The sequence below is a fragment of the Centruroides sculpturatus genome, unplaced genomic scaffold (assembly GCF_000671375.1).
Source record: "Centruroides sculpturatus isolate CEXI.00-Female unplaced genomic scaffold, Cexi_2.0 scaffold1026, whole genome shotgun sequence".
Classification (NCBI taxonomy): Eukaryota; Metazoa; Arthropoda; class Arachnida; order Scorpiones; family Buthidae; genus Centruroides; species Centruroides sculpturatus.
This window is the reverse complement of record NW_019385283.1, coordinates 45,902-112,940: the sequence shown is the minus strand read 5'-3', so window position 1 is coordinate 112,940 and position 67,039 is coordinate 45,902. Positions and strand designations below refer to the sequence as shown.

The window sequence follows — 67,039 nt, the reverse complement described above, 5'->3', positions numbered from 1 at the left end:
AAAACTCGGCCTAATGTGGACCGAAGGGTGGCCGAGTTTGTGAAAATGCCGGGTTATCGGGAATGGGGTTAAAAAAATAAGTATGAGTGTTTTCTCAGAAAATACTGTACTGTATTTGTATGTATTGTTTACTTGAGAATACAACAGAGAATAAACTGCCCAAATACCCTTAAACAAAGGAAAAGTACGTCTTTTATGAAGGCATAGAGCCTTTACTACATGAAAATGAAAATTAATGAATACACTGTACAGTAATTTACCTGATAAGACAGACCTCAGAAAAATACTTTATGAGGCATAAAGCTGTCTTTATCATGAAAATTAATTAACTAAGGATTTTTTTGCCCTGCCAGGGTGTGGCCGAGTTATCCGGAGTGCCGGGTTATCGAGTGCCGAGTTTTCGAGGTTCTACTGTAGTTATTTTCTTCTGTATGTACAGTACACTGTGTGCAAAATGAAATCAATTTCAATTCGATAACGCCCTTGCGTATGAGTTACACTTAGCTTCTTGCATTGCATCCGAGTTTATGGAATGTAAATTAGCTCAAAGTTATTAAATTTATTTTACTGTTAAATTTCATTCGAAATAGAAACGAAAATGTGCCTAAAATTAGCTATTATTATGGTGCATTTATTCAGTATAGAATTGCTTCCGAAAATAACTTTTAGTGTTCAGATTCTTTTATTCATTCAATTTCAATTATTTTTTTCTTAATTTTCATCCATTACCGGAAGTTTTTTTAATTTTAAAACATTAAGATAAATTAAGTTATAGTCAGGAAAACTGACGTAATTTTTTCGAATAAAAAATCGTTCGTAAACAGAGATATACTGTAGTTTAACAGGTAGGCGAGTAAGTAACGTAAACGTTGATGATTTAATTTTCATGCCAAAATGAATACCTAACTGCAAAAAGATTTATACAAAAACCATTATATACGAAATTTTTTTATGTAAATAAATGCAGTTGCTTTTTATTTCTCTTATTTCTTCGTAATATTTTGCGAGGATAACTAATTTGAATAAAATATAATGTCATTTATAAAGATCCATTTTAGGACTTTTCAGATATCGTTATTGAATGCTATTAAGACAAAATTTAATGGATTTCAGACAAGAGAAATAATACTGATAAATTTCGATTATTTGTGGATATATGAGTTTATACAGAGAACGGTCAAACGAATATCTATCGAAAAATACATTGTACAAAATATAAATCTAATTGCAAAATATAAAATGTAAATCTAATTCATGACATTGTATTGTAGTTTTTTCTCGTAGTTCTCTAATTCATGACAATTCAATGTTAACTAACATCCTGTAAGCAAGTTTAAACATTGTTTTTTTATATTTTATAATTATGATAACTATTTCAATATTTAATTATTAAGGCGTCAATTCGTTAATATTGTTATAGCGTCCCAGAAAATTTTATCGTATTATTAATTCATACAGGTTCAAGAATTACGACTTCCTACTTATAATATTTAATGTCTTTTTTTCTTTGAATTACTGTAGGAATCATACGACGCTATGCGAAGTCTTTTTAAGAAATTTGCTTAATGCAGTCTACTAATTCGGGTAAAACCAAATAACTTCGTTAATTTAAAGTAGGCCACTTTAATAAATTCTAAAATCTACCTGAGATTAGAAATTACAACTAAATATTTTATTGTTAATCCTTACCGCCCGATCAAATCAGATGAATAATTTTTTAGAAGAGAAACGAAAATGCTAATTGGTATTTAAATAGTTATTTCATCCTTCTTAGAATACGTATACAATTACGTATAAAATCAATGCGACTTATCACATAAACGAACGTATTAAGTATTTAATTAGAACTTGCAATTTGTTATTTACACACCTGAAATAAATCGTTATACCAAGTATTTTATAGGAAAAAAAAACAGCTAGAGGCGTAGAATTATTTTTTATTTTTTTTGGCAAAAACACAAACGTAGTGATATGCTTGTAACGTTCTCTCTAAAGCAGTTTTAAATCCTCACGTATGAGTTTATTGTCATAGTCGACAAAAACATAAAGAAACATTTAAAACACCCTGCAAATAAAATTTTTCTAAAATGAATATTTTGTCTATTTACAGATGGCAGAATGTATACATTCAATATATTCCAGCCTATTGAATCTGAGAAGAGTAGAAGAAAACAAACGAAAATGTGCATGAGTACTTTATACATGTCTTTGCGATTTGTGCCTCACAAAAGAATTTTTTTTCGGGATTCATGATTATATTAAATAACTTTATCTATATATATATATATAAATGAGAATGTTTGTTTGTTTGTTCGCTATGCAGCTAGGCCGTTCGACCAATTGCTACGAAAAAAGGCGGTTACGTTTATAAACCCTAACTTAGATAATGTCATACATCCCACCCCAAAATATCTATTGTGTTTCTGTAAATCTATTAATTTTTATTTATATTCGATTCGCTGATTTACACGGCAGGAAATTTAACAAAATAATACAATTAAATATAATTCTTATAAAATATAATTTTAAAATATATATAGTCTATATTATATTCACTTAATTACTGCGCCAATGATATAGTGCGAAATAGACACGCTGTCATTTACTGAACCAGGTAGCAAATAGCACTTGCCTGCATGTAATCGAAGGTATTACCCTGTAAAAAGTATATATGTATTTAATTTTTCACATCTAACGATTCGGGTGTTTTCATTTCTGAACAGTCCTTTCTTAATTCTAATAAGCGGCCTTCGGTAGCAGAATGCATAAAACCACCGAAATCTGGTAGTTAGTGGTAGGTTGGGGCATGGACAAGGACTGGCCACGGGGAGTTTTCCGGGTTTTCTTCACCTAAATATGGTTCAGCTTACCATAAAAGTTTTCTTGGGATGCATTCCCGGCAGTTCGCTAACGTGTCGCGTTGCTGTAACCAAATAACTCAAACTAATTCTAACGAGCGATTATTTATTGTGACATCGTCACAATGCCAGGATGCGACTTTTCGTCACCATTTTCTCAATATTTTTGCGCTGTCTTGGCCCTGTACGTTATATCAATACTTTTCCCGGTAGCAATAGAGTAGTGTCGGCCATCTATCTAACTTTATTCAGGGGACAATTTTGTTTCGAAGTAACGTGGCATCCATTCTAAACTTGTAGTTTCTGTATAGTTTATCTGTGCCTAAGTTTTCTAAACCTTGTCTTAATATCCATGTATCTGACTTATTTTTCGAGAATGAGGAAGGACAGACACAAACAGTAAAAATTCGTAGGTCTACAATATTTTTAAATTGCAGTTCCATAATTTTTCTACAAATGCAATATTTAAGAGAACAATACATCGCATATAATTTGTTGCAAAAATATAAATACTTTATTATAACATCAAATAATTATGGTATTTCTTAACCTACGCAAAAACATCTTATCTCACTGAGAATCATTTATTAACCGTAACGAACGTTTTCAACCTGTTTTACGGGCCATCTTCAGGTTTTTTAAAATCTTGCAATATTGATAACTGTTGTTTTTTTGTATAGAACACTTAAAGAACACATTTAAAATAGCTAAATATTCCAAAGAATTTTGTATTTGAATCCAAAGAATAAATTACAGTAATATATATACAATTTAAAATAACAAAATAATAAAATAGATTAAAAAAAAAGTTGGTTAAAGATTGAAAACGTTCGTTATGGTTAATACTGTAAATAATTCTCAGTGAGAAAGGTGTTTTTGTGTAGGTATAACATAAAAGCAATTATTCTCACAGTTTTACAAGTTTTTTTTATTTATTTATTTAAACAAGTCATATGAAGTCTTTCGGACATTAAGGTTAGCAACTCGATTACATTCGGAGCCATTACAACCTGTCTAACACGGATCACTTTTCAAATATTAATAGTAGTCCAGTATTAATCAGTAGTGATTGACCATCCTCTCTTCCAGGATGAGGTCAATGAATACTTTTGGTCGAATTNTGGCGGAAGGGGTCCCCTTCCGCCACGGTCCCTTCTTTCTACCGGATTCACTGGCATGGTGCCATTCGAATAGCAAAATTACATAATACAAGGTTACTGGCGAGCACAAAATATGACTTAATTGGTTTTCGAGAATGCCGAGTTTAAATATTTGGTCCGTTTTTAGAGAAATTTGATTCGTTGTCAGATGACCATTTGATATTCTGCTGTAAATGGTACAGTTTCTTAGAGGTAGAGAAAAAAATTAACTAAGATACCACATTTTCAATTGATGTCTACTTGACCAATGAAATTGTGTCATTTCGTATCTATCGAGTACCGTGATAAAAATGACAATGGTAGACTAAAAGAGAAAACTATTTATATGGTTTTCGTTTTAATATTTATCATATCATAGTATAAAAATTATATAACTACAAAGGTTATCTTACCTAAGGGTTTACGACATTACGACATTTGGTGTTTTAAACCTTTATATAATTACGAATGTTATCTTACGAAAATCAAATACTATAATGTAATATAATAGAATTGTTAGAAGTACGAAAGAATCTAATAATCTTAATGTTTGTTGTTATTTTTGCCCGAACAACGCTAGAATCATCTGTTAGTAATCTAATAATCTTAATGATTAGAAACTAATTAATTTATCTAGAAGTAGGCTGTTCTGCCGCCATCAAAAATTCTAAATTAAAAATTGATTTATTAAAATTAACACGAGATAGCGTCATAACTGCTACCTTTTAGTTTAATCATTAACTTATCCATATAATAGCGCACTAATTTGCTCTTCGTTTGGTCTAACTAATAAATCGGGTTTAGAGATGATTTAAGTTCTTTAATACCAAGAGTTTTATTTATTGTTATTGTTAAAAAGTTTTTGTGTGTTTAGAACATTATTCCAGTTTTGTTATTAGATTTTGGAAACAACCAGAAAACTCCCAAAATCAAAACCATTCACACTTTTCCAGCAAATAGGTTTATTCATTAATTAAACGAGCATACAAACGTTTTGTGTTTAATTTATAAACTCAGGTTTATAAATTTGCTGAAAAAGTGTTGAATAATTTTGATTTTGGAGGTTGATTTATAATAAACATAGCATTTAGAATTTTAAATATATTGCAACATATTTTTTTTATTTTTACGTAAATTTCATCATTACTGTATATACTCTACTATTTCATTTCATATTATTATTTGTAATATGTTTTTATTTAATAAAATATAATGATTTCTTGGATTAAATATTTGTTGTTCAAATATTTAATTTGAACTAAACTGAAATTCAAATTTGAACTGAAGATAAGGCAAGCTCAAAACTATCAATTTTATGTTTATTTTACTTGTTTTATTTTTGAATTTTGTTGTATGTAAATTTCGTTTTATGATATGCATTTATATAGATAATCTAGTTCCATATCTTAAAATAATTAAAATAATGCCACTCTAGGTTGAATGTAATCTAAGTACATGTCATTAAACTATGTTATTTTGTTATAAATATAAAACATTTCGTGTTTCATATTCAGCTATATTATTAATAAACTGAATTTTTTATATCCATGCATAGATCCAACGATGATGCATTACAATGAGTGTAAATCATTTATTGAAAGTTACACATTTAAATATAGAAACTGATTTTATGTTTTTTTTTTTCAGTTTTTAAAGGATCAGTTTCAATTATTGTACTGATATTGAAAAGATGAATATGTAGGAAAAAGATAGCAAATTTATAATTTTCAAAGAATATCATGATTTAAATTTTATCATGATATTTAAATTTTATTTACTCTAAAAGTCAATGAGTCTAGGTTAAATTCATTAATCTTTGCTATTATAATAGCATTATCTTTGCTATTAATGTTTGCTAGTTATATACAAAAATAATGTTATCTAAATATTAGAAAGCAATTTCTTATATGTAACTACAGGATGTTTTTAAAACTTAGTCAATGATCTGGATAAAAATAAATTTAAAAAATAAACAATAATGAGAAAGTATTTATTGTGACATCATCACAATCTGCAATTTTTAATCATATTTTTAATTTATTTAACTTAACTGGTTTCCTATCTGGCCTCATATCTAACTCCATTCTTGAGATTAACGAAAGAAAGACAGACAATGGACAACAGTGGAAATTTTTAGGTCTAAATTTTTGCAGCCCAATAAAATTGCTTTCTTTTATTTGGCTTATATTTACTATTAAATTCATAAAATTAACTGCATTTTGAATAATACAACATAGAAATAAAAATGTCAAAATAAAACTAATTTTAAGTTCATTTTTATGTAAATGTTAAAATTATTCTTGGGAACATCTTTTCTAGTGAGATTTTAAGATCTATAACAATCATATATGTTAACAATCTAATCTGCATTGGATCAAATTAACAATCACCCAATTAACTTGTGTTGCAGTGAAAATTGTGACCTCTTTAGATCAGTTAGCTCAAGTCCATTAGCTAAAATAAACACTAATAAATCAATTTCTATTGTTAATCACAAAATCTTACAAATCCATATTTATAATGACAGACTTTTCTATTCTAAATATCAAAAATAGTTGAGTGATATCAGAAATTCTGTTGTTGCAAATGCATTTATGTTGTAAAGTGCAGATTACATTACATTGTTATTACTTGCACCTCAAATAAACCTTGCTTTAATATTATTTTGTATAGATGTGTATATATATGTATATTATTAAAAAAATGCAAAAATTTTTAAAGGTTTTGTAATGAACTTGTGAAAATTAAGTTCTGTATTCAGTATTACAGATTTTACATTCAATAATAAACTATACAAGTGACAAAACAATAGGTTATAAAAAATGTGCAAAATTTAATATTTCATCTCATATTTTAAATAATTTATCACTATAATAATAATATAAAGCTCTGATATTTCCAAAGTTGGATTTTCAGAATATTGCAATGTTTGACGATATTACAGAATGGTGAGAAAATACAAAATAATCAAACTTAAGATCTGAAAGGCCATTCAATAAATTGCAGAATTAAACAAAAAAATACTTTTCCAGTTCCTCAGAAACAAAACATATAATTTCTGATGTATATTTTATTTTCTTGCTTGGTCATAATTGGCTATAAACCATTCTACAGTTTCACTGATTGCTGTAAAAAATTAATTTTAGTCAAAATATAAAATATTTTATTATTTATTTACAGAAATATATAGCAAATATTAATATTACCTGTCCTTATATCTGTAAATTGAAAGTCTGGTAAGTATCTCCTTAGTTTGGCATTGCTGGCAGTTTTCTTATATTGTCCATCAGATTTAGTACTGTCAAACTATTACGTTAAGTACTTATTTAATACTGAAAATATAATTATTCTTACCTGAATAATTTAAATACATTAAAAGCTGTTTAATGGTCAAAATTTTCAATTTTAAAGAAATTATTTTTATTATCTAACTCTTCTGGAGAATAATCAGCAATGTTGTACTGTCAAGTTACTTCATGGATAATGAAAGTATTAGCTTAACAAAAAAATTATAGACTAAATAAGTCACATCACAAAAAATCTATTATCTATTCAGCCTTCAAGTTACAGCATTAATTATAATTTAGATTTTAGCTACTGTTAAACTAAAAAATTTCCCTTTTCTAAGGTTATCTTTTACAATTGGTTTCCAAAAATTCTTGTTTTTATGCTAGACAGTTTTTGAGTTATAATAGTATTTTATGTTAAATCTTGGAATGGAATGATTTATATGTTTTGCAGGGACAGCCATCTGAGTGCAGTGAGTGCAAAGCTTCTAAAACTCAAGTTTTATGAGAGTCCCAGAAAAAGAAAAAGCCAAAGTAAAAATTTTTAATAAAGTTAATTTTTATTTTATAAACTCAATCTTTCATTTATTGGTTTGTTCCAATTTTTTAAACTAATATGTTCTATTTTTTGCATTCTAATTTGGTTGTGTATTCAGACCTGAAGGTTTGTTTAAGATCAAAAACATTAGTTGATAATAAAAAAATTTTCAATTAGAAAGATTTTGTGGACATTTTTTATTGTTTGCACTAAACACTGACTAAGCTGGCCTTGTCTAATGCATGTCAAACTTACCTTGATCATGGAGTCTTAATATTTATAAATAATTTTCATGTTTATCTTATGTGTTCCTGATGCCATCTAAAATCTAATATTCATATCTATGAATTTGTGTTCTAACATCATTTCCTGTTAAAATCAGAAGTACAATATCAATTATTGTTCTATTGTGCTTGTATTGTAAGTCTAAGCATTTCATATAGGTCTGCTTGATACACATTATATTTTGCTGTTTTAGCATATGCATATAATGTATAGTCTATATACTGTATGAGGGGTGTTCAAAAAGTATCAGACCTTTACTTTTCCTGCATAAACCAATGATGCATGGCAGGCCTCCTTCGGAGATGTGGGGGGAGAGTCATGCGCAATCCTGAATTTTTTCCTGCCCACAGGAAGCGTCAGTCGCTGGCAGTCGGCCTATGAGTGAGGACGTGTAGTGAGCACTCATCGGATTCCAGTAAGCTGGAAAATGACTGAACAAAATGAGAAGCGATATTGCATCAAATTTTGCCAAAAGCTTGGCTAAAAGGAACCCAATTTGAGTCAAGACATCATGCAGAATGTGACAGACCAGCTGATGGCCATTCCAAAAGAGGCGTTCCAATAGTGTTTCCAGCAGAAACCATTCGCAAGATTCAACAGGCTTTTGGGGACGATGCCGTGAGGAACACACAGATAAAGGAATGGTACAACCGCTTCAAAGGTAACCGCACATCAGTGGACAGAGAACCGCATTCAGGCAGACCCTCAACAAGCCAAAATGAGACTGTCATTGAGCAAGTGCAGACTTTGGTCACGGTGGACGAACTTGCGAACGAGACAGGAGTAAGCATTGGATCAGTACATTCAATTTTGACCAAGGATTTGGGTATGAAGAGAGTGTCTGCGAAATTCGTACCGAAACTGCTAACAGTGGAGCAGAAGCAAAGATGTCTGGAAATTGCACAGGACATGCTGGACAATGCAAGCACTAATCTCTTTTCCAAAACACCGTAATTACAGGTGATGAGTCGTGGACTTATGGGTAGAACCCAGAAACCAAGATGCAGTCATCACAGTGGAAAAATTCGACATCTCCAAGGCCAAAAGAAGCGTGTCAAGCAAAAGTTGGCAGCAATGTCAAGGTCATGTTGACAGTTTTTTCGACTCCTGTGGAGTGGTGCATCATGAGTACACACCACAAGGCCAAACCATCACAAAGGAGTACTGCCAGGAGGTCCTTTGTCGTCTTTGTTATGCTGTGCGATGCAAACAACTGGTTCTGTGGTCAACCAAAACTTGTCAGCTCCATCATGATAACGCACCCCCCATTCTGCACATCTAATTCAGACTTTCGTCGCCAAACACAACATTCCTGTGGTTTGTCACGTGCTGTATGACTTTTGGCAATTTCCCAAACTGAAAATGCTGCTAAAAGGAGAGAAGACATCATGCAGAATGTGACAGACTGGCTGATGGCCATTCCAAAAGAGGCGTTCCAGCAGTGTTTCCAGCAATAGCAGGAGTGCTGGGAGAAGTGTATACATTACCAAGGAGACTACTTTGAAGGGGATTAAGGTTTTGTACCTCAAAATCAATAAATGTATTTTTGCTGACCAAAGGTTCGATACTTTTGAACACATCTCATATATGTTGACAAATGATAATCCCTATTGTTAGCACAAATAGTTATTTTAAGGACTATCTACAGTTACTATAAAGAAATAACTTAAGGCACCAGCAAAGCAAGCATATGCTTTGGGTAACGCATTTTCCAGGGAAGCATTTCTCCAAAAATAACTTTATAAAAACAAAAAACTTACAATTAAAATTCAACATGTGGACAGCCACTTGTCAGGTATCAAAGCTATGCAGTAAACAAAGTGACAGATTTTTAATTTGTTTACATAAGATGGCATTCTCAAATGATCCAACTAGAGTATGATGGAAGGGTCCTCTTAATGGGACCCACATGGCAGCAACCTATTGAAAAAGAGACAAGAACAAGGTCTATAAACACAAAGGTCAGGTCACCAATGATCCTTATGGAATCACCATTTTGGTTTCTTAGTTCCATGCCTATGATATAGATTTGATGCCTGTACATGCAACAAAAGGCACATTCCTTCATGTTTAAGCCATGAAATTCCTTATGTAATACCAAATAGTATCTTTTCATTTAGAGATTATTCTAACATTTACTTCAAGGCTTTAACTATATAGATTTATAAATAAAAAGTTATGTCAATGGTTGGTATAATACAGTACAAGGATACAAGGATAAATTTATTTAGTTTTGAAATGGAAAATTAAAGTAATTTGTAGATACTTGTTAAAATATAAATATATTTATTCTTATATAAATTTAATAATTATTTTTTGTTTAATTAACTGGCNTATACATTATTACACAAACTGCATACAGGATCTTAGATCAAACCTGTTTATAAATTAACATTAGATAAAAAAAAAAGAAAACTGTTTTCACGAACTTTACATATTACCTAATTGAACCTTCTAAAGTGTTTGCAAGAGATAATTTCCTTTGTTTAGAAATTTTCTGACGCAAATAAACTAAATTTATTTATTTTTATACACAATTGAATAAGTACATTTATAAAGTTTATTAAACAGTAGGCAATACCAACAAATAAAAATATCAACTTTCACTTTATTTTTTGTTTGTTTTATAATAAAATGATTATTAAGCAACAATAACTTTGTTTAGAAATTTTCTGACGCAAATAAACTAAATTTATTTATTTTTATACACAATTGAATAAGTACATTTAAAAAATTTATTAAACAGTAGGCAATACCAACAAATAAAAATGTCAACTTCAATTATTCTGTTGTTTATCTAAATATATAAAATTACATGTCTTGACTCACTGACTGACTGATTGATTCATCATCGCCCAGAGCAAACCACTGAACCTAGAGGTGAAATTTGGTACACAGTTAGTGTGCATTTTCATGACATACCCTAAGAAGGGATTTTTTGAAATTCCCCGTGAGGGTATAGGGAGAGGATTAAGGGTTAAAAAGTCTTAGTCCCGAAAGGCAGTACCATAAATGTGTTTTACAAAGAGGTACTGGGGTAACTGAAACTCTATTTTTCAGTAAATATTTATACTTTAGGAATTTTCAGATAACGACATTTATGTTTCGAAAAAAAAAATTGAACTCAGATTTATCATATCCCGGAATCCCATAATATTTGAATCTTGAATTTAGGTGCATTAGCAGTCCATAGTTTGAAACAAACAAAATTCAGTAATTTTACCAAATTAGTAACAACTAATGATTGAGAATCTTAGTGAAGTATTGAGGGAGGGCTATTTCTATCAAATTGCAAAATCCGCATGGGCAAAGCCGCAGGTAACAGCTAGTTTTATAATAAAATGATTATTAAGCAGCATAATTATTCATTTAAATTATCTAATTTCTACTATATTACATTATTCTCAATTATTATAAAATATTAATTTAAATGACTGAAAGCTTTAATTTCAAATCATCTTACTTAAAAATTTTAAAGTATAATTTCAGTCTACAAACAACACATTATAACATATTTATTTTGTTAAATAATTCACATTATGTTGTTATACAACCTCTCAGAAAACAAACTTCACCACAATACAGTATACAGATTGGTACTGATGCTTTAATATTGTAATTACAAACAGTATTAAACCATTGAAAAACTCAAACTTCTTTAGTCAAAACTTATAGTTACTACAGTACAAAAGATACTATATTCTATTTCTAAATTAAAAAAATGAATATTATTAACCACTGCAATACAAGGATATATTTTATTTGGAAATTCAAAATCTCAAACTCCTAGTTACAATGAACTGATCACAGTACAAAGATATATTCTATTTTCCAGATGAAAAACTGCATCTGGTAAAAAGACCATCTACTTACTAGATGCAGTTTTTAATCCTTTTTATCATTTTTTTTTTGTGAAGATTTTGGACATTATAGCACTGTACTTGCCTAGATTTTACTTACAAACTTACTTATAAAACACAGACAATGTATTTGTTGTGAAGCAAATGCATTGTGTTTTATCATTCAGTTTAAGATCAACATTATAGAAAAGTTTTACCAACAGATGTAAAATTTATCAAATATAATAACTAAAAGTATAATTTAAAACAAAGGGATGACATATTTACAAATATACACATTTATTTACAATAAGTTGCACATTTATTTTTGTATATCAGCTGCAAAAATTTCTCTCGTCTGCTCTTTTAACTCCAAATTGTGACTCCTCAAAATGTATCTAAAAGATTCAGTTACATTATATTATAAAAGTTACTGCAAATACTTTATAGAGAATTGCAAAAACTGAGATAGAGAAACTGCAAAAACTGAGATAGAGAAATATACTGCAAAAACCGAGATAGAGAAAAAACAGCCAAATTCACTCTATAACCATTGTGTACACAAAGACAAACAAACAAATATGGCAACCTCTGCAATGTATCACTGTACTGTGTCTAGGTCTTGTGTTTATAGACCTTAATAAGAGAGTCAAATGATGGAGACCTCTAGCCTCAAAACATACTGAAGGTGCATTTTGGTACATTTGCCAGAACAAAGGCAATGTGGTGAAATATTAAATGTGAATCCTTGATCTTCACATTTTATATTTGAAGTATTAGGGTTAAATTTTTCTTATTTTGTTTGTTTAAACTATTTTGAAAACAATATATATATATATATATATATATTCCAGACAAATAATATAGCCATCAATTTATCCTAAATTAGAGTTTAAATACTCTATTTCCTTAATTCTAAGCTACACCATGAATTTGAAATTAAATTTATAAAATACTTTTTATTGAGAAAAACTTTCTAAATAACACAAATTAAGTTTTGTTAAGTAACAAGTTAGAAAAACAAAAGAAACACCATAAACCTGGTATTTTCATGTTTTTCTGAAAATATAGTAACTATTTATTTTAATGTTGCAACATAAATTTTGTCTTAAAGGGTATTTTAAATTGTTAAAAATGAGTTTAAATTAAATATTTATCATCAGCATCAGTAGAGTTCATTTAAACTAATATGAATGTTGATTAGTAAAGCTAAAAAATGCACATTATTGGTGCTTAATGCATTATACGATCTGCTAGTTGTAATTTATAATTGTTATTTCAAACTACAAATTTATAATGTCATCAATTCTGAGACATACCTCTTCTTCAGAAAAAAAAGGGTAAAAGAATAGTATGTTTTAGAATTGAGGAACACAGTAAAAACTTTTAATACCATATGCTTTTGTGGATATAACCGTTTCTATTATTAACTAGCAGGTAGGCCCAGCGTTGCTTGAGCAAAAGTAACAATAGCAAAGATTAAGTTTATTACATTATAGTCAACCTTACCCGTTTTCACAGAATGCAAGAATTGGGTCCCCCGTTTCCAAACTAATTAGAGAATTTTTAGACGTGTCTAAAAATATGTTCGATTTCTTGCAAAAACAAAAAACTGCATCTGCATCTTGCACATCGCTTTCTTTTAACACTTCCATTGTTGACACATCCATTGTTGACACTTCCATTGCTGATGGAAGTGTTAAGCCTTAATCCTGTCCCTCTCTTCCGTTCGGAGGAATTTCAAAAAATCCCTTAGTGTGCATTCTTGTGACGTACTCTGTGTACCAAATTTCAACTTTCAACTCCTAACCATTTTCACCATTTGGGTTCTGTGCTTATTATTATTATTATTATTAACCCATCTCCATTATGTATATAGATTAAAATATAAACAGTTTATTAATATTAATAAAATTATATTATTGATCATTGATAAAAACATAAAAATTATATTTATAATAATTGAAGCCATATGATTATTGGATTATATCTTTAAATATAAAACATTATCAGTAGCAGTAATGTAGTCAGATTTAATCTGATAATCATTTGGTTTAATATAAATCATCAGGCTTTAAGATGTTTATATATATATATATATATATTTATGATAAACTGACTTCACTTAAAATTTTTATTTTTCTCGGAAAAGTTTTTTAGAGAAATGAACTCATCGTTACACAAGAGAATTTAAAACACTCAAGTCTAATTAAATTAAATAATTATGTTAGACCTTATCAAAGGATACAATAATTTCATCAGTAAAATTAAATGCTTCTGCTACCATCATTGCTGCAGACTTGATACTTATTTCATCTTCTTCATCCACTGAAAAATATAAATTATATAAATTACAAAACTGAATAAAAACATATAAAACAAATAACATTCCAAAATTAAAAACTGTAAAAGCTAAAATAAATTAAAATTATAGTCAACAATTCAAAACCCAGTATACACAGAAGGGCTATAAATAACTGACTGCCTGCATAAAATAGGACCAAATCAATCAAGACCAACAGCAAGTACTTCATCCACTTTCTGAAATATTGTTTCAATAGATTTGATTTCAATTTTAATTTTAATTTAAAATTAATTAAATTTTATTTTTATTTTTGCTATAAAGATCAGTTTTAGTTATTTTATTATTTTTAAATTTAATAATTATTTTTTGTTTAATTAACTGGCTACATAGTATTAATAAATATTGGTATTATAATATGTAATATTATATTAAATTTTTGTCATTTAATTTAACTGAAGTATGTTTAAACACAAATTCATGAATGTCAATTAATGCAGTTTTTATTAATTAATTTGATTTAAAATCAACTGTGGCATGCACCGAAAAAATGGAAACAGTATTTTTCTGGCATGCAAAATGTAATTTAAATAGCAACATCATTGATGATTCTTTACGTGAAGCAAGTCAATCTCAGTGCCACTAACATCTGAACCACTATCCTGTTGTTGATTAGTCAGATCATCAGTTTTCTTTAACACAAGAAGTGTAGGAAAAAGCTAGTTGGCAGAGCCTGCAATCAGTGGCAGGCTCTGCCAAGTAGCTTGTTCGGCAACAGGGGCAAATATGGCACTCAAAATTCTGTTCCTAAACCAAATTCAAAAAGCAAGGTGTTCGAAACCTGAGGTTTGACTATATATATATATATATATATACATATTTGTAATTTTGGCCAATGCTATATTATTATATAAAGAAGGAAAAGATATTATTTTTTAAATATTTCTTAAAAACATTAAATTTACAAGAAAGTTTGCAATATTGTTTTCTACTTAATCAATATTTTATAGGTGATATAATCACTGACATACAACTTGTTAATGCAAGAAATAAAAAACCACTTAACAAGAATAAGTTTTGTTAAAATTAATTAATGCAAAACTTATTCTTGTTAAGTGGTTTTTTATTTCTTATATCAGAGGTAATATTACAAATAGTACTGATATCATTTTTAATGTCACCTGTAATGATATAATCACATTTTATGAAAAATACAAATTATAAAAGTGTGCATCTCTGCAAATATTAGAAAATAATAATAACAACTATCATAAATAAATAAAAATTTATTTATGATATTTGTTATTATTTTGTATTATCTTATGATTATGTTTCATAATCAAATATACATTCCTATTAGAACTGTAGCTAATGTAGAGTCAATTCATTCATTGTTTGTACTCTTTCAAAATACTTTTATTAATAAAATGTTATGATAGACAAATAAATATTTAATCATAAACAGATCTAAAAAGAATGCTTTAAAATAAGATTTAACTTTTCCTATCAACATTCTGTTTCTATTATTCATTTAAATAAATAATAATAAGTTCAAAAGAAATAGTAGGTTGCCTAGAGATTTAATTATATAAGTAAATATCATTGTCATAATTATTATTATTCACAGTTCATAATTATAATATCAGAAATAAAATAATTTAAAAATGTATGTACCAAAATTCTTCTTACCAGATAATATTATAGGTTCTACTTCCTCATATTCTCGTAAAACCCATATTATAAGTCTTGCCAAATCATACGAATAAATAAACTGTCGTAGAGGATTGCCAGTTCCCCATACAATCAATGGTTCTTGTTTCACTAAAAATTTGTATTATTATTATTAACAACATATTAACAAAATAAAAAAACTTGCTTTCTTACTTTTTGCCAAAAATGTTTTATGTATCAATCCTGGGAGTACATGTCCATCCTCAAGATTGAAATTATCATGAGGACCAAAAACATTTGTAGGGATCACAGCTGTAAATTTACAACCATGTTGAATGTTATATGCATGATTCTGTATATCAATCATTCTTTTTGCATAAGAATAACCAAAATTAGATGGGTGGGGTGGTCCATTGTGAATCTGAATTTCATAAAAAAATCATTAACAAATTCATTATTTTATAAATATGTTTCAAATAATTTATCAGCCTTTATCATTCATTCATTCATATATTTGATAATATGATTGTTCAGTTTGATATTCTAAAAGTTTACAAATTCTAAGTAATCATACATACAAATGACTTAAAAAATTTGAACTGTAATTAATTTTTTAAACTCAGAAAGAATATTTTAAAAATTAGATAAATTGAAAGCTTTTCAAATGGGAAGAAAAATTCAAAAATCATCCAGCTATATAGATACATAGCCAATGATTGCCTTTAATATTTGGGCTATAAATCCACTAATTAACAGATTTTTAGACAGAATACTAAAGGCGACCGTTGGTTTTGTTTGTATATATATATATAAAACTTACAGATTTTAATCTAATTATATAATATATTTAATCTCATATAATTATAAGATTATAGGATCTACATATTTTATGTATGTGATTTTTATGTTTTATGATAATGTGAGATCCGATTCCAGTATAATCTAAAAACAAAAATTGTTCATTTTCTCCCTAAATTTTCGAGGTATTTGAAATAAATTTGTCGCCTCCGCGTTAAAATAACATTGTCGAAAAAAGAATCAAATGTCGATGGAAACTGATAACATTCTGCTTTGGTATAAACATTCAACCCTCGAACAATGACATTCCCCTGCTGCAAGACAAAAAGTTTATAGTTAAAGTCCGAATTCGTCATTTTGTTTTGGATCCCGGGAACAACTTTAACCTCCACACCTGCAGGACCAACCCTATCTCTCACAATAGGTGATCACATGATTGATTTTCCCAGCCCGAAGCTATAAAAGCGACTTCTTTCCCCCTCCTCGGGGGAGTCTCACATCTACCGTCCAAAAAGATTAAGTCGTCGGGAAACTTTAACTTTGTGCGTCGAACTCTGTGCCTACGTTGGAATCGACTAGAGGTATGAAACGATGAATTGTAAACTCTCTCTCCGCGAGTTAGGAGTTAGGCGAAATAAATTCATTTCCCCATGTTAGATTTTGTAACCTTCATTTTATTTCTTCGTTAATCTAATAAATCGTTGTTTCCTTGTCAAATGGTATCCTTTTACTCGTATATCGACTACGCTTCATCGATGACCCCTCTCACCTCCTCCACTCGACCTGACAACAAAAATCCCGACCCTTCGGGACCGCATCCGAAATTTAGCCATCTTGACAAGTGAGCAGGTTTAACGACCTGACGCCGAAAAGGGAGAGTCGACGGTTTCCGACCTCCCCGGCGGTTCACAATAATGCTTTAATAAAAGTATAATTTAATTTTAATTTAAGTACTAATTATTTAACTAACTAGTCTACTAATTATTTTTACATCAACTCAAAAACATGTGTGAAGTGTTTTATACATTTGTTCTGCTTTTTCTGAAATGTTTATTCAAACTTTTATACAATATTTTTTTCTAGAGTAATTTTAAAAATATTTTAAGTAGTTCTGTAGAAGGTTTATCCTAAATTTCATTATTTGTCATTTTTAATGTTTATCTATATTCAAATATTTTGGATGTTAACTCATCCAAAGTATTTGAATATAGATAAATATAGAAAAATAGAAGCACTGGAATCTCTCTGGAATGGAAAAAATCTTGATAAATAAAACAAACACTCTCCTTGCAACTTTAAATCAATATGAAAATGAAAGGCTGACGTCTGATCATTTTTAATAATGTAATATTTACCTATTGTTAATTGTTTTTATGAAGTGATTTCTTCAAACCAATGTAAAAGGTGTACTTCTATGGTGTGTGAAAAGGATGAATTGATAGACTCAAAAATTAAATTAATTTTTTGTAAATAATCTGAACTTCTAATTTATAATTTGGAACTCAATTTCACATTTATTTTCACATTTTCACTTTGCGGTCCTTATCTGTTCTTCTTCCGTTATTTACACATGTAGGTCATTTCATTGTTATCCACATTTGATATCATCACTTATCACATACTGCCATGACGCGCTTGTCTGAACTGTCAAGAATTAATGCGAGTGGCAAAGCATAGTGACAGTGAGCCAATAGAAAGCAGGGTCCTTGCCATAATGCGGTTTGCACACCAATTTTCGTATGTGTGTTAATCAAGCCGAATAGTTTGGCCGAATATTCGGCCATGCTCCTGGCCAAATAGGCCTGAGGCTGAATATTCGGTATTGTAATTATAAATTGTGAATACAAGTGACTAATATTATGTTCTTTTTTATTTTGTGCATGTTATAAGTTATAAATAAATATAAACAAACAACACTAACCTGATAACATTAAATCTAAATACCAAAATGATTAATTTACTGTGTTTTTGTTATTTCTTACTCATTTTTAGGTATTTGGTATTTGGCCGAATAGTGATTAAATATTCGGTATTCAGCCAAATAGCGAAAAATAGGTTGAATCAACCATCAGGCCATTGCAACACTAATAAAATGTGTTCGTGGCCTGCTATTTGATCCATTTAAGAATATTTAAGTAACTGATTTTTGTATTTAGAATTTTGGATTAAATTTCAGATGCGTATACTGTCATGGCAGCAGTCCCAACTGTATGTACTCCCATCGGATTGATACATACTAGTTATTGATACTAATGTGTTCAAGAACTACCATGAATCAATAGAGAGGTTGAGGCGCACGTTTTAAACGTGTAAACGTGTACGTGTGACGTTCGGCGCCGCTTTCCCGTAAGCCTAAAAGTTTGACAATGGTGTTTGGATAGTCGGTGGAATCACGCTCGACATTCCAAACACCATCGTCAAACTTTTAGGCTTACAGGAAAGTGGTGCCGAACGTCACACGTACACGTTTACACGTTTAAAACGTGCGCCTCAACCTCTCTAATAACTAGTGACATTTGGCTTAAGGCAGACTACCAGTGGCTCCCCTCTGGGAGGAGTCAGTTGGGAGTACGAACAGTCGAAACCGCTGCATCTGAAATTTAACCAAATTTTGTTTTGTTCAATTTGTTTTGAAGTGATCTGAAGATGGGATGATTGAATTCCAAAATGTTAATCAAATAAATGATTTTGGGGATCTAAAAAAACTCTTTAATATATTTAAAAACAAAAATGCTGAAAGACTATTTAAAAAAACAAAACAGGTCAAATTATTTGAAACATATTATAAATAAATGCAAATACACAAAAATATAAAATGCATACCATAGTTTCATCTATTGGATATGTAGTTTTATCTGGAAATATACAAGTTGATAAGCAGGAAACAACCTTTTCAACTCCAGTTTCAAAACAAGTATGAAGAATGTTATCATTAATCAATATATTATTCCTCTAATATTAAAAGAAATAAGTCAGTTAACAAAAAGAATTTTTTAACATGTTAATTAAAATAATATTTACCAAAAAGTCTAAATTATATTTCAAATTGCGAAACAATCCTCCAACCATGGCTGCTAAATGAATGACATGAGTTGGTTTGTATCTTCTGAAGAGACCTTTAGTTTGATCTCTATTCCTGAAACAAATATTAGATCTATTCAATATTGAAAAAAACATAAATATATTGATAAAAAACAAATCTTACAATTAAAGACTGATATTTAAATTCTAATTTAAAGAATTATGTATTGTATTATATAATAAAATCATGTGTCTTATTGACTCTAGAAATCTTTTTCATTTACAAAATGTTTCAAAGTATTCTTGCTTCATATCTAAATGTTATTAACTGTTGAATAAACTTTGAATATCAAATGCTGATAGTTAAGAATTTCATGTTAAATTTCTTTTAACTGATTATGATATAGCAGAAAAAAGGTAAAAGCTATTAAAAATATAAAAAATATGTTTTTTTTTTTTTCTGAATTTTCTAATGGTAGCTATTTATATGTTTATTAAGTGATGTCTCTTGGCTGAACTAGTAATGAAAGATATGGTTAAAAAATACAAAACATTCCCAGTGTTAAAACTGTAATGAGATATGTAGATGATTACTTATTGATTTTTAATAATGAGATAACAAATGAGAGGATGATTTTAAATATGATAAATAATATCAACCAAGATATAAAATCTGATATAGAATTAGAAAAATCTAATAAAATTAATTTTTTGGATATAACTATAACAAAAGAAAAAGAGAAATTCTCATTTAAAACATATAAAAAACCATCTAATGTAAATAAAAAAATCAGTTATTACTCACATACCCCAATAGCTATTAAAAAGAATACACATATGATGGAATTAAAAAAAATATACACAAGAACAACCAACAAAAATGAATGCATAATGGAATTAAACAAATTAGATTATAAATTCATCCTCAATAATTACCCAAAAAGAACATTAAAAATTTGGCACACACAATATTACAAAAATAGATTTAATATAAAAAATAAGAGAGAGAAAGATTACAAAGCCTTCCCTTATATAACTAATATTTTCGATAACTGTTCTAACAAGGATAATGTGGTTTTGACCCTATCTTTGACCAATAAAACCTCACAAGAAATTCATAAACTAGGAAATCAAAAACTAACGTTGATAAATTGAAAAAAACTGGAATTGTTTATAGAATTAATTGTAACTGTCAAAATCCAAAAGAATACATAGGAGAAACAGGAAGGACTTTAGAATTACATATTAAAGAACGTGAAGCTGCCATAAGACTAAAGCATAATTCCCCTTGGTTTAACCACATCAAAAATAGCAACTGCTAAATAGATAGAAATAATATTAAAGTCCTACACTATGAAAAAGACATTTATAAACGTAAATTCAAAGAACACATAGAGATGATAAAATACAATAATGATAATTTAATAAATGTGTCAAATGGTACGCAAATTGACCAGCAATGGTACAACATAATAGAGGGTACAACAATAAGTTAATTAAATATATCATAAGGATTATACATTGTCGCGAAAAACCTTTTTGTATTTTAATGATGTTCAAAGGATATACAACATATACTGTTAAATTTTGAAAATAATGAGCTTTTAATTAGTAAGAAACCTGTATGTATATTTATATTTTTTTGTTTTTTAAGAGTTTTTAAATATTATTATAAAATGTTACTTGATATCATAATTTATAATTATTAGTGTAGCAAGCTGTACATTCTTTTGATATAACATAATAAACGCCCTTAAAGTAATTCTTTAAATTGGTAAAAATATTGTAAATGGGACTAAAAGTACCATAAAGTGTAAAAGTACCATATATGTGTGAAATTAAGCCATTGTAACCTATGGAGACTCTTAAGGTATTATGAGGGGTGTTTTTATTATTTTGTATACATTTTCTGCTCGCGTTGTTTTTTGTCAATTTTATAATTAAAAATTTATTTTGTAGCACTGAAGAGAAGCTAGAAAGTTAACCTGGCTCGAAATGCATCTGTAAAAAAGCAATAAAAGGAGTTTTATAACCTGAATTGGCTGTGAGGTAGTCTACCGGAAGTTATTTTTTCAGATTGAAGAGACATTACTAAATAAATATAAAAAATATGATATATTTTTTATATTTTTTTTCATAATAACAATTATTATTTGGGATATATAAACTACTTAATTTATTAATCAACATATGCACTTGCATATTCATCTACATTATTATAAAATTTTCAGAACGACTAAATACTAGTAACAGAATACTATTTTTAATTAAAAATTTATAAACATGAATATGAAATATGATATACTGTATTTCTATAATAAAGAAACTAGGAATGGACCAAATAAGGTGTTTTGACCAGATTCCAAACATTCTTGCCTTTCTGACTATCAAATACAGAATATTCAGCCAAATAACAGCTGATTTATTTAGAACTGCCTGAAACAGAAGGTTTAGACTAAGCCTTAGAATAAAGTAGAGGGCAACTTCTGTTCAATAAAAAGTTATAATTTTTTTTATTTGAAAATACAGTAAAATTAAATTGCTCCATAGTTTTGTGGTTTTTTTTGGCAATCCTATAAAGTGGTGTCTTTAATGAACATTCAGTATGTTTGGTGAAACTGGAAGTGTTTATGACAACCAACAAACTCACTTCTTATGAATGCAGAAGCATTAATGTTTCATTATTATAATTTATCATTTTTGAATTGTGAGTATTAATAAAATAATATTTGCTCAAGACTATTTATTAAAGTTATTTCTTCCTTTCTGAAATAAATATAACAATATTTTTAAATATCTTGGATTTTAAAAGTTTTTTCAGTCTATTTTCTGTTTTATCTTTTCTTTTTTCTCCCTTTTCTCTCCCCAGACTAAAACATTATTTGGTCAAAAAGTTTGGTTATGAGGAAATATTTGTTACAAATATCTAATAGATGTGTAGAGTATTTAGTATTTAGTATAGAATATACCACACTGGAATATACCCAAATACAAAATAATGCTGAATATTCAGTGCATCACTAAAAGAAACATACATTAAACAGTGATGTTATAAATTCTATGAAATCTTTTATGTTACGGAAATATTAACAATAACTCTCAACAGCATATTACTGATAATTCATTTTAATTTTTATTAATTTATAGCATTAGAATAAATGAAGCCCATTATAAAAATACCAGGTGCATCTGAAATAAAAAAAATAATCTCATAAAAAATGTCCTTATATATAACAGCAGTATAGTAACATATTGATATCCTATTTGCTAGATATGAACAGTACATAAATAGAAAAAATAGAAAAATTAATTTAAAACAACAAGAAATATTAAAAATGGAGCTATATTCTTATGCACCTAATACTAAATGAAATCTTTATTTTTATTAAAATTTATTGTAATTCATACTTAATAAAATTTATAATCTTGAATTTTTCACTAACATATGCCATAAATATTTTGAGAAAACTGATATTTATATTTTCTAAATAGAGTGAAATATAATGGTAATATGAGTTGAAAAAGTTAATATGTTATGTTTTCCTTCTGTACTGAGAATTAATTTTCCATTTAGTATTATTTAAAATCTAAGCATATAATGTACCGGTACCAGAATAAAAAAAAATCAATTCAATCAAACTTTCAAGCATTTTCTTTTCTTTTTTGTACTCTTTGCATTCCATGAGCAAACAGTATTTGAAGTGATTTAGTATTTTGAAATTAAAATATAAATCAGGCATTCATTATTCATAACAGATTAATAATTATTAAATTTTCATATTTACAACTTATTTCTCAAATCAGACTGCAGAAATAAAATGACCTAATTGATAAAGCTACCAAAATATTGAACTAAAACAGTTTTGATTATCAACAAAAATACTTTACTCAAACAAATAATTATCTCAAGACAATTCATACAACACTAGGATGGTATCTATATGACAAAATGCAATTAATATAAATCAAAATCATTATCAAAATCAAGCACTAAAGTATCAAATTTATTTCCATTTAAATAAAACATTTTAAGACATATAATTTGTTTTAAAACAAAGTTTGTAACAAATTAATCTTCTAATAATAAAGTATTAATTACTATAAATAAAACAAACCTTATTGTGCTTTGTACTTAGTTGTGAAAACTTATGTCACTAATATTTTTACTCTAGGTCAGTGTTTCTCAATCTCTAACGAATCGTCGCCCCTTCAATAAAACCATTACATAGTATCGTCCCTTCACTCCAAAATTCCGATGCCGAGGGTCAAGGCTAATGCCAAATTCGTACTGCATTGAATAGACAAGTGACTATTATAATGTTATTTGTTTAATTATTGTACAATATAATGAATAAAATATCTAATTATCCTTACTATAATGTTTTACTATATCACCCAAAAAATTGTTTTTCACCCCCAAAATATAAATTGTTACTAATCACCCCTCAACATGAAAAAATGCCCACATGGGGGAGATATCACCCCTGTTGAGAAACACTGCTCTAGGTCCTTCCTCAAGTAGAACTAGGGTTGCCACCTGTTCGGGTTTGACCCAGAGACTCTGGGATTGAGTGAGTTATCTCCGGGCTCCGGGGTTAATTAATATTTCTCCGGGTTGTGCAAGTTGAAATGAATATGTACAAAATTATATGCAAACCGTCGCATATATTTCTTCCCCCGTGTACCGAATTACTAGTGTGGTAGTTGTTGGCTTAAAGACATAACGTCTATAACTGGCACAGGCGCAGTGTTGCTGTATGCTATGTGGATGTACTCTTTCTTGTGACTGTTCTGTCAAGAGATGTCTATTGAGAGTGAAATGATATAGCATACATAGCTGATAGTTTGATAATCAGTGTTCATGTTGTTTGATTAATGGTAAGTTATAGTATATAGTTAGAGTTAGACTTGAGCAGGTTAAATAGCATTACATAACAAACGGTCTGTTGGACCCTCAAAAAAAAAAAAAATAAAAATAAAAATAATGCATTTTAANGTATATATATATATATATTTTTTTTGATGTTTTTTAATTCAAAAATTTTTACCCGCGCGAAAAAATTTTATCGCGATTTTAATCAACCTTTAATGACGCATGATTAACACTTTATTGGTTTTTATGGGACTTATATAAATAAAAAAAACTGTATATGTATGCATATGGGTTTTTTTTTGTTTCTTAAATCATTGTCTCCGGGCGATACTAAGTTATGAAGTGGCAACCCTAGGTAGAACTCTGATTTTTAGGGAGTTCTATCTGAGGAAGGTCCTAGATGTGGACCAAAAATGTTAGTAAGAGTTTTCACAAAACTAAGTGCAAAGCACAAAAAGGTTTGTGAGATTTATTTATAGTGTTTTACTTTATATTATTTAAATATTTATTTTTCATATAACTATATAGTTTTCCACATCTCATATTAGAATTTTAAAAATTTATATACACTGAAAACTTTAAATTCTGCAATTTATCCTAAATATGCTCTGTTGTCCCAAAGACAGTTTTGATAGAATGAAAGACTTTACACCAAAATAATTTTTCTTACTTTGTAGTTCTTAAATGTAGCAACATTGGAACATAAATTATTTTAATATTTCATTATGCTTATAAGGTAAATTTTAATTTATTTATCATTTAGGAAAGTGAAAAAAATATATGCTCAATATACAATGACAGTTCAGTTCATAACATTTAATATGATTTAAATGCTACAATTGTCAACATCTAAATCATATTAAGAAGTTTTGTTTTCTGTTAAATATTTCATATTTTACATTATTTTATACTGTTTGGTCTGGAAATAAAGAATAAATTTTTATTTGATTATAAACTTTGATAATCTTGATAAAATTGCCAGATTTGAAAATGTCATTTGGTTAGGTGAATGTCAAATGCTATTTAAGTAAAGGATAATCAACTTACATTAAATCTGCGTCTTTAGAAGAGATAAATATCCACGTTTCATCTGGTTTTTTCTCTTCTTGAATTACTCTATGTATGGCCCTGCCCACCAATCCAGTGCCACCAGTTACCAAGATCACTTTATTTGAAGACATGTCTATAACCAGCTGCAGTAAATTAAAAATATCATTCTTATATCTAATAATTTTCAATAAAATATCGATTACTACAACGGTAATAAAATATAATTTTTTATATAGTCTATATATTTTTTCTCGTTTAAAATCAATAATAAACTTTTCAATAAATGTTATCTGTAAGATTCATGCTGTAATTCTTAATTATAAAACGCATAAAAACTGATATTATAATATAATTACTAAAAAGTGATTACCTTACGTTTATATAAACGAATAATCCTATAAACTTCGTAACACGTGAGGGAAATGCCGCCAATTAACGTGAAATGAAATGAGACTATGACTTGGCAACACTGCAACAATTCCTAACTCGTCAAAAATCTAAATTATTCTAGTATTATCTCTTCTCGTATTTTATATTTTATCTACGAATAGATATTAATACATAAAAATTTTGTGTAAAAATTACACTGAATAATAATTTATTTACAAAAGTGATTTGAAATGTAAAGCTAAATAATTATAAAGTTACATTAACACTACAGATATAAAAAATGTATATTTTCCAATATTATTCAAATTTTTATTTTGTTATTTCCATAATTTTCCAAGCATTTCGACCAAAGCCCATGATGCGAAATGCTGTGTGTGAAAAAAGTTCGCCCATAATAAATTCCTGATGTTGCTCTCCAGGATTCGATCTTGAATCTCTCAGAGCGCCATAACTCTGTTGGCCATTCGGTCTTCGAAAGGGTCTATCAGAAGCAATAAAACTAACTTATTCATTCTGGCACTGCCTAGTCTAAAATAACCAAATTTTTAGCATGATTTGAACTTTTACACCTCAAAATGTGATGCTCAGCAAATTAGCAACCCTTCTGCAACAATTACAATATTCGTCAGACATCTAAATTATTAATTATCTATATTAATTTTAAACACTTAAAAGTAATATATATTTCATGCTGTTTTAGATTATCATAAAACTATAAAATTTTCAATAAACTGCTATTCGATCGAATTATTAAAGATTTAATCAATTTTCGATCGATCACGTAATCAGTAGTATCAGAGTGGATAGATATACTGGTCCTTGCGCTACCAATAGCTCTAGCGCTATGAGACTGGCGTAATAAATGTTTCTGACACTTCGAGCGCTGCAATCGTTTCACGCCGTAAGTTTGGCTTGAGCATAGAGTCAGCTGTAAACATTCCAAATTTTTTAAAAATGAAATTTTCTTGTTTTTAAGTCAGATTTGTCTTTTTTAAAGGACCGCTTATAAATACTACTTTAATTCAGTTTTGAAGATTATTTATTCGTAAATGTCGTTAATATTTATACTGTATTTCTATTAACTGTCACTTTCACGATTTTAGACTTTAAATTAAACAGACTGTTTGTGTTTTGTTTGCAAGTTGTGTTCATTTTTAAATATTTTTAGGAGGTTTCGTTAAGGGTAAGAAAAAGTAGTAAAAAATTTTATAGTTAAACCTGCATATACATTAATAACATTTTTTGTTTCAACAACGTCTCACACGGCACAGTGGTCGTAAACTCTTAAATATATTTTACGTCGTAATAAAAATATAACTTTCATACGTATTTATAAATAATTTATACTCAAATTACATTATTTCTATAAACAAGGGCGGCGTAAGGCACGGGCAACGTGGGCCACCACCTATGCCTCGCGGTCCGAAGGGCCTCGCGCCTCGAAGGTTTATGCATTACTAAAAAGCCGAGAACGCGACGAAAAAGTTTTACTCGTCATAAAACGATAAATAGTTTGTCAAATTTTTATTCCTAAAAATGCAATTTCAACTGCTTTTTATTTTATAAAATCTGTCTTCTTGAGCCGCCAGAGGGCCTTTTAAACAATAGGTAGCCTGTTAGCGCTGATCAGTAGTAGTCCAAATAAAACATTTGTTTCTTGAAAATTTGATCACGATTTACAGTATTTATTTTTAATATTACCGATATGCCATCGAAAAGAAAACGTGTTGTATTATCATTAAAAGACAAATTAAAGTATTTGTTTCGATTACCGGATTTTTTCCTTATCCGGACTACCTTCATCCCCAATTAGTCCGGATAATCGAGGTTCTACTGTATTTTTAATGTCTAGGCTTAACATTCTGCTGTTAGTATTAACATTGAGGTTTTGGAGGTTGCTAATAAATTAATTAGTATTTTTAATGCTATAATCAGAATTGTGATATTGATTTAATTTATTCTTAAAGAATTTTTCAAGATTGTATAAGACGTAAAATTTAATATCTACTAATGTTATGTATGATTCTTGCAATTTATGTGTTTTAACTTTAATATTGAGTTTATGGATTCTTCAGTTGTAATCCAAAATATTGTTAAAATCATGTATTAATATTGTTAATTTTTTAAAATTCTTAGCAATTTTTTCTAAGTTTCCACGTATGTGTGATGTAGGATCTTCATTTAGTTCAATATATTGATGTGAAGTGACTAAATTAGTTTTAATGTTTTCATATTTTTGATTATCCATTATAACAATTTGTGTTGATTTATCAGCGGGGACAATAATTAATTGGTTATCAGTTAGGAACCTTTTAACTTATGTTATTTGATTATTGAATTTAGCATAATTGAGTTTATTTTTATTGTTAATTTTATTATTTGTTATAATATTTTTAAGGTTAGTTCTCAGTTGCTCTTGTTGATCGGTTTGTAGTTTACTTAATATGTATTCTAAGTTAACTATAGATCAAAACAGTTTCAAAATTTTTGATAAAAATCATGGGAATTATTAAGCTTTAAATTTTGTGAACAAAATCGTTTCCACTCCACATACCATCATCCATACAAACAGAAAATCCTCGAAATTTTTTTTGCATCTCTAGACTTTTCAAGGTCTTGAGTCCAAAAATGTAAAAATGTTCCCATAGTTTTCCTGTGTTATATATAACAGAACAGGAAAAGTAAAACGCATGTTTTACCACCATCTTCACGCGATAAACGTTCAATACGCAAGCCAAACTACAGTATACACATCTCCAAGTTTAGTTCACACTAAGCGCGATTCGCTAGCGAAAGCGAAAAACAAAGCGAATAACCGGTCAAACATGACTCGTTTGACGGGTTATTCCCTCTGTTTTTCGCTTTCGCCAGCGAATCGCACTCAGTGTGAACTAAACTTAATTAAAGGGCCCTCTTTTCGAAGCAAAAAGTTCAAAATGCGATAGCTTTTCCTTTATCTCGTAAGCAACGCAAATATATACCAGCGTACGTGATCTATAGATTGTGGTGACAACATAGCGACCAACATAGTTTAATGCTTTGTTAACCTATTCAAATTACTTTTTGCTTTTAATAAATTATCTTCATAGTCTACAATAAGTTACCGGCCTGGAAAAACTGGAAGAAATTTTGGACAAGCCGTTAACAAAACTAATCAGGGAATAACTTTTTTAAAAATTGCGTTGAGTTCAGCCAATAAAATTTTTCGTGCATATAAAAATTACACGCAATTATGATCAAAATAATACATTTACCAGAAATGCTATATTTAAAATAGTTTTATGACGCACACTAAATTTTTGTAATGAAATATTGTACTTAGTAGTTACTTCATTTTATTAATAATCATACAATCCGTCATCTTTGACAGGCAAATTTACTAGTACAGTATTATATATTAAGTATCTAACAGTAACTTCTATCTTCGTTTCTTTCGAATAAAGCTAAAAGTAATTGTTTTTAGAGCCTTAAATCTAGCTACAAACAAGACGAACTTGCAACATGCTTTATCTCTTGCTTGTCGTGTGTTGTAAACTCCGCCTACTCGGATGTAAAGGTCGGGTATATTGTAAAGTTTGCCACACGGATATGTCAGATCCTGTCCCTCACTACGCGATTTCTCCATTGTGGGCTTGGCCTAATCCATGCCATGGTAAGAGAGCCTGGAAAAAAGGCAGTCTTAGTCTAGCCCACAGGGCACAAATTAAAAAGAAATTTTTAAAAATTCAATATGTAAATTCCCGTTAATACATATTTAAATTTTAATTTATCCATTATTTAAAGTAATTTGTAAGTCAAAGTATTACGTGGGTGACTACTTAATGATTCGCAGAATCGAATTTCTTGAATTTTTTATGCATTTCCGTGGTCGTAATTGGTCTTAATTTATGCGAATCTTTCAGCGCCAGGCTGAAGAACGTTTCCTCCGTATAAATACCGATCGCGTCAATTCCAATAACTAGATGCGAAAAGTTTATTAGAATAGTAATGTAACACATTTTTGAAACTTCATTGAAGATAAATTAATATTACTATCAGTTAAATTTTCCTATCATTGAACAGACATTTCCAAAGTTCTGTTGATATAAAGTTACTATTTGAAATAAAATAGATTTCATTTCACATCAGTCAGAATCCAGAGTGAAATTCTGTTATTAAGTGCAATCATCATTCATTTTGACTATTTATGTAATTTTAACACCGAAAATCCTTTTAATTTTATACGATACAGAAATTATTCTACAGCTTATTAATACGTTAATTATTGAAAGAATCATTTTATATTTTAACTTGTTCAAATTATCTCATGTTAAACTTTTATTAGTAAAATATCGTTTTGTATTTTACTTCAAAAAAATTTTTCTGTTGAGCTTTTAATTCTGAAAACAATTCGTATTAATCTCCCATTTAAAATTCTAAACTAAATCCTTTTCAACTATACATTTATAAAAATCAAAACATTGACTACAGCATTTCACTTAATGTTCTAAATAAATCATATAAAATTGAAAATCAATAATATTTTATTGAAATAAATGTTTATTTTAACTAAAAGCAATTACTATTTTATTGTAAATGATATTTACAATGCAGTACATCTTCAAATTGAAACATTGATGCACAATAAAATAAATTTAGCCTTGCTAATTTTAACAGGAAGAAAAAGTTATATATACACAATAATGGAAAATATTCTAGGAAGGATGTATAGAGATATATTGGCAAACTTAAAATACATTTATTCTACTAAGAAATAAATAAATACATATTTATAAAAAAATAAGTTGATAAATATCAATGAACTTGAAGTTCCGAAGATGATCACCAATAAGAAAATGTAATTCTTACTGATACAAAAATGACTACAAAAATACTTCTGCAGAATTCAAGGGGCCACTTCTACATGCTATCTCTGCATTAAATCATATATTTTTATTGTAAAAATTTAAACTAAGAATTATATAAAAGACTAGAAACTAGTGACTGCTTTTACAAGCTCTTAAACCAAACTGAGGTACTGTGCAAAATTTAGTATAATTTGCACCCTAAAAAGTTTTTTACACCATTCTTTTCAAATTTAATATTCTTAAGACTAGAATATTCACTATTTAATTTTAAATTCTTAATAGATGAACAGCTATTATGCTTGGGCTTAATTTTTCTATTGGTTTTGGCCACTGTATCTGTAGAAAAATTGCACAGGATTTCAATAAAGATTAATTTATAACCAAAATGGTGGTTTATATCTGTCAACAGAACACTGGCATAACAGATTTCCATTATATACCGTATTTACTTGTGTATAAGACGATCTCACATATAGAACGAGGTGTGACTTTAAAGATCAAAATTTAAAAAAATTAGATTTATTTTGTTTAATCACAAAAAATATCAAATGCACGTAAATGCACACATCATTCTGCAAAAATTACTGGCATTTTAAACTTTAAGGAAAAATCTTGTAAAATAGACAACTTAATTTGTTCATGTAAAGCTGGACAATCGGGAACCTTTCTTGCCATTTCTTAACAGTCGAATCCACTCTCCATCGATTACACTTATGAGTTTTTCCGAATAATCATCTGTTTTAACATGAAAATGGATTAAAACTTATATCGGGCTCCCATGTGATTTTGAAATTTGAATTTGGAATTCAATTCCAAAGCTTTGCTTTTCCTAATGCTACTCACCTTTACTCCTGACAATACACAACAATTCAAACGACCCATATAAAATACTTTTGTTTTTATACTTACAAGAGGCGAATACTACATAGTTCACAAAAATTATTGAAAAAACACAAAGAATCTTTCACTCACATATAGGATAACCTGGGTTTTTGAAGCAGTGAAAAATGAATATAAACCTCGTCTTATATGCGAATAAATACAGTACATTATTCATTTAATAAATTTTGATAAGAATTTTTAACAGGGTAAAAGTTTGCTCAGTGTATTTGTAATTGTAGCATGTAAATGAGATTTATTAATCTAGTTTAAATTTATGAACATTTATTTGTATATATTTACTGTCTCGAGATATTGTATGTTGTGTGAAAATGGGGTTTTAAGCTAAATACACTTTGATATGAAAGGTCCATTTATACACAATATTGCACAATGTTGGAATTTGNATTTATATTTATATAACAAATAAGATTTAAACTTGATAACAAGCATTTTTAAATAATATAATAATGGGGTTCTGACTTAGCTGCACTTTTCTTTGGTTAATGCATGACTAAATTGTTTTGGTAATGTTCTTTCTATGAATAATTTTTACATACAAATAGATGTTGCTGTTTTAATTCTATTTGGCTAAGCATTGAATGCTCTCTAAAAGATCAAAAATACAATTTGATGTATTTCTACCTATGAATTAGCATAGAAAAAATGTAGACTGCGATATTTATAATTCAATATGATTCACAATCTTCTAACATAATGATAAATTCTTAAGAAATTTAATTAGTTATTTTTTTTGAGTTAAATTATCACAATAACAAGAACTGACCAGCAATTCAAACCTCAGCACCATATTAAGCACCTTTTTGATTTAATTTTCAAGAGAGGGGTATGGTACCATTGTGGCGAGTCTTTCTGACACTGTCGTCATTACACAAGTAAGGATTAGAAGAATTTGACAGGGCTGCAGTTTTATCAAAGTCTATGGTGGCATAACCTTCAGGTGTTTGATGGGGAGAGCAAGGAGGAAATGTCATGCTTGTGGAAGAAATTGGAGACACAACTTGTTCTTTACCATCTGTCGAATGATCCAAATCAAGCACAATGTAATTTACTTGTTGTAAATCACCCATTGCATCTGTTAAATCTGAACTTGTATTGGGAACTGATGCATTTAAATTAGCATAAAAGTGAACAACAGGACTCTTCAATTGATTGCTAGGTAATGTAACTGTTGCATTATCTATAACCTGACAACTTGGAGTTGCAATATTTTTATTTACTGTCATAGTGCTTGATTTTTCAGGTTTCACATTGACATAGAAATGCTGTTTGACTGACTGTTCTTGTTTGAGTAAGTCATCTAATTTTGCATAGTTTGTGTTTAAATCGACACAACTCATACAATGTAGACAACAATTATCTGAAGGACATATTCTCGCAGAAGGGAAAACGTTATCTGATGATGACATGCACAGTGAAGTATTTACATTACTTCTTTGTAAAGAATTATTGTGGTTGCATTTTTTCTGTGCATTTTCAGTGATGACAGATGAGTTTACATACTGATGACTTAAATTAACATTAGACTGAGGATCTTTAGAAGTTGTATTTGCAAAAACAGTTTCATTTGCATAATGAGAATTTGCATTTTGATTGCAAATCCGGCAGTCGGCTTGAACAGTTGTAGTAGATTCCACAGCAGTTCCAGATGGAAAACTGACAAACCCATTCATTGAATTACTTCCAGTTTGTGAATGGGAAACCATTACAGAACTGTTGTTACTAGTTATAGGTTCCAAATAACCATCCATATCAACTGATGGTGTCTGATTAGCAACGTTGCCGTTAATACCACTATTAGAAGCAACATTCACAGAATTTGTCAAGTTGTTATGAATATCTTCTGTATTAGAAGAAGAAACAGTAAAACTCCCTCCATTTCCCCCACCAGAATTTTGTATGCATTCTTGAAGCACATTGAATAAAGCTTCTGCCCGACGACATTTAAAAGCATAAATTCCTGGTCCAGTTGGACATCTTCGTCCACTTTCAAAAGAGAACAGTTCTGCATCAAAGCCATATCTCCTAAGACTTCTTAAAGGCCAATGAATTGGAGTTTTCCCTTTCTGTCGAAGAATCAGATCAACCTCAGTCACTTCTATTTTACCAGGATTTATATGCCTTCCAAGATCATTTACATTCCACACCTAATAAAAAATATTAGCAATTAAATTTAATTGTTAAGCATTTTTTAAAAAAATTTATAAAATCAATACATACATGAAATACTCTTGGATTGGAATTTTCCAATTCTCCTTTTGTAAACATGCACCCCATTCTATACAGAATAACACCTCTGAAAACAAATTAATTTTTGTAATGACAATGATATATTTTATTATATTTATTAATCATTACATGCAAATAAAAAATAATGCAATTAAATTTAAAAATCAGTTTAAATAAAACTAATAAAACGTTAAAAAAAACAAAGAAAAAGATCATCATCATAGCTCATGCCATAGATATAGAAACATTAAATAATATTCATGGTTTTGACCTTCCTTTTTATACCATTCTTCCTCTAAGATTCAAAACAGACAGTTATTCAAAATAGTATCATTATCTACCTCTTCTCTTGATGTACAGTACTTTAAAGAGCAAAATTCCTTTTAATACTTTTTACTTATAGTTAGTTTTCCAATTATTAAAGAAAACAATTTTATTAACAGTTTACACTTTTATCACAACAGTAAAAATCTAAAGAATCATGAATGTTATTGATGTTTTTGTAATAATGAAAATGAATGTTAAAGACATTTTTTAAAAATTTTAAAAGTATGAAAAATTTTTTGCATTTATAAATATAAATAATGCATTCTGTAAAATTTTCTATAAAGTAGAATTGACATGAATATATTTAGACATGGACAGTTTTATTTAATATTTTCCATAAATTTAATAAATTTTCACCAATAATTCAAAAGAAAAAGCAGGGATACTTATAAGAAAGCAGTTATTGCTGTGTTGATTTGCAGAGCATATATCTTGTATCTTCTACAGATCAGATTTTGAGTAAAGAAATAATAATGTGGGCAATTATTGATTCTGAGTACTCAATTTTCCTAATCTTGCTTTAATTGTAATGTAGAAAAGCCAAAACATAGAAAACTTGACAAGTTTTAACAAATGCAATGCCGCAAAGAGGCTGTCACAAATTTCATACAAGATGGAGGTCTGCCTCATATTGCAAAACGAATGCAACAGCTGTTACAAGATCATTTCACAAAAGAATAATTAGTCATTTTCCCCCAATGGCATGGCTATCATATCATATGATCTTATACTATATGATTATCAGATCTGGGGTCCATCAAAGCCAATATCTATTAAAGAAGTATGTCTAACCTAATTGTTTTAAACTAAATTTAGCATTGAAACTAATATCTCAAATACTATAGTAGAGCTAACAGTGACTTATTACACTGCTACTAGTAATATCAAAATGACACTTCTATCAACAGAATGCAACTTTATTACTGGTATGCATTTCAATACTCAAGACCCTCATCAGCCATACCGAATGCATACCAATAATAAAGTTGCATTCTGATGATAGAAGTGTCATTTTCATGTTACTAGTAGCAGTGTTATTTCTACCACTAAGGTGACCTTCTTTTTTAAGTTCTGTTCTCCCTCGAAAAGTGTTCTCCTACATGTCCTCCTTTTCGATATTTGAAGACTAATCTGTAAATCTCCATATTCGATTGATGCCAAGCCGATCCATTGTATGTGATGTGTTTGTATTTAATGCAATGATTCATCAAGGCTTGGTACAGTGCGACAAGATGTGATTATGAGACATATGTGCTCCGCACAAAAGACTTTGAGAGAGCGCGCTGTGTGGAACTGGCTTTGTTTACTTCTTACTGAAATATTACACAGCACATATACATGCAATAGATATTATGGTGTATTATTGTTGCAATGAATAAATGTTTCTTTTATTATGATATTTTTTCCTTCAATTTATTTGTGTCCTCCTTTTCATTGTAAAATACTTGGTCACCTTACTCGTACAGTATTTGAAATATTAGTTTCAACAATTTTCAAGACAAGAAGTTCTTTTACAATAAATTTAGCATGTGGAACATTTCTTCAGATGTGTTGCATTCTGCAGTTCAGCATACCATGTGTATGAAATACATGGACTTTCTGACTCAAAAAAATGATAATCTCTTTGAAGCTTAACTGCAATGTCAGTAATATCTCCAATGTCATGAATAAATGATGAATGACTTTCAGGCTGTGATAATTTGAAATTACATTTTGAATTTATATTTATTTCTTTTTGTGGTCCTCTGTATGATGTTTTGTTTTAGAGTGACATATTCTCACCTATCAGCACATTTTGGAACTAAATTTTTTTTCACATTATCCTTCTCTCCTAGTTTTAAATAGTATACATACAAATTTTGGTACTTTTCTGCTTATTAAACTACAAAATGCTCTACTTTACTTTAACTACCTGACATGTATATATTTGAATATCTTTTAAGATATTCAAATATACCATATGATCATGTTAAAAGATAATTCAGTTTTTGACATTAATATTCAAAACTGTATATATAGATGACAAAGACTTATTTTACAACTAATAAAATAATATATAAATACATCATTAAATAATGTAAAGTTGTTTTTATCAAACTGAATGAAATATAAACTAGGTAATTTGATATTAAACTGTTTGGAACAAAATTATATTCAGAGGGGTACAAAAGTAGGTATGCAGATGATTACAAAGTTAAGATTATTAAATAATTTTAAACTCACAATAAATATGATAAGAGTTTCCTATAATCTAATTTCTATACTCAAACACACTTTGGCATAGTTCTTTATTGTCAACAACATATATTTTCATACATATACATGTATACATACAAATTACTCATCAACAGTGCATGGTTTTCATGAAATATTTTGATAACATCCCAAAGAATAAGTCCATTGAGGTAAGAGGTCTGATGATTGTGGTGGCCATTCAATTGGCCTTAGTTGATCTATCATAAATAAGGAATATAAATAATAAAAAGGCAATAAATAATGAAGAATGCTGTATTAAACATCTGTATTTCTCAGACTAAAACTCCAAACCTACTCTGTAAACCTACTCCAAGGTAGGTATACAGTTTGAATCTGAGAAATATAGATATTTAGTGCATATTCTTCCTTATTTATTTTATATATTTTTATAAAAATGTATTGAATAAATTATATTAATTCAATACACTATATTAAAGTCATTCAACATATCAATTAAACAAAAAGATGTTAATTAAATAGATGGTGCTAGATATTATACTTTCCAAACTTATATTAGACATGTTCAAATTAATTTACAAAAAATGAGAAAATAGAATTTAAAATGTTTAATATAATTAATAATATAAAATATTGGTATAACAACTGTAGCATTTGAGATTTATTATTTACCATATTTACTCGCATAAAAGACGAGGTGTGACTTTAAAGATCAAAATAAAGAAAATTAGATTTATTAACACAATTCTAATTTTATTTCATTTAATCATAAGTAAAATATCAAATGAACGTAAATACACACATTGTTCCACAAAACTTACTGACATTTTAAACTTTAAGGAAAAATCTTGTAAAATAGACAACTTAATTTGTTCATGTAAAGCAGGACAATTGGAATCTTTTTTTTGCCAATTCTTAACAGTCAAATCCACTCTTCATCAATTAAACTTACGAGTTTCTCCAAATTCTGATTTCCAAATAATCATCTGTTTTCAGGTGGAAATGGATTAAAACTTATATCAGGTTCCCATGTGATTTTGGAATTTCAATCTGTAATTCAATTCAAAAGCTTTGCTTTTCTTATTGCCCATCATCTTTACTCCTGACAATATACAAGAACAATTCAAACGACCCAGATAAAATACTTATGTTTTTAAATACAAGAGGGTAAGCATAAGGTAAAAAATGTGAATACACAGTTCACAAAAATTATTTGCAAAAATGCAAAGAATCTTTCAGTCACGCATATAGGACAACCTAGGAATTTGAAACTATGACAAATGAATAAAAACCTTGTCTTATATGCAAGTAAATAAGGTATTACAATCCTCCAAAATTTAAAATTTATAAAATCTCATTTTGTAAATTAATCTGAACATTGTCTAAAATAAATTAGGAAAGTATTATCCAGCACTATTTATTTATTAATTAGCTTCTTTTGTTCATTCCATCATACATTCTATTCTGTTATACATTTCTGAATAAGATCTTTAACTTGAGGATGATTGCTAAAAGCTATTGAAAATGTTCGTTTTTTCCACCATTGTGTTTCACAAGCTAGATTTTTGGTTATTTAAGTGTTTCTTTTGTTTAATTGCCACTGTGAATGATATTAATTTATCTTTAATTACACTGTATTAATATAAATGTATTAGATAATTTTTTTTATAACAATAAAAATAATTTGATATTTCATGTAATAATAAATTACTAAAATTTATTATTTGGCTAAAAGATTTAATAAATTGCAACTTAACATTCAATTTATATATTTAGCAGCATCAGCATGAATCAATCTACAGGAAAAAACCCACAAAGAAAAGGAACTAAAAAATATAGAAATTGATATTATAAATCAATAATGAGTAGTTTGTGAAAAATATAATGCCCAAGACAAAGTACATTGAGTTCAGATTGCCATATAATGATTTTCTGTTAGTGATATCATAAAATAAAAACTGAAAAATTAACATCTCATCTATTACAATGACTTACTAATCCAAAACACCCTGTCCTAATCTAATAAGCAAGTTTTACTAAATGAAACAAATTTTAAAATATTCTATAGATTTACTATATTCTTATTATTCCAAAAATATTTTATTATTCACAAGAAATTAAATATTTTATTATAATAAGGTTATTCAGATGTTGGAGAAATTTCAGATATTATAAATGCTCCTCTACTGATTAGATATTAGTGTTTTGAATTTAAAATTTGTAAATTTTGCAGACAATCTTCTATAAATCATCTTAGCATATCACACTGCTTTAATTTTAAATAAGAAAAAATTTTTGAAGTTAAAAAAGTATTTAAACTGAATATATAATATTTATAATATAAAAAAACAAGAATATATTTATACAGATGTTTAGAAAAAAGATTATTTAAAATCATATCTGAATAACTAAATTATATAAAATACTCAGCATAATCTTGTTCTTTTTTCAGAATGGTAATTGTAATCAGATAAAATCAGTTAAAGATATTTTATAAAATATTAGTTATTACTTTCTGATTACATAATGTTTCAACTATGCATGTTTGTTTTCATTTTTGTGTATTGAAATAAAAAAATATATATATTCATGTTTTGTAAAAATACATATTATTGAAAGCATCTTTGATCATTCCAATCATACACAAGTAACATTTCTGAACTTTTCTTTATGATACATAATTTAAACAAATAAAATATACAATCCTATTGGAAAAAATGTCATTTTCCACAAGATAACATCTTTTGTCATCTAGTGTAAAAAATCAAGAATGACTTTTTGAAAAAATCTAATTTTTTAAACTATCATACATTACATTTCACATTTAAAATGTAATTTTATTAGATATTGAGTTACTTATCTTCATATTCTATTTTAAATTCTTTATTCCTAGAAGTTAACTTATTTAAAATTTTAAAAATTTTTATATTTTTATGTTATTTCTATGCCTGTGTATCAGACTCAGATATAGAGATTTACTTTGATAGAGCTCACCTACATCAAAATGCATCACCATTGCATCTAAAATATCCAGAGATTCTTGAGATATACAGGGGTATTTCTAGAGGAACAGCTATCGACAGCTATTAACTCCTATGTCGCATGCATGGAGGGCAGTATTTGAGTGCATTTAGTAACTATGTAATGTTTTGTAAACAGTTCTGGCTTAGTATATATATATATTATATTATTATATATCAACACTCAAGTTGTTTTGAAGTATATTTTATTCCAACTTTTTGTTATTTATAAGCATTTAACCTTTTTGTATATGTTGTTTTCTTTTGTAATCGTTTTTATGTTATAATTTATTACTGCATTCCTGTGCATGCAATGTTTGTACACAATGAATGTTATTTAAATTCTGTTTCTAATTTGCATTCTACCAGTACTATTCTACCAGTACTACTGAACCTGAGGATGGCCTTTATAAAGGTTGAAAATGTCTGTTCTTTAATAAATGTTTTTATTCTTCTCCGAGGATTTTAGGTTTGGAAGTGTTGTCATATTACATACATCCAATTCAGAGGTTAGGGTTTCTACATTAATATGTCTGCACTGGACAAACTCTACAGGAAAGCTGTTGTTCGTTTAAGACACATCAATTCCAAATTGGATTTTCTGCTTTATTGCCATTCCCTGGGTATATTTCCAGCATCTATTATGAAAATTATACTACCATTTAAATGCTCATTGTTGCTACCTACCATCAAAAAGTATACATCTTTGTAAATCAATTCATTTAGGAAAGAGATGGAAATATTCAATCATTAAGGAAATCATTGCGTTGGAACATTGCTTGTTTGAAATTGACCCAGCATAATATCACAATTATATATAAATNAATTGAACTGAAAATAAAATAATAAAACTTTAATTAATTAAAAAAATTTAATTAAATTAAGCTAATATTAATTTCTATTTATTTAATATATATGCAAGATATATAGAAAGTCAAATATTAAGTTTCAAAATTTAAAGACTAATAATTCCAAATTAATTTATAAGTTTCATTAAATTATGTTTCTATCACCAATAAAAAACATTTTCTAGATATGAAAAAAATAAGCATCCAAATTTTCACTTCTTAAGAATACTTATATTTATAACCTGAAGCAATTTTTAAAACGTTTTATTTCAAATTTTGTTTAAAACATTTAAAAAAGTAAAAAAAAAAAATGTTGTTTACTTTTAATAATCTCATTCTATTCAATATATCATACAATAATCTTCATTGAGATATCAACTTTATTCAGTAATTAACTTATTAACTGAACCAATAACTGATAAGTATAAAATTTAAGCAAAAAAAGTTTGCGAGAAAACAATGGGATTCAGAAGCATATTCAGATTAGATATAAACTGTTTAAGTAATACCTAATAGAATGTTTTAATAATCAATAAACTTTCAGATGATGAAATATTTTATATTATTATTTATCATTCTTTAGAATGTTGTCAAGTTTGGATTATCACAAATATAAATGTAAATTTAAACTAACATTACAGTGATACACATAAACATAATTATAAAACAAATAATATTTATATCAAAAATGCAAGTATTTATAGTTACCTGTATATCAAATTATTAAATATTTTAACAATAAATATTTCATAATCAAACTTCTTGGAAAAAATTAAATGCACAAGGCAGCTCAATTAAAAGCAAATAGAAAAACACCCACTACAAAAGGAAATTGCTAAGAAAATCCACAAAAAAGATGTAATGAAGCTTGATTCCCCTTACATTTTGGAAGTTTGAATTCTTTTGTTGGATGCTGAATGTTTGTCACTCATCACTGATTGCTGCACTATGGATGTTGATGGAGGTCTGGCTACTTGCCAATTTAAAATAAGAGGAAAAAACCACTAGTCTAGTCTGCATTTTGTTGTCCTAAGGGGTCAAAATATTATTTGTAAAGAGTAAAATATATTAGAGTCATTAAGTTAATTTACCAGTAAATTGTATTGAAAAGTCAGAGACATAAACAACACTATTATGACTTTATACCATAACAATTTATAAAGTTGTTTAAGTTAAACTCCAATGATAAATAAAGAAAACAAGCATTACTAACTTAAAAATTTATTACTTAAAAAAAATTCATAGTGATTTATTGATAGACTATACATGCAACAACTAATGATATTTCAATTATCTTTGAATAAAATCTAGACATTTTAAAGAATTTATCACAAATCAACATTTAAAATGTAAAATATTAAATAAATTTTATATATAAATAAAACTTTTAATCTTGAAGTAAATTGTAATTTATTATCCAATTTCCAAATATAGTTAACAAGCTAAAAGATTTGGCCTCTTTTGTGCTCTCTGAGTGGTNAAAAAAAAAAAAAAAAAAAAAAAAAAAAAAAAAAAAAAAAAAAAAAAAAAAGTCAGAATATAAAAAAATGAATAATACATAATTGTTAATCTAATTTAAATTATTATAATTAAATTGTATAGATTATATGCAGCTGTTTTCAATTGTGGGTGTTTCTAGAATATGAGCAATAACAATTTTCTTAGAAAATATTGATTTGCAATAGCATTTGGCAGAGAGGAAAATCTATTACAAAACATATCAAATGCAGTAATTAAATAGAAAAGCCATTAAAACTTGAAAATAAACCTACAAATATACATTTTAATATTTTGTATTTAAGATTCTTTAACTTTTTTATTTAATAATTAATTTTTTGTATAAATATATAAAACAAATTCTCATTTTTTGGTTAACTTATATAAAATAAATCACATATTAATAAAAAAAAACATTGTTTACTTAAATGAGAACTACTTCAGAATAAATATTTTTTTTTATGGATAGACCATTTTTTTGATAACAACTTTTAAATATATATAAACATACATTTTTTTTAATATATAATACAAATCAGCTATATATTGTTCCAACTTAATAACATTCAGAAATAAGAAAATCTTTAGTTATAATTAAAAAATAGTAGAATCTAAAACTACGTTCTTAAACTGCAATGTAAAATGAACAATCAATTCTACTTTAGTAAACAACATGACACTTTGTTGATATATTTCTGGAAACTGCCAATACTGTATTTTAAATACATTTAATAAATCAATTTCGAATAATAATTAATCTTTAAAATACAGTAGAGTTCCACTAGTCCAAATGCATTTTGGTTGGCGGAGAGGAAATTTTTTTAGCTGGAAAAATATACGTGTTTTTTTTTTGTATTTTCCAGTTGAATTTATATGGTATTAATGGTACAGAAAGTTTTAGAATACCACAACAACAACAAAAAACTTGTATTTTATTGTAGTACTGTACAAAATTAATAAATTAGTGTTTGACATGGCCTATTAAAACAGCAGATCTATACAATACTTGCATACAAAAACAGAAACAAAAGTCATCGACCGCATCGGATCTATAAAAACGAGACCCATCTTACCGCGGCTTATGCATTATTTCAATTATTTGGCTAATCCAAACGGGGGCTCAGTCCCAATTAGTTTGGACAAGAGGGACTCTACCGTAGTGCAATAACTTTTCTAAAATCATTTGAAATACCGCATGCAAAAAATTAATATAAACAGATATTTTTCAATCGTTTTAAGATTATTAATACCACAGATTGTACTTAAACACATCAATCGGCAATCTTCTACAACCTAAATACAATGAAATATATTCTAACATATAATTCAAATTTAAACACAAATAATTGAATTATCAACTCCTTTCCTGTGTTGATATAAACATCTTCCTTTCATTCTCAACTGTCTGTAGACTTATATATGTTAAATAGGTTATAATAAAGCTTTTATAAAATTCAAAACTTACATAAACAAGCATGTGAAAACAAAAGAAAATAATAATAAGAGAAAAGAACGTACCATTTTCAATGAAGATGCAATAGATTAAATGGAAACGTAATACAATACTGATGTGTGACGTATGATTAGTAAAAGAATAGGATTAAAATGCACAAACGGCAGCAATTTCGATGGTGAAGGAAATGTTCAACAAATGTCAAAATGGGTGAACAACATCATAAACCGATAAGAAGACGATAAAGTATGATGAAACGGCTCAGTCCAATATAACTTTATCAGCATATATTAAATAATTAATGCAAAACATATCGAAATTTTAAGTGCAAAAGATTATAAACAAAAGTGGAAAAAATAGGCCTAAATGAAGGCTTAAGTTTCTCACAACTTACTTTAACTTTTCCCATAATAAAATCGGATGTGTTCAATAATCGATGTTCATGAAGATCTTCTTAAATGTTCGACGATGAAAATCTTGCGCCGTATTTTTGTACGTGAAGCGGAACGATCGAAAACTATAACTAAACTAGAAATATCGCAGACGTTAATTACAGCATCCCTGAACATCCGACTCGTACTAAAAGCGAAGATAGATGGCGCCACACGTTCTCGCCAGCTTCTCAGAATATTCACCCGTTTCTAAGAAACGATTAGGGAATTAGGGAAGAATTCGGGGAATTCTTCGAGTACGGAAAGGAAATTTTCGGATAAAGTCCCCAAAGGGAAATTTATTTCGCTAAAACGGTTTTCGGTACTTAAATCTTAATATAGAGTATAATATATTTTCTAATTGGTTTAATCTGCTACGAATTCAAATCAATAGTTACAAGTTGGTGTCTAACTCGATAGTCGAGTGGTTAAGGTGTCGGCCTGTTGCTCTAAAATTTACAGTAAGTTTCCATTGACCGTCTCAGTGGGTTAGACCCTGTCATTTACCATCCGGCGGCCCTCTTAAAAGTTCTTCTTAGTGCTTACCGAGTGATAAAAACAAATGAAACTTATTTTATGGATTCGGATTAACCTCTGCATGGTTAATTTGGGGAACAAAAAACTAAAGTCGTAGGTTCAACTTCTGCGTTTTATTCCAGAAAATCACGACGATGGATCGTTTTCGGACCTGGAGAATAGATGTAAAAAAACTAAGTGATTTTCAAGTGTGTATATTACGTACGAAAATGACAGTTTTTGAGAAAATTGGCATTTTTTGATTCCAACTGAAATTTGAAATTCCTTGAACGTTTGATAGTCTGCAAGCTGTAGGAGTTGTGATAGGAGTTGTGGTAAGAGGTAGAGCGCTGACCCACAGATTCTACACTTGTGTGCTCTTATCCGCTGGAGGAGTTTCAGTTGAAATCAAAAAATGCTAATTTTCTCAAAAACTATTATTTTTCGGACGTAATAAACAGACATGGAGATTACTTGTTTTTCAATAATCCTAGATCCAAAAGCGCTCCATCGTTGGATATTAGGGCCCGTCCCTCACCAACAGGCTGCACCAATGTGGGCCTGATGTAAGTTCCTCAAACTACAACTAAAATTTTATATATGTTTTATTTATAATGTTATATTTAATAGTAGTAAACGAGCAATTATTTATTGTGACATCGTCGTAATGCCAAGCTGTAATTTTTTGTCACAATGCACTTAAGTTTAGTAGTGTCTTGCCTCTGTACATCATACTTTTCCTGTTAACAATGAAGTCATGTATCTAACACTTTTCCACTACAAATTTTTGAATTGAAATAACTTAACTTCAGGTTTGAATCGGAAATTCGTATATAGTTACTCGGGGGCCCCTGTTCCCAAGGTTTCCTTACCTGGTCTCGTCTTTCATGTATATAACTCCGTTCTCGAGATTAAGGCGAGAGACGCACGGACGGACAACATGGAAATTTATAGGTTTACAATTTTTTCAGATTGCAGCCCAAAAATAATATAAAGTTCAATGCTTATTATTTGCAGTCTTCATGTCGGTTACAAAAAAATGTTATTTTATGAAAAATTCTTCTATTTTTGTTAAATAAAAGTATGTGGAGTTTGGTTGTTTGTTCTTTTTAATATAGTTGTTTGCTAAGTTTATTGTATCATTGTAACATGTACTGAGGAGGGGCTAAATTCCCAAATGCATTTACATTAATTAAGAGCGATAATATAAAATATTTTGGATGATATTCTCGTTTAATTAGTTATTGTCAGTCAGAAAAAACGTGGCTATTCACATCGGATTTTGAAAAATACGTTTTTTACTTCTCTAAATTTACGATGTATTTTTGGATTAATCAATCTTAAATTCGCTTTTGTATGGATAAAGAGATCACAGTTCTTAATGTACTGTACTTACTTCAATTGTAGACCGGTTCAATCTAAAGGGCTTTTAAAAGAAACATCAGTATAGCGTGGTATAACTTTCATGAATCCTTCTATCTTAGCACACTTTGTGCATTTGTTTCTTCTATTACTTCTAGAATTAACATATCTTCTATACTTAGATGTAAGACTTATTTTTACAATTAAACAATTCGCTTAACGAGTAAACACACCACATCAACCATTATTCAGCAGATCCAAACACGTGTTAACAAGTCGTTTCTTTTCTCTCTGAAAGGACGTCATTATTTTCCTCATCGCTCCCCACCGGTATTGCTCACATAGTGGAGTTCAGAAATGTCCTCATAAATAAATTATTGGGTGGCAATTTGAAAAAAATTGTAAACCTATAAATTTCCACTGTCGTCCGTCCGTCGTCTTTCCTTAATCTCGAGAACGGAGTTAGATAGTTGAAAGCCGAGACCAGATATGAAAACCCCGATTAACTATATAAGAGCTTCCAATGCAAACCAGAAGTCATGTTATTTCAATTCAAAAATTTCCCCCTGAAAGGAGTTAGATAAATTACCGGCATGGCACTTGCTAACAGGAAAAATACGATGTACAGGGGCAAGACACTACTACTGTAGTTTGAGTTGGGAAGCATATACAGTATTTTAAATTAAACAAACTAAAAATATGATTAAAAGTTGCAACCCGGCATTGTGAAGATGTCACAATAAATACACTGCTGGCCAAGTAAAATGCAACACCTGCAATATCTAGAGACCTACATGCAGTAGTGATATTCGAAATATTTAACAAAGGGTTTGCTAACAGAAAATTTCTCCTTAACAATTTTTTTTTCGCTCAAATGGTGTATTAGCAACATTAGCGCAAAAACTGACCTTAAGATGCCCATATAAATAAAAAAAGATATATATTACACGCGATGATAAAACTGACATAACTACGCGGTAAGTCACGAACACTGACAAACAAAATGGAAGTTTTGGTTAGAAATAAATACAATACTTTTTCTTGCGATATATCTAATAATAGACACATGTCATCNATATTAGTAATATTGTTGATGATATAATGGAAAAATTAAATAAATTCGATGAAGAAGAAGAAGAAAATTAAAATCTGTAACATCGATTTTAAAGAAATAAAAAATAGTTAAAAGAGTCCATTGTTTTTAAATCTAGTAATTAATTATATTATCGTTGATACAGAAAAAAACTTACGTTCTGTGTGATGAGATGTCGGTACAAAAAGAAGTCTCTGAACAGAAATATTGAATGCAGGGAGGTGCTTTCGGTAGATTAATTAAAAAATGCAGCGGGGAGCTTAACTTCAGGGACTGTTTTGAGGGTGTAGTAGAGAAAGATTTTTTTATTATCAGAAATAAGTCTATGATCGAATGCGGCAGAGGGTGCTTTCGGTAGATTAATTAAAAAATGCAGCCTACAGCTTAACTTCAGGGGTGTAGTAGAGAAAGATTTCTTTTATTATCAGAAATAAGTCTATGATGGAATGCGGGATGGGGTGCTTTCGGTAGATTAATTAAAGAATGCAGAGAAAGATTTTTTTTTTATTATCTATAAATCAAAATATTGAATAGATGATAAAATGCAGTTCACAGCTTAACTTCAGGGGTGTAGTAGAAAAAGATTTTTTTATTATTTGCAAATCAGAGCCGCTTTTGGGTAATTATTTAAAGAAAGCAGTCCCACAACTTACTTCAGAGGACTGTTTTAGGGGTGAAAGATTTCTCCCAATAATATTTTCTTTAAAAACTACAGAGATCGGTAAAAAACGCGGTCCGTTATTTTTTTTAAAAATATATTACGTTTTTCCCCAATAATTCTGTTAAGAAATATATTATAAAACCAATCATATTTTTTTTTAAAAACTACAGATATCGGTAAAAAAACGTCATCCGATAATTCTGTTATTTTCCTTACCTAAATCAATCACATTTTCGTTAAACACTAACACCAAATCATATTTTTTAGGAACAAATCGTTTTTAAACACAATACGCTTCCATGTTAGAACTGAGAATGGCACGAGTTTTCAAACAAAGAGATAGCACGGGGTTTACACGACCGAGTTCCAGGGTATGATAGAAGGGTGAATCGAATAAAAAGTTATGTTATATTATTAAATTCCGTTTTGTATTATTAAATTCTTATACAAATTAAAATATAATCTACACTGTATGAGTCTTTATTTCGATATAATTTAAAAAAAAAAAAAAAAAAAAAAGTTGTAATATAGAGGGCGCGAGTTTCGATGTTGTGTTATCGGTTTTTTTATATTAAATTCTTATACAAATTAAAATATAATCTATACTGTATCAGTCTTTATTTCGATATAATTCAAAAAAATTTTTTTAATATTAAAAAAAAAATTTATTTACGAAAAAAATTTTTTTATATTAAATTTATATACTAATTAATTTTTGTACCCCAGAATGCATCATTTCTATACTACTGCTTTCAGATGCTTCTTCAACATCAGAATTAAATTTATCGAACTTTGCACTACTAATTTAAAAATTCCCAATTTTGGATGACTTCATACTTAGCAGGCTTATTAATTTCAGTTTTCTTTCTGATTCAATAATTTCAAAAAAACAGAAATGTGATAGTTACTTCCTGACATCTGTCTATACTGTCTAAAGTGAGCTTCCAGCATATCTATTTGAAATTTACCCAACAACACAATTTGCTCCAAGTTTATTTAATATAAACTTTGTAAGTTCACACATTGCTTTAATTGTATGCTCTAATGCTTTTTGAGTTTTTACTGTTAATTTCCTATGCCCATTACTGGACATTTGAACAACCTGATGATTATAATTATTCTATACTTAGAGCTATTTAAACATGTCTTTTTAAAATATAATTTTAAAATGTGAGATATCTGTTATTGGCTCAGAAATTTGTTTTTCAAACTTTTTCCTTTTTTGTTGTTGTTTAACATTGACTATTTTCCACCATTTGGAGTTTATATCAAGAAAGTAAGCAATTTCCATACTGTTTTGTATTTGTTGCTTGATTCTCAATGCAGCTGTATTTTTTTCATCAAATATACTGCACGCTAATGCTACATTCTGTCTCTCTAACTTTGATGGATAAACCACCTTCCCAGACAATTTTCGAGCTAATTTAACAGTACTATTTTCTTCTTGAAAATGTATTGTTTTTAAGCACTGCAAAATAGAAAACATGTCAGGAAGTGAATTATTATCATTAAATAAAACAGAATTTTTTAATGAACAGAAAACAAATGTTTTCCTGCTGTCATGCTTGTTTAAGCTTCAAAGAGAGTGAACAAAATCGTGCCTTATTTCGTCCACTAGTACGCATCTATTAACAGGACTTATTAAACTGGCTTTAAGGATACTGCAACTCAGTTTCACAGATTATAAAATTATAGGTTTATTTATATATATAGATATACTTCAAACGCTGCAACTCGTACATCGGAGAAAAGGCGATCCGGCCAGAATCTACATATTAGAGAAAGAAACAAAGATGCTACCACTCGCATGAAACTCATATTGATCAAAGCGAGTGTGATCATATGCAGACGGGCTAAAGAGTGGTAGAGAGTATGCAGTACCAGTCGAAGTTTGTTCGGCCGCTCTATCTCATAAACTCATAAGTTATAAGGCTGCTTGAGATGAAGTGAAATTGGAGATTATGTTCGAAGAGCCGCAAACGTCTATGCAAAGAGCCGCTCCTGCCGACTCCTGCCCTAGGCAGATTGCTCAAGCGTTATGTTGTCATAACTTAACAAAACAAACAATATCATCAGTAGGATCTGACTTAATTAATGATTTTATTAGTTACTAGCATTTATACAAACTTTTTATAAAACCCGTCCGTACCCTTAAATCTTTTAGCCTTTTTATTACTGCTAAAAATATGTAAACTTTTTAAATAAATTATGATAACAGATGGCGCCACGAGATGTTGCCGGGAAAGTTAAGCAACTCGTTCCTAGATTGTTTTTAGCAGAGTAAACTTGTTTTAACCAATGGGATTTCTTCATTCAAAATATGCCTGGACCCCATTAAGCTGAAATGTGCCACTGTTGCGTAAGCTGATACGTATTTCTTTCGTCAGTTTTATAATAATTCTTTTTAGTTTTTATGACATCTTTTTTAGAAAATTTTAAATTTTATTTAACGTTGTTACAATATTTATTTACAATTTATTATATCAGGGGTGGGCAAGCAAGAGTTCAGTGGGAGCCGAATTGTAGGTTTTGCAAAATGCATGGGAGCCGCAGTTCTATACTATTTTATTCTGTACCGCAGTTCTGTACCGCGATTTTATGATATAATGTTAATATAATATATTGTTAACACAGGTTTAANCGCAGTTCTATACTATTTTATTCTGTACCGCAGTTCTGTACCGCGATTTTATGATATAATGTTAATATAATATAAAACAAATATTGAATTTTTTTAATAAACATATTTTCACAAAATTATGAAAATAAAATTGTAAAAAAAAATAATAAAAAGCAGAAATGAACACTTTCAGCAAGAGCTGCATGTAACTCAAAAAGAGCCGCATTTGCCCATGTCTGTATTATATTATATTTACAATTTTCGTAATTTATGTAAAATTTTAGTTATTTCAAAGTCATTTATTAAAATCATTAAAATGAAGCAAGAATGCCAAATTTATATTTGCTAAAAAATTTATCTACTTTTTACTTATTATACAGTATATTATTTATAAATAATATATAGTCTATTAAATGTTAAATATTAAATAATATATATTAAATTTACTTCATATTTATTAATGTTGATTATAAATATTAATATTGGTGATGAAACATGTTGTAAGCTTGAGTATAAAGCTTAATAATGAAAATTTTACAACGAATTTTTCAGTGATTGATTCTCTAGGGAAACCATTTGGAATATTTAGTGGAAAATTCTGGTTACACGGAGATTACGATCAATGCTTGAATATTGAAGTTATAGACGATGAGACCAGAAAAAATGATAAAAAATTAAACACACTGCATGGAAAATTTTGTGCATTAACTATTGGATTTAATTCATATGAATTCAATGATGTACCAGTAGATAACAATACTAAAAATATGCTTAGAATGATGAAAGATATTGTTGTAAGTATTTATATAAAAGTTTACAATTATAAAAGCAATCTTATATAAATTATATATAAATTTACATTTACAATATAACATTTACAGAAACCGTTTCCATTGAGTAAAATAATTGATATGGTCAATTACTCCAAAGTATTATTTCGTGTGGATATTTGTGTACCGAGCACGTGTAGTAGAGAAGATGTAGAAAATATTCTTCAATGGGGTAAGTTAATAATATTTTATTTTCTGTAATAAACAGCGCAGTTGCAAGAAAATACAAACAATTATAGACAATGCCATTTGATAGCAAGCACGCTTCTAGGGAACTTTGAAATATATACTTAAAAATTGCATATTGTATCCAATGGTGTTATTGTTACTGTAATTGTTATTCGAATGTTGAAATTATATGTGTGTGAGTGTTTTGGCTTTTGCATTGTTACTGGAATAATAACTTAGTAAAATAAAATCATGTTAGTGGATTTATTCCGTTAATTCTTTCGAATAATAGTTGCATTTAATATCCGAAGAAGAGCGATAACAGTCTTATTCTCGTAGTAAGTGCAACAATACACCGTGATGATGAAAACTGTGGGGAAAGAGATAGAGCGGTTTATTGGAATATATACAGTATATTATACTAAAAATGGGGGATTTTTTCAGCTAGTTCTTATATATTAAAATATGTATGTATACTATTAAATACAGAGAAAAATTTAAAAGATTTATATTTTTTTATCTGACCGTATGCAAAATATAGTGTTCTACAATATTCTGATATAATTCATATAGAAATATAGCATTGGAGGCACAGTGCTAGTGTTGTAACCAGACTGTAATTTTTGCCTGCTTCTTACCCTTTTCAGATTATGAGCATGAGGATATGTATGTATATTTGTATATATGTATGTATGCATGCTTAGGAAAATTTTGCAGGAAAATGGCATAAATTTTCAATATAGTGTATGTGTAAATGTTTTTAAATTACACTTAATATCTCATGAATTCAAAGTACTATTTTACTTTTCTTTCGTATAAAAAGTTATTAGCAGTTCTTTAACTCTTCTTATAATTTACGTTGTTACCCATTTCAGCAATGAAAGATTCATACAGAGCAGCGGTGAAATTCTGCAAAATGAAAGACGATAAGATTCGCCTCTGTACAATTCAAATAATTTGCATGTAAGTGCTGATAATATAATATACAGTAGAGCGTCGATTATCCTAAAATCAATCATCCGAAAGAATTCCAGTCGGCAAATTTAAATTTTCGCCAGTGCTGTGGCGCTGCAATCTTTCGCTATGTCTTGGGCTACTCTAATATTTTACGTTTTTGATACTAAATTAACTTCTGAAGTATAATTTTTTTTATTTTTATATTTTTTCAATATATTTATTTTGTTTGTACAAAATAAAAACATAATTTTTAACGATACGATAGTCTTCGTTAGGCTTAACATCGACGAAAATTCAACGCGAAGCGACACGCAACGGAGAAAAATGTCAAGATGGGATAAATTAATATATTTTTTCGTACATAATCGGTTATCCGAAATATCGATCTTCCGAACAACCCCAGTCCTCAATTGATTCGGATAATTGACGCTCTACTGTATATACTTTTTAATTTTTATAAAAATGTAACAACAGTTAAGATGTTTTTATCATATGTTTTGAATGAAAATTATGAAAATAAATTTATAAATATTTTTAAAATGTGCAATTATTTATGTGAGTAATTCATATAAATAAGTATAATTTATTATGATATTAATACAATAATTTTAATTATTTCAGACAGAAGCGCGAAAAGTTTGTAAATTAAAGATAAAATTAGAAACTTTTGTTTTAAAAATAACCATTTATTTTAAATTAGTTTGAAACTTCATTTTTAAATACTATAAAAAAGTAATATTCTTTCACGAAATTGTTAAAAATATTTTTACAATATAGTAGAATCCGTTTACGAAGTTCATGCTTGAGAGGGTTTCCCACGTAAAAAGTGCAATTTCTTTTCTCTTGGCATTCACAGCATAACATTTGTGTTAAATTTTCCTGCATAACACGTTTTCCCTATAAGAAATTCGAAAATATCAGTCTCATCGACGATATTTTATTCACTTAAGACGTTTATGTTGAAAAGAAATCGTAATCCTTTTTTTTCACCATAACTTTGTTACGTATAAAAATATGGAACAAGGAGTTGCTTAACTTTTCCGGCGATATATAAAACTGCGTATGGTGTCATCTGTTATTAAATTGTAAAACTTTTATATTTTAAATCATTATAAAATATCAAAATGCTTTATTTTGAGAGTAGAGATGACATTCATTTTTTAAAAAGTGGTCGCTAAATCAGCTGGAGTGTTATTGTCTTAAACAAACTGAGTTTATGAACGAATTTCTAATATCCTTGCCCCATGCTGTCTATTAACCACTGACACGTCATATCGACACCAGTCACTTGAATAACTTCTGTAGTTAGTGCACCTTACTATTCTACTATGTTCTACTACGTTATATATTACCTTGATATTGAAATAAAATAAATTTTAAAAAATTATTTATTTTTACAAATTCTCCATTAAATTGTTCCTGCCTAAAAGTTAGTTTATAGTGGTCCCTTCGAAAGCTTTTTAACATGGTTCTACTGTATTTCGTATTTAGTAATTTGCATTTCTAATAGAAAATCTTACGTATATTTTCAGAACTGCAATCAGCATCTTTATCACATGCGTTTTTATTGGAACATTTCTGGAGACTCTGATTATACTGAATATAGTTAATGTTCGTTGCGATAAAGGTATGTTCCCAAATAATATCTAATTGCTATAAATATGGAGTCGTAGTTGTTAATTGTACGTCATTTGTAAAAAAACTTCATTAGTAAAAATTTACAAAGTTAAGTTTTTAATTAGCAATTATTGGTGAATCCCTTCAAAGCAGCATCAAGTTAATGGGTAATTTTTTTGTTCATAGAATTTATGATAATCCACATTAACATCTTGCTCTTATATAGGCTTAGTATAAAAATTTATTTTAAGATTATTGTGTTATGTCAGTTTTTCCTGATTATTATTGCATGTTTTGCACTAGAATGCTGTAAAATTCCTTATGAAAAATATCTCAAAATTACGCAGTTTTACAGCGACTGAAATCATTGATGCTAGAAAATCTTGCAATTCGAAATAATTCACAGTAAAATTTAAGTAATGTTACTTGATATAAATAATATATTTAAATTATCCGAATTTCTACTCTTATCACTTTTCCTCTGAACCGATCAATCGGTAATTGATAATAATTGCATATAAAATATTGTGATTTTCAGCATTAGGCCAAGACTCCACTAGAGTAAAAACGGGCGTAAAGCCCTCGCCTTAAAAGCCTTTAATCATGTCGCCGTAAGCGGGCGTGCAAGGCGTGCACCGCACACGTGCGGCACGTTCAGGGGGCGGCAAATCGAACGATCGGTCACGCAATAATTAGTCATTGTCATAATACCCACCCTACTTATAGCATAAGAAATGTAATCGCATGGAGAAAAAAATCCGACTGGCGCGCAATTACTATATTCTTATTTATTTTATAGCGTTAACAGCGCCTCTATTGGCATTTATCAGAATTAAGATGCAATGCGAAACGTCTGTCGGCAGGTTGAACCATCTGGCGGGCACCCGAAAGCCAAGTACCAATAGTCGTGCTGTATGACAGAAGTTGACAGGTTTGGCGAAAATAGGGAATCCCTACAGAGCTTCCTTCTCAATTTGTACTTGTACGCATTCGAACAGTTCTATTGCATATCAAATTGCAATTATTTTGTTAATAATTCTTCTGACATGGGTCGAAGTATAATTAATGATATTTTAACTTGGTTAGGATTTAAATCTGAAGCTTAAAGACGATTCAAGTAGTGAAACAGACATTGACAGTATTGATTTGTTTAATGAAATCAATACTTTAAAGTTGCATTTTCCAGAAAACCAGTCTAATGATCCACAAACCCCATTACAATATCTTTTTACTTATGACTTAATTTCAACAGTTCCAAACACAGCAATAGCACTAAAAATATTACTTACATTGCCGGTTTCAGTTGCATTTGGTGAAAGGACCTTTTCAAAGTTAAAAATTATAAAAAACTATTTAATTAATTTATTTACTTAAGATCAATAATGCACCAGCAAAGACTAAGTAATTTAGTTTATAGCTATATTTTCAATTAAACATGATATCTTAGACAGCTTGGATACAAGAAAATTAATAGCAGATTTCGCAAACATGAAGGCAAGAGAGTTCAATTTCTGTAGAAAAATATTTATACGGTTTTACACTTAAGTAAATAAAAATAACTTAGTAATAATTAATAGTTCTTTTTGTAAAGTATTTCTTTTCTGTTTTCACACCTTTATAAGACAACACTAAAGAGCCTTTCTGGCAAGCTCAGCGCAGGTAGTCGTAGTTAAACAGGGGGCGGCATAATCGGTATTGCACACGGGCGTTCAAACAGCTAGCGGCGCCCATGCATGTGACCACGATATTTTACGCCCGAGCAGGTCGTGAAACCAGCCGTAAAAGCGAGTTGAGCAGTGTTCAACTTTCAGCGCGAATACGATCGTAAACCGGTTCCATTTACCAATTAGAAGTCAGTGAAATCTAGGTCATTGCGACACGGTGCGAAAATGGCTGAAAACGAGCTTTTGTGTATGTTCTTTCGTGGTTAGTCTAGAATAGATCTGGAAAGATTTATCGAAAACATCCGAAAGTATTCGTATATCTACGACAAGAGGTATCCCGATTATAATAATGGATAGCTATAACACGCGATTGGACGGCCAAAGGAAAATCCTTCAATTTAGAGGAGTATATAATAAAACAGCTAAGCTTACAAGTGCTGTATATTATCTTAATAATACGAAAATAAAACGTAATATATGAAAGTAAGATATTAATTTTACTACATTTGTAATTATAGTACAAAAAAAACTCGTAGAATATAATCATTGTCTTTATATAGATATCATGTATACAACCGTACAGGCATAATTTCGACAGCACTGTCGCCATAAAAACTTAGCTGGCAGGTCCTCCACTGCAATCCGACCGCAAACGCAAATTGGTCACGTGATAAAAAGTTTTTATGGCTAAGGTTTTTACGCCCGTTTTTACATCAGTGGAGCCTTGGCCTTAAAGATACAAGACATAAGTCTTCTAATATAGAAAGATATTTATAATTTTACGAATATATTTAAAATTATTTTTTAATTTACTTAAATATAGNAAGATCAACAATGCACCAGCAAAGACTAAGTAATTTAGTTTATAGCTATATTTTCAATTAAACATGATATCTTAGACAGCTTGGATACAAGAAAATTAATAGCAGATTTCGCAAACATGAAGGCAAGAGAGTTCAATTTCTGTAGAAAAATATTTATACGGTTTTACACTTAAGTAAATAAAAATAACTTAGTAATAATTAATAGTTCTTTTTGTAAAGTATTTCTTTTCTGTTTTCACACCTTTATAAGACAACACTAAAGAGCCTTTCTGGCAAGCTCAGCGCAGGTAGTCGTAGTTAAACAGGGGGCGGCATAATCGGTATTGCACACGGGCGTTCAAACAGCTAGCGGCGCCCCTGCATGTGACCACGATATTTTACGCCCGAGCAGGTCGTGAAACCAGCCGTAAAAGCGAGTTGAGCAGTGTTCAACTTTCAGCGCGAATACGATCGTAAACCGGTTCCATTTACCAATTAGAAGTCAGTGAAATCTAGGTCATTGCGACACGGTGCGAAAATGGCTGAAAACGAGCTTTTGTGTATGTTCTTTCGTGGTTAGTCTAGAATAGATCTGGAAAGATTTATCGAAAACATCCGAAAGTATTCGTATATCTACGACAAGAGGTATCCCGATTATAATAATGGATAGCTATAACACGCGATTGGACGGCCAAAGGAAAATCCTTCAATTTAGAGGAGTATATAATAAAACAGCTAAGCTTACAAGTGCTGTATATTATCTTAATAATACGAAAATAAAACGTAATATATGAAAGTAAGATATTAATTTTACTACATTTGTAATTATAGTACAAAAAAAACTCGTAGAATATAATCATTGTCTTTATATAGATATCATGTATACAACCGTACAGGCATAATTTCGACAGCACTGTCGCCATAAAAACTTAGCTGGCAGGTCCTCCACTGCAATCCGACCGCAAACGCAAATTGGTCACGTGATAAAAAGTTTTTATGGCTAAGGTTTTTACGCCCGTTTTTACATCAGTGGAGCCTTGGCCTTAAAGATACAAGACATAAGTCTTCTAATATAGAAAGATATTTATAATTTTACGAATATATTTAAAATTATTTTTTAATTTACTTAAATATAGATGTAAGAGTTATATAATTTTAAAATATTTCATAACACTTATTTAACGACATTTATGTATTATAATTACAGAACTGGAAAAAATTTAAAGTTTTTCATATAAGAAATAACTGAAACGTGTTATTACTGTAAACATCCTTAGCTTAAGAAACGATAAAGATGGTTAAAATTATTATAATTATTTTAACAAGATTATAATATTTCAGCTATGTCAAATCATTAATAATAATTGAATATTTATTATAATCAATAATTGTAATTATAATTAAAAGTATTATTAAAGATATTACTAATCTGGAATACAGAATTATTACAGCGATTATAATACCTTGTATTATAAAGCAGGAGGTACAGCGAGGGAAAAAGACATACTACATATGTACTGTACAGTGCATTATAATTCGTTCTGTAATACTGGATACAGAACGAATTATAATAGCGGATTGCAATTATAGGATTGCAATAAATTTACTGTAATCCTATAATTGTTAATCTTTTTACAGAGTGTTATTTTGAAAACCAAGATAATTCAAAATAAATTACAATAAATTTATTTAAGGTACTTGAATTTGACTTGTATGATTGTTATTATGACGTATTATGGGTAGGAGAGTTGCAGCATAAAAAAAAATCAATGCTAGGTAAAAGTTAAAAACTCTACGAAGTGTTAAAACATTGTGTCGTCATTATACGTCAGAAAAAATGTACACTTTTGTAAAAGTATAGTAATTGCTCTTTTAATAATTTGAAATATAAAAATGCTTACAATTACTAACAAAGTGTGTNGTTAAAACATTGTGTCGTCATTATACGTCAGAAAAAATGTACACTTTTGTAAAAGTATAGTAATTGCTCTTTTAATAATTTGAAATATAAAAATGCTTACAATTACTAACAAAGTGTGTTTATAAACGAATTTCTATTAGTAATTTCAAAATCAATTATTATTATTTCACGACTTTTGTAGATATAGAACAATAGTAATTCAGCAGAATATAAAGAATATTTTAATTCTTAATCTAATCGAAAAATTATACAATAATTATCCAGAAGTTTACAGACAGTGTTTTTGAATTCTGCCATAAGAGGGCGTGTCTTGGTAACCTTTAAGATACTGCTATCCCACCAGTGGCCAAGCGGTTCCATTTCCTGAATACTGGGAGTTCGTTGAGGGTGCGTGCCTCGCCCAGACAAGTTGGCCATGTGAAGTTTCCGAGTTTTCTTCATGTCTGTAACGCTTGAATAGGAGCCAATTACCCTTAAGTTTACTTAATTTTAATTTTTATCAGTTCTAAAACATATTTCCCCATGATAGATGTAGCGTAATTTTTTCTTTACGTCAGAAAAAATGTACACTTTTGTAAAAGTATAGTAATTGCTCTTTTAATAATTTGAAATATAAAAATGCTTACAATTACTAACAAAGTGTGTTTATAAACGAATTTCTATTAGTAATTTCAAAATCAATTATTATTATTTCACGACTTTTGTAGATATAGAACAATAGTAATTCAGCAGAATATAAAGAATATTTTAATTCTTAATCTAATCGAAAAATTATACAATAATTATCCAGAAGTTTACAGACAGTGTTTTTGAATTCTGCCATAAGAGGGCGTGTCTTGGTAACCTTTAAGATACTGCTATCCCACCAGTGGCCAAGCGGTTCCATTTCCTGAATACTGGGAGTTCGTTGAGGGTGCGTGCCTCGCCCAGACAAGTTGGCCATGTGAAGTTTCCGAGTTTTCTTCATGTCTGTAACGCTTGAATAGGAGCCAATTACCCTTAAGTTTACTTAATTTTAATTTTTATCAGTTCTAAAACATATTTCCCCATGATAGATGTAGCGTAATTTTTTCTTTACGTCAGAAAAAATGTACACTTTTGTAAAAGTATAGTAATTGCTCTTTTAATAATTTGAAATATAAAAATGCTTACAATTACTAACAAAGTGTGTTTATAAACGAATTTCTATTAGTAATTTCAAAATCAATTATATTCGTAATTCTATTGTAGTGCAGTTTCGTAGTTCATGTAGTATATTAATGGCGGCGCGACAGTGGCGCCACAATATAGGAAAATACATGAACCTTCTCTGGAAACATGTGAATAGGCTACATGTAATATAATAAATGATTTGAATTTTTAATATAAGTATTTGGCATGATGGTCTAAAATAAATAGAAAATACACAATTAGAATAGCATTTCAGTATGTACCGTACTTTGCCAATATTAAAATATATATGAAATTACAGTCATCTCTTTTTCCTCCGCATTATATAAATATTAACTCTCGTTAAAAGTTCATGTTTTTGGTTTAAAGTTGTAAAAACAAAAACAAGTTTACCATACAACATTTCTATAATCTTAACCTTAACAGTTATCAGCCGTTATATAATTCTTATTTAAAGGTGTATTAAAAGTATCACAATGACTGATCGAAAAATTCAGACACTTAAAAAGGTTACTGGTAAAGCAACTCCTTTAAAATATCGAGAAAACTCTGTAGATTTCGGAAAGAATTTAACAAAATGTTTCTTCTTCTTCAATGTTACTTGTGTACTAAGGCAACTGATATCACCTGCTTCAAAGTTTAAAAACAAACTCCCGTCTACACTCTTATTCTTCACTTTCTCTCCCTTTACCTTACATATTGTAATTTTACTATTATATTATTATTGTTATTAGACTACTCTAATAAATTCGTTTGTAATTGTATCAGTTTATGAAATTAGTATTTTCTTTCTCTTCAGGGAAAATTTTACAGAGCTGCGTTTCAGTATCCTTAATTACATCGAATCAAAAACTTTTCACTACCGACTTCAATAACGAGACAAGATTTATTTGTGGAATTAAATTCTTACTTACGTGTATCGTAGTTTTTGCACATATTTTCGTATTTTCGGGATTTGTATATACAACAGCAGGTAAATGAAAATTAATTTTTAAAATTTACAGATAATTTTTAATAATTAAATTCGTAATAATTATAAATTTTACTGTATATACCAGACATGGGCAAATGCGGCTCCGAGAGCCACATGCGGCACTTTTTGAGTTAGATGCGGCTCTTACTGAAAGTGTTCATTTCTGCTTTTTATTATTATTTTTACAATTTAATTTTCACAATTTTGTGAAAATATGTTTATTAAAAAAATTCAATAATTGTTTTATATTATATTTATATTATATAATAAAATCGTGGTACAGAACTGCGGCTCCCATACATTTTGCAAAATTTACATTTCGGCTCCCACTGAATTCTTGCATGCCCATCCCTGGTATATACCATATAGCATTATTTTATATAAAACATTAAACATTTTATACATCAAAACATCACGAAACCCGATAAACTTGTAAAGCCAAACAACCACCGGATTACATCAGGCTACTTTTCCGCGATTATATATAATTACAGTAGAGCATCAATTATCTGAATACCGATCAACCGAAGCATCGGTTAACCGAAAGCGTTCAAGTTCTAGTCGGCAAATTTAAATTTCCGCTAGAGCTGTTGCGCTGCAATATTTGGTTATGTCTTGGGCTACTCCTATATTATTTTTATTGGTCTGCGTGTTTTAGCTGGCAGCTCTGGCGCGACTATATTGTATCGTTTAAAATTATTTTTTTATTTTTCACAAACAAAATAAATGTATTGAAAAATATAAAAACAAAAAAAATTATATTTCAGAAGTTAATGTAGTATCAAAAAGTTCTGATTCAGCACAACACAAGTCGAGAGGGTACTTAAGGACACGCCAGTATTTGAAGGAGGCTTTTTTTCTCCCATTGTGAGTGGTGTGTTTTGCTTCAGCTTGTCAGAGAATATAGCCTAAGTGGCTGACATCTCGAGATAAACCAAAGAAAGAGAAACAGTTTTTCTTGTTTTGTGTGGTTCTTTTCTAAGGACTGTGTGTTGGGACGTGTGTCTTGCTAAATCGAAACGTTTTTGATACTAGATTAACTGACGAAATATAATTTTTTTTCTTTTTTTCAATATATTCATTTTGTTTCTGCAAAATAAAGAAATAATTTTTAACGATACAATAGCCCCGATTACTATTTTAAGAAATTTTCGTTAGGCTTAACATTGACGAAAATTCAACACGAATCGACACGCAACGGTGAAAAATTTCAACATGTGGTAGGTTAATATATTTTTTCATACATGATCAGTTATCCGAACAATACCAGCCCCAATTGTTTCGGATAATCGATGCCCTATTGTAATTATAATTAAACTTAATAAGAGATGATGCTTAACGCTACCCTCTAGTAACAAATTATTTAGTAATTAATTAAATATAATTGCTGAAAAGTAGCCCAATGTAATTCGGTGATTACTCAGCATTAGAAATTTTCAGGGCTGTGGTGTCGGAATTGGAGTCGGAGTCGTCAAAAAATCCGCAAATCCGATCCTTTTTACTTACCAACTTGTTATGTATATAAAACGGAAATGTATTGGAATCGTGTCAAATTTGACACTCCAAGTTTTTTTTTGCAAATCTACACGTTTCGCGACCTCCTGAACCCCTCAAAATAGTCAATAAAAGGGAAAAAATTTGCGCTCGTGTGTGTTGGCGTCTAATTTGTTTAATTTCTTTATTTTTGATTTGAGATATTAAACAATATCTCAGAATGGGTTAAGTTTAAGAAACGAAATGCGGCACTGTAGTTTGCTTATAAAGGAGCATTAATACTATTAAATTTTGGTACTTAATTGAAGGTCGACAGGGTGAAGACATAAAAGTGGTCATGTGTCATATCTCTGAATGAATATTTTACTCGTTATTAGCGTTCAAAATTAAAAATAAAATAAAATAAAACTCGTCTCTACCCTCAAAGTAAGCTGTTTTGTCATTTTATAATAGTATAGTAAAACCCGTTAAGATGTTCTCGCCTAAGATGTTAAAATTTATACGGGGACATGATTTAGTTCAACCACTTTGACGCTTAATAACCTACTCCTGTGTTAAACCATCTGAATCCGATTCTGACCACCCTGACCACAGAAATTATTAGGCTTCAAACATAGTGAACAAAATCATGTCCCCCCAAACACAGTCTAACATCCAAACATATAGAAAAAAACCTCGAATCTTTCGCATAGCTCGAAATTTCAAGGTGTCCTGAGTCCAAAAGTATAAAAATTTGAAAGGGGTCATTTTTTGATCAAGCGCTACACTTTTCTTCTGTTATATATAACAGCCGGAAAAGTAAAAATTGTCGAAAACATATTTATATATTACTTAGAGGAGTCTTTTAGCTTTTGGAATAAAAAGTTTCTACGCTCTATTTTTATTAGAACTCTATTTATTGAATCTTTTATTCTGAGGTCACGTGATGACATCAGAATTTCCGGGTCTCTTTCGGTAACAAATCCGCCCCTACTCGGAGTCGGCGTAGGATGGTAAGAAAAAGTCGGAGTCCGAGTGGGAATCGGTAGATTTTTACGCGACTTCATAGCCCTTGAAATTTTAAAATAATTTCGTTTATTCTTTTGTTGCAAAAAATTGACTGAACTTACTGTTATTATTTTGGTTGATCATTACTTACGTGGACTGTCATGGCTGCACTTCCGTAATCTCGACAGCAAGCATCTTTTGAATTTCAATGTAGGCGTCGCTGTTAGCCAAAAAATCATGTAAATAAAATTTATTTAATTATAAATTATAAAACTACATTTTAAAAATACAGTGATACCCCGAACTTACGCGATAGGTGAGACAGAGCGATAACGGCGTAAGTGGAATTCGCGTAAGTCGGGGTATAATTTCGCAATTTGTGTAAAATCCAAGTTGCGGTATGTAAGCGATGTTCAAATCTCGTCGAATCGTCTTTTGTTTGAGCGCCAGGCAAGGATTGCTTGATTACTCACTCCCCCACACTATTGTTCAGCTTACATGTTCGGATGTTTCGCACGGAATCGACGCATAGCTACAATTTATTTTGTGTTATTTATTTCTGTGTATTTTATATCTACGGAGACTTGAGAGACTCTATGTGGTGATTTCTTGTAACTGTGAATAAATCAAAAGACGAGATAAGATTAACGAGAACATTTATTAGCTTACATACCTCCAACTTGGATTTTACTCAAATTGCGAAATTATACTCCTAATTCGACTTACGCGTTTATCGCTCGGTTCCACCTATCGCGTAAGTTCGGGGTAACACTGTAGTTAAAATTGGTTAAGAACAAAATGAATGACAATCAACTCAATAATCATTTACTGAAAAAGTTAAAAAATGAAAATAATGAAAAGAATAATGATCAATAGAAACGACGAGAAAACTATGAGTAATAACAAACTTTCTATGTGAAAATGCAAAAATAGAACCAGGAAAGAAAAACAAAACTTTCTAGGGAACTAAAGATGAACATACTAACGATTGCAAAAACAGAAAAATGTAATTGACATATAATTACAACTGCATCAACCAATGTAATGTTAAATGTGAAGTTAATAACACTTAATGAAATCAGAACCAGTGTATGAAATAATGTTAGTAAACAACCAAAATATTCTGAACAATGGAACAAGCTGTTGGATATAGTCAATAAAATAATCGAGAATTCTGATGAAACAGTTTCTGTAAGAATGAAAATAAAAAATCTTGCTGCTATTTGTCTTAACAATTCTACTAATAAGCATATTTCTTCTTCCAACAACTTTGGGTCATCCGACGCAAAGATATGGATGGATGACAGAAGAATTAATGCTAGACTGCCTACAAAATGTTTAGATATGACGTTTTGGCACACTTCTATATCACTTATCGACTTTTTCCTTCAACTCATTGAAACGACACGAAAGGGTTAAAATAAGAAAGAAATAACGTGAACTAAAAGCAAGCACTTCCAGATTTCTGGAGAACGACTGCTATTTTTTCAGCCTTTTCATGTCGACATAAACAGGTCTTACAGAAATAACTCCAGAACTTATGACGAATGGTTTTCCGACAATTGACGGTAACTAAGAAGGTCAAAGATGAAAAACCCTACAAACTCTCAAATTGCATTTTTCCGTTTAGAAGAGTATTTGTGATTTGTCCATCAAAAAGTCGTTCAGAAAGTCATGCATTTCTCAGTCCATAGTCATCACCCAGGGTGATTCATTGAAGTCAGGTGATATCAGAGAGAAACAAAAATGACAGATTTAGAGAATGACAACATTGACGTTATTCGTCATTTCACTTCAAAGTCGTGGACTGCTTTGAAGTCTGTAGAGCTGATGGAGTTGAGGCGTAAAAGATTTCGAACACTATTCACTTCTTTATAGGTATTTTTTTCCCATACTACGTATTTCGAAATTTCATGCCACTGCATACCAACATAATGTTCACAAATGTTGTGTCGTAAAAATCAGACGTGACAATGACAATGTCAACGCTCGACGACACACAACACCCAATACATCGTGAACTATAACTTTTGGGATCTTCACGTTTTGAAAATAGAGTACATTCGATTGTTCATAAAAATGGAGTAAACAGATCTAAAAGCGTGTTTTTTTTTTCATTTTCCAATCTCTTTATTTTTCATAACTCAAAAGGAAAAAAGGAACTCGAAAGGAAAACAACATAAATTTATTTAAATTAAAATTTAATTGTTACATTAATTATGTATACAAAATTAATAAGACTGACTTGTTCAATTTACTTTATACAAAATATCTTTGTAAAATATATTAATTACTCATTCATCTGCCTTTCAATCTATATAATGGTGTATATAGTAACTTTTTTGGAGTTGTTATATACAGCAAAGGAAAAGTATGGGGAATCGGTCAAAAAATAACCCCCTTCCAGAATTTTGCATTTTTTTTTTACTCAGGGGCTCTTCAATTGTTTACAAATGCAAAAAAATTTACAGGTTTTTTCTGTATGTATGGACGTTAATGAGTGCATGAATTTGTTCAGTCTCTTTGAAACTTAATATCTCTTGTACTTTTTATCGATAATTTCTGAAAAGTTTGTAAGAATTTTTGTGTATTGGAGATAGAAACTTCTAAATTTTTGTGTTTGGAAGTCGAGGAAAGGAGACATAAAAGGGGGGTCATGTGTCATACCTCGAGTAGAGTCTGTCTCAATGACAGTATTACTCGTTACAATTTTTTTTATAAATTCGTGCTTACCCTCAAAATTAAGCTGTTAGCCGTTTTATAATAATTAAAAATGTAAAAATGTTTTATATAAAATATCATAACGGATGGCGTCACAGACGTGTTTTATTGTTGCCGGGAAAGTTATGCAACTCACTGCTGGATTATGTTATATTTCGAATAACTTCTCAATACTTAGTGAATATGTATGGAGTAAATTTACAATAGAGAGGTTGCGGCCGTCGTATTCAGCTCAAAACGTGAACAGCGGACCGTCGAGCGCCGGTATCTGGCAATTCTGGACGGTCGATAATGGCGGTCGCTGTCTAGCATGGCGAGTAGACGATCGGCTTAAACTTCTTCATTTGTGTTTCGGGTTAAAATTATGACCTATTTTATTAAAATAATGATTATTTAAGCAGTTATAAATAATATTGTAAAGAAATAAACGACTTTAATTCATAAATTATTTAATTATTCAATTTTTTAGCAAGTAATGTAGAATTTACATGTGTTTGCCTTCATAATAGCTTATCTTAAGGTAGGTTTGTTCTTCCACGGCACCTTCTACCATCAACAGCGTAATACGTTTGTAAATTTTATACAAATTAATTTTCCGAACTGCTTTCGAATTTACATAAGATAATACTTCCCTCCACAAAAGTATGAGGTAGTCCTATCGTCTGATCGTACGGTAGGAGACAACGCTAATTATAAATAATTATTTAGTGTTATTAATCATCTTATAAATACTTTAAAATAGTTTAATTTGTTTATTTACCTTCGCCGGTAACCCTCCATGTTAAATGTATTCGCCATTTTTCCAACAAATTTCCTGTGAGTCAATGCGCGACATTCATTGAGTCACGTGATGTTGTGAACATGCGCCGCAACGATTTCTTCTTGTAGTTAAAACGTAAACCGTGTACTTCTGCTTACCGTGTACAAGTAATGTTTGAACTTCAGCCGCATTTCAACTCTCTAATATTAAATAAATAAATACTTTTTATCTACGAGAAATATTGGAACATCCGCACTGATTATTTGTTTTTTGTTCGTATTTTAGAAAAACTAATAAATTCTGTAAATATATCTGATGATGTTACTATAGAAATCGTATCTCAAGGATTCTTTATTATGGAAACATTCTTTTTTTTGAGGTAAGTTCATAAATTTTGCTTCATAGTTTATATAGTATAATTATTTCGTAATAATAAACACAATTCAAATTAATGTAAATACAATTTTTTGCACTTTCAAATTGAAAAACACGTATGCAATCAGAGCTCATTTACAGAACGTTTATCGTTGCTGCATGCGTTGTCGCGTATGACACTCAAGATCCGTTATATTAAAATATGTAATGAACCTCTTAGTTGGCAAGCTTTCCTCAAACATCAGCCCTGATATCATCCACAAAATGATCAAAAATCACAATCTGTTGGACACAATACATCCCCTGATTGACGAGATCGCAAATTGTGGCCTCGACATCAAGAAGGAACAGACCTCTATCCATCCAGCAAATAGCATAACCTCCAACTTTGTCCAACACCCACCTCATTCCTTGAGGGGACTTAGTTTTTACACGGACGGCTCCAATGCTACAGGCGCTGTCGGTGCAGATGTACACCTGGTGAGCCCCCAAGGAAAGCTCTTTTGGAATGCCGCTTATAAACTGTACGA

General features: G+C 29.3%; 3 protein-coding genes and 1 pseudogene across 4 annotated transcripts; 2 read left to right on the top strand and 2 right to left on the bottom strand.

Moving 5' to 3' along the window:
- Positions 1-6,810: 6,810 nt before the first annotated feature.
- LOC111637158 (GDP-L-fucose synthase-like) lies at positions 6,811-26,138 on the bottom strand. Of its 2 annotated transcripts, none has more exons than XM_023382582.1 (9): positions 26,032-26,138; positions 25,659-25,804; positions 19,739-19,853; positions 19,541-19,669; positions 16,133-16,340; positions 15,938-16,069; positions 14,195-14,274; positions 7,204-7,303; positions 6,811-7,123 (listed from the first exon to the last, which is right to left on the bottom strand). In XM_023382582.1, the coding sequence occupies exons 2-9, from the start codon at positions 25,790-25,792 to the stop codon at positions 7,068-7,070; spliced, it is 954 nt and encodes a 317-aa protein (XP_023238350.1). In that variant the 5' UTR covers positions 25,793-25,804; positions 26,032-26,138; the 3' UTR covers positions 6,811-7,067. The 2 variants fall into 2 exon arrangements, with proteins under 2 accessions (XP_023238350.1, XP_023238351.1); XM_023382583.1 differs by having other exon boundaries at positions 26,037-26,109.
- Positions 7,744-9,299, top strand: LOC111637159 (annotated as a pseudogene).
- A 6,089-nt stretch (positions 26,139-32,227) lies between the features above and the next one.
- LOC111637160 (fibroblast growth factor receptor substrate 2-like) lies at positions 32,228-44,132 on the bottom strand. The gene is made up of 3 exons (XM_023382584.1): positions 43,781-44,132; positions 34,019-34,094; positions 32,228-33,945 (listed from the first exon to the last, which is right to left on the bottom strand). Exons 2-3 carry the CDS (start codon positions 34,073-34,075, stop codon positions 32,614-32,616), a joined length of 1,389 nt encoding a protein of 462 aa, XP_023238352.1. The 5' UTR covers positions 34,076-34,094; positions 43,781-44,132; the 3' UTR covers positions 32,228-32,613.
- A 6,397-nt stretch (positions 44,133-50,529) lies between these two features.
- LOC111637157 (nose resistant to fluoxetine protein 6-like) lies at positions 50,530-60,195 on the top strand. Its single transcript, XM_023382581.1, has 6 exons — positions 50,530-50,569; positions 50,622-50,863; positions 50,951-51,071; positions 51,943-52,030; positions 53,557-53,651; positions 59,999-60,195. Exons 1-6 carry the CDS (start codon positions 50,530-50,532, stop codon positions 60,178-60,180), a joined length of 768 nt encoding a protein of 255 aa, XP_023238349.1. The 3' UTR covers positions 60,181-60,195.
- Positions 60,196-67,039: the final 6,844 nt, after the last annotated feature.

What these genes read in the sequence shown, in the direction of transcription:
- LOC111637158 (XM_023382582.1), bottom strand. Translation starts at nt 25,792, where the DNA reads ATGTCTTCAAATAAAGTGATCTTGGTAACTGGTGGCACTGGATTGGTG. An exon ending in TCTAAAGACGCAGATTTAAT is followed by an intron (nt 19,854 to 25,658) that starts GTAAGTTGATTA and finishes TATTTGTTTCAG; the next exon opens with GAATAGAGATCAAACTAAAG. An exon ending in AATATAATTTAGACTTTTTG is followed by an intron (nt 19,670 to 19,738) that starts GTAAATATTATT and finishes TTTTAATATTAG; the next exon opens with AGGAATAATATATTGATTAA.
- LOC111637157 (XM_023382581.1), top strand. Translation starts at nt 50,530, where the DNA reads ATGTTGATTATAAATATTAATATTGGTGATGAAACATGTT. An exon ending in GAATGATGAAAGATATTGTT is followed by an intron (nt 50,864 to 50,950) that starts GTAAGTATTTAT and finishes TAACATTTACAG; the next exon opens with AAACCGTTTCCATTGAGTAA. An exon ending in TAATGTTCGTTGCGATAAAG is followed by an intron (nt 53,652 to 59,998) that starts GTATGTTCCCAA and finishes CTTTCTCTTCAG; the next exon opens with GGAAAATTTTACAGAGCTGC.
- LOC111637160 (XM_023382584.1), bottom strand. Translation starts at nt 34,075, where the DNA reads ATGGGGTGCATGTTTACAAAAGGAGAATTGGAAAATTCCAATCCAAGA. An exon ending in CCAATCCAAGAGTATTTCAT is followed by an intron (nt 33,946 to 34,018) that starts GTATGTATTGAT and finishes ATTTTTTATTAG; the next exon opens with GTGTGGAATGTAAATGATCT.